Raw genomic sequence first — 72089 nt, 5'->3', positions numbered from 1 at the left:
CGAATTAGAACATGCAAATGTGAAATCGGTTGCCGCATGCGTTAGTTTAAAACGCAAACGAAAACGGAAAACAATTTTGAATGACCATATTTGGATGCATCATCCTATTTGACGAAAAGATGGCTTCTTATATGAAATTGAATGATAAACAATAACATTGGCCTGGGAAAGCTATATCATGTAATAGGCCTGTCATTGTTGCCAAAGAAGGCAACCAAGAAATTCACAAAGTCTGTACCGATACATTTTTAGGCACGAACAAAACTTACTAGTCAGTTTCAGCGTAAGATTGACGTGCCGCTCCAGTAGTTATGGCCACGATGAGGAGAGGACACCCTGTATTCAATAATCAAGGCGTACTTTGTCTCAGTTAATGCAGATCGGTAATCTAAATATCTACTACAATACTGCAAATATAAGTTATCGTTTTGATTTTCATTCATCCGGGACCATATACAGGAAATAATTCGCGACTAACTGAATTATTTGTTTAAAGAGACATTATGTGAGTAGGTAAATATGTCTCTGCTAGATGCTAAGGAATAAAAAGAACATTCACGTGCACTAAATACGCAGATTATCAGAAGGATCCATGAAAATCTCGTCACAAATCATAAATAAATGATATCTTGCCATGGCAAAATATAAACATGAAATGTTGGAATATTGACTATATATATTTCCATGCACCTACTTAAACCTCTTCAACTCCAGGAACTGAAGCGACGGTAACGTGTAGATTAGTATGCTGACCGTTGGAAGAATTGAAAATTGATATCGTAGTGTTGCACACGTCATACGGATAAACCTCACTCACCCCATGCAACCAGCGACGCCTTACGTAGGAAGTTAGGCGTATAGTTGTTGAACACGCGCACAAGTGAGTTGTGCATGTTGTAACCTTCGACCCCCATCCAGAAGAGGGACGCCACCATGAAGAATTGAAGAAAGCCCGCCAGAATGCAGCATGGGAGAAGCTCGACCTCTTCCACCCCTCGCTCCGTGTCAAAGGTGATCATCACCACAAAGGTCACATACAAACCAAGGAGTGCGCAGCACAACGAAATCAAGATTTGGTTTGGTTTGTTATTACGTAATTTCCTGCAAGACATAAACAATCCCCAAGCAATTACCGTTAACTCCTCACATACATTTACCGTGCATATGACAAATTATTTCTCAGCGCTATATTATATAATTATAATTTCAAATAGCTTCTATATTTCCAAATTTATTCCTTCTGCCAAACTTATATATTAAACGATTATTAATTTCTATAACTCCGACAATTATTTGACAGCTAATATCTTCATTCACACAATGCATGATCTCAACATGTCATTCTGACCTCATTAAAATGTACACATACCGCCGTATGACTTCAAAATCTAATTCACACACGCGTGAGAGAACTGTAAAAACTAAAGTGACAAGTTCAGTCACAGCATTAAGATATAATGTTTTGGTATATAAAGTATGTATATAGTACATATAACATTATAATATATAAAGACGTTAAAATTCCAAAGTTTTCTGTGCACGTGACAAAGTAAGAGCCTCGCGTTTTGCAACCTAATAGCCAGTCAGTGGACTTGTTGAATATAAACGTTGTTGATATGTACAGGTAGTATAGATTCCATTGTATTTGTCTGCGTTGATATCTTTCGTTGGTTTTTCACACATGTCATTTTCAAAAAGACGATCTGAATTCCGGCCTGCACTTGTAATAGTATAGGCCCTATGTCTCTGCGCTTCACTATTACATGTATCTTGACGGTTAAAACTGCTGAGATAAAATTTCAACCTGTTAAAAGTGTAAGTTAGAATGGTGACTAGCAGTCCCAAGATAGACATGCAACATCCCACGTAACTGATGATTTCTAGGATGAAGTCAACTTGGTCTGAGATTGCAGAACCTCCGTATATATCCTGATAGAGAAAGAAAGAATGAAATAAAAATAGAATTTGATTTTCATTTATACATGAAACGTAAAGCAGGATTGATCTTTGGTTTTGCCATAGTCAGTTATTTCCTTATCCATGTTAATCATAATGAATGTTGACATAATCCTCATTAATCATCAACTTCATCATTCTGCTATGACAAAAATCCATCTTTGACTTAATTTCACTTTGTTTTTCATTCAAGACACCTGAATACTCGTCAAACTCTTCAACTATGCATAGCATTCCTTGGTGCTATGGAACCATTATAGGGCTCACACCCATAAATATTTCCCCATAGGGATGTGTGTTAAAAATCAAATTTAAAAAAAAAATTCTGTAAAATAGCTGGGAGAAATGAGGTGTTTCAGCTTCACTTACCTGGATAAGTTAGATGTACCCTTTCATCCATCACATTCTCAGGGTGGATAATTCAGTTCAAATTCTGTCCAGGGGTCCGCAAAGCCAGACTACGAGTTCTTGTCACTCAAAAAATCACCCATTTTCCGTACACGTACCCAATGAAATATAGTCCCCTCAAATTCCACCAGAAAAGCTTTCATCTTCCAATTTGTAGAGGAATTCATACTCAATATCTACAGCTATTCAGTTTTTTGCCAAACTACATCATTGATTTTTAATCAACTTTTTTCTTAATTTATTTTGGTATCTTTGGTACGAATTTGTGAAGGGGTCTGGGACATTCCATTGTATTTACGGGTGTGAGCCCTATATATGCACAGGTAGAGGCACGCAAAGTGGTTTAAACGTTGTTGATACAGACACCGTTTAATATCACTTCATCAGAAAGTTGTCAATTATATAAAACTTATTTTATGCTGGTATATTCTTTGCCTTATTTCTCTATACGTTCATTTCACGTCGTCTGTGCTGAATGATAAAGATTGGTTTGGACGTGCATACGTCCAACATGACAACGTCATTGTCCCTTTGGACTTGCGCGCTAAATGTAAACACGCCGGGGAATAGACAAATCTCTAAAACTGCATCAACGGGGAAATTAGAAAACTCTTTCCGGTTCGATATTAGCAAGTAATGTACAGACATCCGGCAAATGTGCAAATTATCTATTTACCTATCGATGATACACTCGATCTGTATCGAAACTGTGCATATATCTTCAACCGTTTTCATTTTCTTCTAAACCTCACAAGGGATTGCCACCAAACTTGACAGACGACATTCTTAGGGTAATAGGATCTCAATTTATTAAATGAGATCCCCCCCCCATGGGAAGGTGGCGAATCAAAGTCCCTAAACTATACATGAATATTATTTTGATCTTCTTTAATAAGATAGAGCTAAGATAGTGCTATTATATCAATGACTGTAGTTTCCAGTTTGCTTTTGGGGGATCCAGGGGTGCCCTGCACTGGGCACGGGGGATATGATACAGAATTATATGGCAAAACTTTCACATTTTCACTCCTTCTTGAAACCTTATAACAGCTTTTTCTTGAAAACCCCACAGCGGATTTTCACTCACCTAGCGGATAACATCCTTAGTGCAGAAGGATCTCAATTTGTTGGGAGGGGCGCCAAGTTCATAGATTTGGGGTGATTATTTAAACAAATAGATATCCTGTGATCCTAACTTGCCTAAGAATGCTGTCTTCTAAGTTTGGTGACATCCGTTGTGGTATTTTCAAGAAAGAATGTGAAAATATGAAGATTCCGACCCCCCTCCGCTTTGGGCATCTCCTCATCCGCCAAAGCAAACTTAAAACTACATTTAAAAATGCATCCCCGGCCCCGGCGTGCAGGGTACCCCTTAGATCCGCCTTAATAAAAACTTGAAACTACAGTCACTAAAGGACAAGTCCACCTTCATAAACGTATGGATTGAGTGAACGCAACAATATTAGTAGAACACATCAGTGAGAGCATGAAGAAAATTGGAAAACCCGTTCAAAAGTTATGAATTTTTGAAGTTTCTGCTCAGTCACTGCAATGCTGGATGAGAAGACTACTACAGCTTGTGATGTCACATGTGTACAACGATATAAAGAAAACATGAAGAAAATTCAACATATTATTTTCAGTTTTCTTGCATACTAAAAGTAACGCTTGACTTGCCTCTTTCAGGAGGCAAGGGGAATAATATTACCCTTAACATACATCAGTGACAGATTGAGGAAATGTGCACTTTTTTCACAATAGAAATTTTTGTGAAATTCTCTTTTTATTTTCCTCATGTCGTTGTACGCATGTGACATCATACACTGTGGCAGTCTACCATCCAGCAGTGACTGCACAGATAATTCAAAAACTCATAACTTTTGAACGGATTGTCCGATTTTCCCCAAAGTTTCATTAAATGTGTTCTAATAATGTTGCTGCATTCACTTAATCCAAATGTACATGAAGGTGAACTTGTCCTTTAACGTCTTCATAGTACTAACTAAGCTCTATTTGTGTGTGTCAGTGTGTGTGTGTGTGTGAGTGTGAGTGCGTGCGTGTGCGTGTGTGTTCTTTTCTTATTATTCGATAGTTTTAACGTCTAACAATAGATCATTGTGAACGAAAAACCCTTCTTTGTTGTTTTTTTTTTTGGGGGGGGGGGCGATTAGCGTCCAATCTGTGTGGATGCAGCGTTTCCTTTTTCTTTCCTTGCTGTTTACTTGTCCATCATTTTCTACGTCATTCTCTTCTCATCTGACGTTGATTCTGATCTCAGTTCGATGAAGCAAGTTGGCAGACTGAAGGGATTTTTTTTTTCTTTTGCAAAATTATCATTAACGATACCATTTAGCAGAATTATCATTCTGTATAACAGATAAATAATCCTGCATCTTATTGACAAGATTTTATTTTGTTTTTAGAGGTTTTTAGAGGTCTTGTTTAGCTAAGTCTGTACAGAGTTGAGCTGAACATTGTTAATCTTTATCCTTTCTCATGTCTTTCGGTCTCTCATTATTTTTCATATTATCTTGTCACACTTACCAACTTTTTCTCCCCCTTCTACCCTCTTTCTGTCTATCATTTTGTTTTTCCTTTACGTCGTTCTATCATCTTCTCTTATTCTGTCATGTTATGTTATGTTATGTTATGTTATGTGTTAGTTTGCTCTGTATATTATTTCGATCGGTTTTTATCCCGTGTTATGGACTCTTTTCGATGTGTCCCCTTGAAGACACCATACACCTTTTGTGGGCTAATTTCGCCCCAGCGAGCCGCCCCGCGGTTTAGCAAAAGCCATTATAAAATGGGTCCAAGAATGTAGCCAATAGGAAGCGCTGAAATGAGTCACATGTGCTTTGGTTACTCAGTCACTTTGAAGGGCAAATCCAACGATCTAGCAGGTTAATTCTCACGCCGTTTTCAGAGTATGTTGTCTAGTAGGCCTATATGAGGAGTCTATATCAAGTCTTTAAGGTAAAGGGTGTATATTCTATGTAAAATAAGTAAGTTTTCATGCGGGAACTTAAGTGTCCGGAAACCCAACCCCCCATCTAACTGCGACCAGCAGCCCCAACGTACAACGTACAGTGTTGGGGCTGCGCCGTTTTGGCATCGAGATTTTAATGTTGTACCAAACGGGTGCCGTTCCGGCGCTTTATTTCCTTAATTTTTCAACAAAAACTACTAGGAATACTTACATGGGTCGATTAAACCTAAATGATTCTTATCGGCGACTGTTTGATGCATTTCATTGCTTATGATGCAGAAAATGCTGTCTTATAAGGCAAATATCTTCAGCTCACCGATGCTCACTAAAACTCACAATCACTTGCACATGCGCACACCATGCATTCAGTCGGTCCATTACAGCTGTATCGCTCGCTACATGATGCATATTCATTTCACCTTATATGCACCGTGCGATGATGCATTATTCATATCCTTGAGCATCCGTAACTGTGACGTCACTGTTTACGCATGCGTAGATGCGTACAAATGTATATACACGTTCAAAATAGCAGCAAAGCTCTCCACTAGGGCAGGCAGCTTACTCCAAAAAAATGTGGAATATTTTGCAGTTTCCAGATAAATTGGTGAGAAGAAACAAGGCAATGGGGTAGTGTATATTTCATTTTTTATTGTCACTGTGTTTATGATAGAAATTTAGCCATGGTTTATTTGTGAAGTTGCCGTATATGTGGCAATAGGGAGTTGTTCGTGATTCTCACTTTAACAAAACTGCGAGGTAGCCGCCAGGACCCCGCCGCAGAGCGGCGGGTCTCCGGGGCTACCCCCCATCATACTTATATGTGCGGGATTTCCGAGTGCGACGTGCGTAAATGTTTGGGACGATCATCTTCGGACGTCTTGACCCACAAAGGTACGTGAAAAACGCTGAAAAACGCTGTTAGTTTTCGAATTTTCGACCCATTTTATAAAACAAATGATGCACAGGATTATTTCCGCCTCGTGCATGTTTCACAATTGTAAATACCCTCGAGTGCGCTATACGCCTCCACTAACGCACTCTATCCTGTGCATCATTTGTATAATAATGCACATTTGCCGAATGCGTTTGTACATTTCCCGCCTCCATAGTACCTCTTTGGGTTCGTTATCATTATAATTATTGTTGTCATGATTGTCATCACTGTAATATTCAGTTACAAAACATTTGACTCACCATAAGAATACCAAAATTTGTGAGATGGTCACATTCACACTCCGGTCGTTCATCGGTGCTTGAATTGCTCAGTCGGCATCCCCTCTTGGACCAATTACCCGTGCCGTTGTTAGCGTCAAAGTCCCAAAACACGCAGATCGGATTTCTAGCATTCTACATGTATGTGATTTCAGATTTTGCATTTCGTAATTGTATACGGCTAGAACTAGCGAACTAGCCTATCAAGGAAAACGAATTCTTTTTGCCATTATTACAGTCTCATTACTAACCACAAGACAATTTCGAAGAAACATGACGAGCTGGGATGTGCAACGGGTCATCTGTTGTAGCATTCTTTCTGCACTCATTTGCAAGGTATTATTTCTCTTGATTACTGAATACTAATCATAAATTTGTTTTTTTTTTTGTTTCGAAGTAACCCATCCATCCAACCATACTAATATTATTTTATCCATCTTTGATAGGGCATTGGCGGAAGAGATGCAAGTTCGAATTCATTTTGATTGTATTTCTCTACATTGTTTTTTTCTTATCACATATGTATTTTATCAATTAGTACTTCCTTTTGTGTTTTGGTGTTTCAAAGGTAAGACGATGATAAAGAATAATAAAAGACAGAACAACGCACTACTTCATCAAAACAAAACTGAGAAGGATGCTATAAAAATCGCGATAGCTTACCTGTATAAGTGGTACGAACGAAAGTCGAACAGACTGTTGTAGGTTTTCTATCATCCGATTCCCGACAGACGCCGCTATGACACGAGAATTAACGATCCTGTTAAAATCCGTGTTAATAACGGTCCTGTTATGTCCGGTGTTATTTTCATTCCGGAATGAGAACGGAAAGAGCGATGAGTCACGGAAACCGGTAACGAACAAGCGGGTTGTGTTTACATTCGCGACAACCTCACCCGGAACGAAAATGCTTGCTTCCGGCGGAACAATTTGGTTCTTTGTGGTATCTCCCTGCTCGAGACGAAGATCATCGGTTGTAATGGTATCATCAACACCTGTCACTGTCAGAAGAGCTGAAAAACCATCCTGACTTTCTTCCGGCTCAACATCATCAACCTTATAAGAAAGATTATAAAGTGCGTGTGAGAGAGAAAAAGGCAGAGAGAGAGAGAGAGAGAGAAAGGAAAAGAGAAATTAAAATTATGGCCTCATCGTTTATAATTGGTAAAATTCACTTGGTCATGAAGCAATCTTTTTCTTTTATTTCACATCTTAAATACAGTTGTAGCTCTACATATCCCTTATTGATATATCCTTGACTTGTAATTCTTAGAAAAAAAATACAGACAATAATAGGTAATGTTTGGTAGAACGGGGTGTCGATTTGCAAAGATCATGATCGATTGGGTTCATTCCTAGCATACATGTAGGTTGAATAAGCACGCGGCATACTTATAGCCAATGCTGAATATTTGGTTTTGACCTGTGAACAGTACAGAAAATACAACATGATTATTATATTTGAGGGCACGTACGTCTGTGCTAGAGTGGATAAAAAGAAAAATAAGTAATTTCTTCAACAAGGCATATTGTGCCATACGCTTGAATGAATAAGTAATTAAATGCTGCATTTACAGGTTGTTCCCGTATTCCACGGCAATCACGTTTCAGGCCACCGTGGACAAAACGGGATGGACGTGAGACAACGCAGTCGTGATTGCCGTGGGTGCGGTATCAGATTTGAAACTGTCAAAAAAAAATGCCAAGGCAGTCCCGGTGATAATGAGAAACCTTGTATGCCGTAATAAAAGAGGGCAACGAAAACAAAACACACCAAACAAACAAACAAACAACACGACGGCACATAATATGCCGCAACAAAACTTGGAGGCGGTCCGAAGCAGGACGCGACTGAAAATATTGATGGTCTAGCCTGACTGGGCGCAGTGAGAACAGCGTCTGATAGCTATCACTGGGGCGTGGACTTGAACAAACAAGACTAGCGTACGAAGAAATTTGGAAGAGGGGGAAACAGGAGAATATCTCATTTACCCACGTCGCATTACGTTTCGATCAAACGGAACTGCCGTGGCCGCCGGGAACATGGTATAAACGCAGCATGTCTTCACTTTGATTGACTTACCACTGCGATTACGTTGGGCTCCGTCACTGTTAGCGGTTCGCCTTCAAGGAGCTCGACATTAACAAACTGTTCCTCCATAGATTGTACTGCTCTGCTTACAGCGCCGCTTATCTCCTGCGCCATTTGCAGTTCATCATCCGATGTGTCTGCCATGTTGCTTACAATATCCACCACCAAAATCGTTACCTGTTCAAGTTAAACGAAACATTCATAATATGGTGTGAGATTAACGAGGTTAATGAAGGGGCTCCCCCTTGAATATACGGGCAGAAGCCCGCAAAAACTGCTGGTACGTGGATTTGAAGGTTTTTCATGTACAGATGTGTTTTAGCCCCCTCATCCTCATCCCCCGATTCGGCGGTCTATGCCGTGTTTCAAGACATGCTGAATTTCAATTGCATACTGATATCAAAGCATATGCCAAGAAATACTAAAAAACGTCCACGAGTGATTTTCTTACAGAAGATGGAAATTGTGAACAGGTTATTTTTATTTTTGGTATAATACGTGAGACATATTACATCATATTTTACTCTGAAAAACAGCATGGTGTGGAAGAAATGCAAACAGCAAGACTGTAAACAATACCTCGACGTCGGCGGAATCTACACTAGCGATATCCTGGAGAATTTCAGCAACCGTTTCGAGCCCTGTTGCGGTGAGACTTTCTGTGTTTTCCGTTATTTCAGCAGCTTGAGTCGCAACCATCTCTGCATTATCAGTGGTCACTTCTTCCTATACAGCCATTAGATATGAGCAATCGCAAACTGATTTTTATGAATGAACAATATAGTTTGATCTGGAAACCTTAACACGACCTACAATGACAATACTCAAAATAAAATGGAAAGCGATTTATTAACTCAAAGTTGTCGGATATTCAGATTGATATATCGAAATAGCACTTTGAAATGTATGTGACAGTTTAAACTAAAAGCGAGTTAATTGTCCAAAAGACTTATCGCATGAAATCTTCTTCCAATTTTCATGTAAATCAATTTCTGTAACATTTGCAGGAGCTTGAAATAATATTGAAGTACACTTCCTTTATGATGTACTTTAAAATAAAATACTGCGCTGCATCGAATTCCTTTGGATTATCTTCAACACATTTGCATGCACGGTGTTGTAAAAAATGAAATGTGCAAATCAGATCTAATCACGCTGTCAAAGCTGTTAGATTATTGATAGCAAAGACCGATAGTACAGATTTTTGACGATTTTCAGAGATACATTTAAATTTAAATCACAAAGACTACAATTTAGTTATCTATATTATGTGTTTTAACCTTTACTACGCTGATGTTAAAATGTAATACATCACAAAATGTTATAGATTTCGCTCGGTGGTGTGGTGCTGATGTATCGCTACCATGAATATGCACAAATATATATATATATATATATATATATATATTACATATTACACAGCAATTTACTCAGATTAACAATGAACTTGAGTGGATGAGTGTAACGTCACAACTGGATTTGGTATTAACTGATATTGTTATTTATTATATCTTCATAGCACACAGAGAGCAAATAAGGGTACCAATTTCTTCTCGCTAGTAAGACTTGATTTCATACAAAAGAAAGATGTTGATTTCCGTGTTTAATTGTAACAACAATCCATAAGAGGCCCGCGCAGCTTTACCTGTTGCAGAATTTCCAGGAGCTCATCGGCAGTGAGGTCTCGTCCACAGTTATCTTCCATCATCCAATAACTTGGTGATATCGTATCTCCTTCACACGTTGCTACAATGGCAGGCTGGCCACCTGCCAGGTGCATGGTCAATTATAACTGAAGTGATCATTCTTAGTACTTGGTCAACACTGCTCTAATGCTGATTAATATCAATGAATATTTTTAGTCTTAATGCTAAAAGTTCTGAGAAATACTCCCCCATCGCTTTGAACATATCAAATGATTGAATTACTATAGGCCTAACACTAAAGATACATTACACGTTATATCCATGTCAAGGACAAAGATGAAGCTATATGATATAGAAAAAAATACAATGTGAAGCAAGTTACACAGTTTCTTCTTTATAGACGATAACTTAGGAGAAGTTTCATTGAAAACATAGTTCTACAGACTACAGTAGCTGAATGCCACATCCACATTTCATTTTATTTGAATATGTACCTAGGACCAATATCACGATTTTGGCAAACTGGAGAATGAAGAGATGGCATAAGTTCTTTTAAGCTTCATATAACTAGCGACAACTGCTGGGTAAGACCAACATGGTGTGTGTAAGAGGACGAAAACAAAAACAATACTTACGATTTATTTTGGTGTCGGGACAGACTGGCCCAACTGTTGCATTGATTCTGCTATTAAGGTCACCGTCCGGAAATGATGCATTTCCGTATTGAGTTACAAAAGTCGTCGGAGGGCATGTGACTATAAGGTGATATGATAAGTATCAAAGAAGAAATCATTATTATTGAATTGCATTGAGATGAATTGAACTGAATTTTATACCAATTTAATTTGACATCGGGCATTAAAATAGATACAGATAAACCAAAATTATTCAAGTTGAAATGGTGGAATCACAAAAAGCACATAACAACTGCTTGTTAATCGCGATGCCTTGATTGCAAGTAAAACATATCTAATTTGCAAAGAGACATTATTAATCAAATTCATTCATAAAACATTAAAAATAGGAAGGTTACAGGAAAAGGAAACAAAAGAAATTCCGAATGTAAATTTTATGAAATACATTTAGTCGTCCACAGTCTGACCGAACTGTTTCGTGAAGACATACGAAGACATTTTTTTTTTTCGTAGAGTCTTTTGAATTGATTGAAAATCAAAACGCTTGATTAAATCTGGTAAATTAACCCAAACAGTTGAATCATGGTAAAATATACAATGTTATGATATCGAAGTTCGATTAAATAAATGGATGTTTTGTGCATTTCTTGATTTCATGTGTTGTATTTACTGTGAATGAATTGATTGGAAATATATACATTTAACTTTGCAAATGATATCAGATGATACAAATGAAGTTATATAATTAATATGCATGCATACTTGCAAAAAATGCAATGTTATGTTTCAGTTGAGGAAAAAAAAGAATTATGTATAGATTGTTAACCACTCAAAGGAAAATCTAATGAAATACTTAATTGCATATACTTAGCACAAATATGATTTAAGACAAGACGGAACAAAACAGGAGACACACAGCAACAACATGCACGACTGGACAGAATGGATGGAAAATGGAAGGAAAGAAGGAAAAAAAAGAGACGACAGAGACAGGGGGAGGGGTGAGGGGAGGGAGGGGCGGGGCTCCAGAATCTCGGGCGTTTACAGTATGATTGAGACAAAAAAAAAAATATCCCATACATTTCCTGCGACGTAGTCTACAAGACTGTAGAGCTTACATTTCAGAAAATTATCATTAACCCGTTGAGGACGCGTCCCGAGTATACTCGGGCAGGTGTCTATGAGAAATGTGTGTTGTAGCAAAATCAGTCCGTCCTCAACGGGTTAATGGTAATTGTTAATGAATTGATAATGCTAGAGTACTTCATGCTTATGGTAACTTATACATAATGCATGTGCGATATCAGACTATTTGCTATAAACACTAATAAAAACAATAAATGAAACTCCGAAAAGGCATATTGATGGTGTTAGTTTGTGTTTTAGCAAATGTAAGTGAAGAAAGTTGTGCCATGCAAGGAGAAATCTTGTTTTTTATTGTTCTTTAATTTCTGATGTATTTCTCCGCTTTTCGACTTTTGTTTTTACTTTTTTTTTGGTGGAATATCTCGGCGACACTGAATCGAGCATGGAAATATATAATCAATTGGTTGTAATCAATAATAGTATAAAAATAGATTTAAACAACACCAAAATAATCATGCTTTTATGAAATTTGACTGAAAGCACAATTTACATTGAGAGGATTATAAGGTATCAACAAAATGGCATTGACATTTTACTCCGATGGAGCAGATCCGTGTATGCAATGAAAAACAAAAAATAATAATTCAAATACAATGCGAGATTCAACAGGTTACCCATGCATTGAGAACGGAACAGGGGTAATGTGGGTATTTCTTCTGGTAAGGGTAACAATACGGGCAGCTGGATTTTGCGTATGTTTTGTTCCAGCTTCAGCCATGAAAGTTGAGATTGTGGTAGCTGAAATAAAAGTGCTTTACCAAAGTCAAGTCTGGACGACACAAGGGCATGAACTATTATTTCTGTGGTAGAACAAGTTATACCAGATACGTGCGAACAATGCCAAAATTACGTAACTGATACCTTACAGATTTACAAAGAGGAGAGTTTTGAACAGACGTGACATTGTAGAACCAAATGATACTCCGAGATTTCTATATGATTCAGATGGAAAAACAACAATACTATTGCCAACCTTAAGAGAAGGAAGACAAACCTTGTTTAGGAAAACTTTGGAGCCATTGAATAACAACTCTTAGCTTTTCTTGATTTTATTTCAACGAATGAGAGCTCATCCTCTTTCCTGTTCTCTTTTTATATCATTGATACATGCCTCGATTTGGTTTCTGAATGTCAATGACATTGCTCTTACATTATTCTTACATTTCAATTTTGTCGTTACGAATATCAAAGTCTTTGAATAAGTGTTTGCAAAGACGATGATACGGGCTTTGACACAGTATGAACACTAATGAAACTGATTAATTGTGTAAGCAATTTGACACATTTTCGACATTTTCGCTCTATATTCAAACTTGGAACAATGAAACGATACACATGATTACGTACAAACAGTGTTCGAATTTTATATACAATCTAGGAGCGTACATTGGACAGTCCTTTGCAATCAATACTAAAATTGCGTTCAATTCTATTTTTGGGCTATAACTCGTGAACACCTCAATGAAGCAGCAGGCTACTAGCCGTATACCTGTTGTAATCGTAGTTGTTTCGGCTGTGGTGGTCAATTCTGTTGATGGCGACTGCGTGTTTGCACCTGTTGTAGTGCCTTCTGAAGTTTGATTAGGAGTTACAATACCGAATTATTTTAAAGCTGCATGAAACTTCGACTTTTAGCGGTGGATGTTCGATCGTGCTCACTTTTAATAGTAGTCGTATATGATTCATTTTCATGGCGGTAAATAATCTATAAATCTTGAAGTGATGGCATTTTAATATCAGAATATGTTTCCAAAGAGGACGATAGATGTTTAGCCATTGTAAGCAGAATTTTGACTTGTTAGTCGCTGTAAGCAACTTGACACATGTTTTCAAAGTTTTCTCTCTCCTTTCCCATGCACTTGTAGGAATATAGTACTAGTTCAGTGCAAATGATATACGAATTGCATGTATACAATCCATGAGCTTATATCGAGTTCTACTTTGGATTACTAACATTGTGTTTAATATTACTTTTTGGCTAAAATGTGCTTTCCGTACCTGTTGTAAGCGTAGATGATTCAGCTGTGGTTGTCATTTCTGTTGATGTCGACTGTGTGGATGCAACAGTAGTAGTGCCTTCCGATGTGTAAATAGAAGGTACAATACCGCACTTTTGTAATGCTGAGTGTGCGAATTCTAGTTGTAAATGTGCATTCATACGCACTTTCAATAGTATGCATACAATTTACTTTTGTTGTTACAAAAAACCTATAAATGGAGAAGTGATGGTCTATAAAATAATATGTGCGTCATATGAAAAAATACAAGTTTAGACATTGTAAATATAAAACAAACTTGTTAGTTGCTCTAAGATATTTGACATTTCTTAACATCTTCCCTCTCTTTTTTCATCTGCAACTATGATAGAGTGGTACTTACTTTTACAAAAGAAAACGCACGAATTGTAAAAAAAAAAACACAAAAAACAGACTGGTTACTCGGTGTAAGCAGTGTGGCACTTTTCCCTCCCCTTTTCCTACTTACAACAATGATTAATGGTAGTAATTCCGTAAAAAACAATGAACAAATCAAATAGACAATCAAGGAGAATAATCACAATAGTACTTTGGAGTACTAGAACTGTACTCATTATTACTTTCCCTTTTTATGAATAAGTGAAATGATCATTCCTGGACAGTACATTGAAAAGCAAATTGGATATTGAACTCTCTGTTCATTTTTTTTTATTTACTGAACCTTGCAGGCAAACTCATGTGAAGTTGTACTGAAGTTAGCCCTACCTGTTGTAATCGTAGTTGTTCCAGCTGTGGTCGTCGAATCCGTTGGTGTCGACCACGTGGTTGCAACTGGAGTAGTGCCGTCTGATGTTTGAATATGGGTAAAATACGGCTCTACTGTAATGGTGCCTGAAACTTTGCCTGAAAGTACTTAAGATAGGACTCTGGATTATTGAAGTTGCGTTCAATGTTTTTTTTTTTTTAAGTATTTGCCTATGCACCCTTGTCACAACATTTTGACACAGTTCTTAATTTCAGAACATGGAATATAAGAAAATAAAATTCTGTTGTTAACTCTATCATGAAATAATTTTCCGAATTTGAATTAAAACGATTAAACAACAACTCCACATGTCTGATCTGGCTTTTGAAATAATTGGATGAGAAATAACCTTGTCTCTTTTTTAATTCAATGAAAGTGAATGGATTTTTTATTCGCTTCTGCAGTGTAGCTTCTGTGCATGACATGCTACGTTCGTGAATATGTGATATAAGTAATATTCAGATGATGAATTTTCACGGTAATGTGTCAATTTTCTCGTCCCAGATAAAGTATGATAGTTTTCGCTATCTTAACAACCCGATACAATTAATGTCATAGTTTACATACAAAGGGAGACATTAGTCTCATCAATATCTACTCTAGGACCAGCACATTTTTTTTTCGAAAGTTACAGCTTTCTGAACTGCAACATTTCCTTTCTCCCCCGGACAGATTTTACAAAGAGATCGACCTCATCCGTTATTTAAGAAATCTTTACTTCATGATTATGAAAACAGTTCTCAACATAATATAAAAACACTGATACCATTAATTTTCTTATTTGAACTTGCTTAATGCCCTAAATTCTTTTATGGCTTGTGAAATCCAGTCACCATTGATCACTTTCTCTTCCACATTGGTATACAATACTTTCAATAAATGATCATATGAAGTAAATCATTTTCAGTGTTTCAAATAAAAAGATAAACGCTATGCAGTAACAACTGATGCTATTTTTCTTAAATTGTGCAATTGTCAATAATCCTGAACCAATCTTGAATTGTATGAGGCAGAACGCCCTGTGGTGTAACTTCGAAACAATCCTAGGTACAAAACTCGTGTTAAAGTCTTATTTTGATATGTTTCATGATAATTGTCGTATCTCCACTTTCAGTAACAGCTTAAATATGAATTTTCCCTGACATTTTAGGACATATCCTTCATTCAATCTTTTCATTGATAAATCTTTGATATTTTTCCAAAGACATGTATCAAATTCTAAATTCAATTCATCACTACCAGGTGCTGATCATTTTCCATTAAAAGCACACCCTAAAAATATTCATTTTCTGGCAACAAAATTCTTCATATGTGAAAGCATCGTCTTTCAGCACTTTCTGTGTAGTATCTTTCAAATATGATTTAATATTCATATTGGATTAACAATCATCTTTACAATTTCAGTTTTATTCGTATTATTGTTTACAGTACGCAAAAATCTATTTTTCTCACGATTTATAGTTTCTTTCTTTAGAAAATATTTTGACGTCTCTCCCGAGTCAATTCATGTCCATGTAGTTCTGATGTACGCACCTTTGCACTTGTAAATGTTGATATTCATTCCGATTCTTTCAATAAAATATATTTAAGTTTGATTTCAATCTATCTCTTTATTTTTTTTTTAAATTGAGATCACCTTGCATTTATATTATCTGTGATTTTGATTTTGCACATTTCCTACATTACTTGTAGGCTTATATCAAAAGCTGTAATCTCACTTTCTAAATCTTCGGAAAATGTTTATCCATTAAAGGTGCATAGTTAAATTCACAACAACCTTTTCTTTGCCCTACCCCTTTTTATAAATCTAAAAAGACACAGCAACATGCATATATTTGAGAGCTTGGCGTATATCTGCATAACGTACTGCAGATTACAGAATACAGAGCTGTTGAAACCAGTCAATAATGTAATCTGGAATGGACACTAATAAAGTTCTGCGGGCAAGTAAATTGTTTCATTTTTGGAGAAGTATTCCTTCGAAGATTAGTCATTTTTCTTTTGTTATAGCATAATTATGTATGAATAATTATTGATATTAAGATTATCTTATATACACGAGAGGCGCCATGGGTATCAAAAGAAGTTTGTCTTGCATTCCAGTCACCTCCACAAAGTAATGTATGCCCCGTTTTCTTGCTTTTGTAAAACCAGTGGAGCAAAAGCTTTGAAAAATAAAAATTTGTCAGATTTGTGGGTGCATAAACATTCACTGACAAGAGACAAGATTTCCTGTACATCAGTCTATCAAAGTGCAATAGCTCTTCTATCATATTTGCTTCAAGGATGATACACGGGCATTTAGCTATTGCAAACACAGAACAGACTTGTAAGTTGATGTATAACAAAACAATTTTACACTTTTCCCTCTGCTCTCCCACCTTAAACAAATATATATACATTGGTAATGATTTGGCACAAGCATTCTAAGAATTTAATAGACAATCCACGAGAGCACACTGTACTTTGGAGAACTAAAATTGTGTTCAATGTTACTTTTTAGCGATACTTAATTTTTAAGCATCTCAAATAATGCAGAACTTATTCTACCTGTTGCAATTGTATTTATTTCAAGTTTTACCTCTTCTTTCATTGGATTCGACTGCGTTGTTGCTTTTGGAGAAGTCCCATCTGATGTTAAAAACATATTTACTATACCAAACAATTGTAATGGTGATTTAAATTTCAATTTCACAACTGGTGTCTTTTCAATTCTCAATTCTCTGACCTTTTGTCTATCAGAGTCCGCTGCGAGACGTATTAGATTACAATATATGTGTTACGTTTGGAATGTACTTGTATCTCCACTATGAGGCATAATTATGATTTCTTCAATTTCTTGTGACTTTCAGTAATGTTACTACCAGAAGAACTGTCGTAGATACTAATAAAGAACGTTACCTCTACACGTCGGTAGGGTCCATGTTTCAGCTACTGCACAGGTCAATGTAGAGTCACCAACGATATAAAAACCTTCCAGGCACGAGTACTCGCAAATGGTATGGTCAGAAATTGATCCAGGGAAGCAATCCAGTGAAGTGGTGACCAGATTAGGGGGAAACGTGGGTATAGTGCAGGTAACTAATGAATATATTTTGAGTAGAACATATTCAGAACATGGGTAATAGTTTGGTATTATCTACTATATAAAGGTGAAAAAATGATTGTATAAACTAGTAATTTCACTCATACAACTTCACTCTCAGGGAATCTGCACACGTCTAATCGTTTATGTTCGATCGACGCCAGATTTTGAGCTGTGCAGAAGATTTTTCAGTTTTTTGAAATAGGCCTTTTGTTGGTGAAGTATAAAAGTGTTGCTAATTTGATTGCAGTCATTACTTTCTAACATCATTTGATAAGGCTCCAAAGTGTCAAAAAGTACGATTGATTGTTAACTGCTAGCAGATCAATTTACAACACCCCAAGAGTTTCATTACATTCCCTTTATGTTCGCTCAATTCAATCAACATGCTCAAGGTTATCCGGACCTTATGCAATTGAATTGAAAAATTCTTCGTGTAGCTGCATTCCAGCTGACTCTGTTTCCATGAAGTTAATCTTTCCTTTGAGTGTTCTTCCTTTTTTTTACATATGTGCGCGAAAGACTTGTTACTACTTTTATTTTTTTAATTCATGAGATTGAGGAGAAACAATAATTTACTGTAACACTTTGGAAATAGTGAATAAGTATTAAATGAACATTCCTTAAAAGTACCCTTTAATCGCAGTTTGAAGTTCTAATTTTTCATTCAACATTTTCATCACTGTAACATTAAGGCAACTTCAATTGTCATGACTGTAGGAGTATTATCTGTATATACCTGTAGTAATCGTAGTTGTTTCAGATGCGGTTGTTGATTCCGTTGGTGTTGATTGCGTGGTTGCAACTGTTAAGCCAACAAAAATAGGGTTCGTTAATTATAGTAAAAGAATATAATACGGTTTGTTTATCCTATCAAAGACAAAGAGGTTCGTTATTCCAAAAATTCGACAAATTCCTTTGATTAAATATGCCGCGTAGTGATACTATAGTCCCAAATGATGCTTTAAATTGGTTATAATCTCATGGAAGGATAATGCACATCTATAAGTTACTCATTATACTTCTTTGATCATGTTCTCCTAAATACTTCTTTAGAAAGTTTATTACTAACACAAAGTACTAAGTACGTTAGAAGAATTCAGGAATTGCCACTGTGCACATCACATAAAAAAGGATAGTTAAATTCTATTCCACTCAACATTCTAGCAACTAACTCCTCAGACAGAATCCAATGTCTCTAAACTCACCTGGATTTACTTGAGGAATGATGTAGATGAAAAAAGACATGCATCCATAAAGGAACATTTTCCGGACCGAGACACATCTCTGATGATTAAAACCCACATTCAGCGTAAATGATGTGATACCCATTGCTGGCTCTTCCGTAATGTTGTCGCCTAAAAATTAAACAAGATGCAATCACGTTTGTTGTACCCTGGGACGTCGTCTATAATTATGTTTAAGCAGACCCCTAAAGGAAAACGGATGTCAAACCACAATATACGAGGCTATTCCAGATAAATGAACGTGACTGATAATAACGTATGAATCACAACAAAATAAAAATGTTACGCACTGCCATTATCAGAATAAAAGTCATATTGTGTGCACTGATATTAGTGCTGCAATTACTTTTATTCCGATGTACAGGTAGGACTTACAAGATGCAATTGACAGAAATAACTCGATCACTGTCCTTTCAAATAAATAAAAAGTCATGATTCAATAAGAAATTAAATTCATTTGACAATAACAGGACACCAAAAAAAGAAATCTAACTCTTCAGACAATTTTCTACACTGTTTGTTCAAGGATATGAAAGCATACACTATGTAACCTTTTTTTTTTTTTCAGGCAATCAATACTAGTATTCAAAATAATTACTTGATTTCTATCCTCGGTATTTCCTAGAGGGATGTTAGAATGTGCATTTGATTTTGTTCGCCGTCATAGAAAGGGTTATTTGTAATAAGCCGAAAGAAAGGGCTAATTGGGATTATGAGAAAAAAACGACTTCTTTCATAATATGAAATGAGTAATCTTAACCTAAATTCCATAGAATTTGAAGTACTTCAACTCTGTGCTCCATATTCAATAGGAGTATAGTGGAAAGGCATCAGTAAAATGTAGGCTGTTGGGAGCCACAAACCGTTCGTGTACAACAAACAAACACATTCCACAAACGCCACGTGGATTACCGTATCGTATCTGATATGTAAGTCTTTATATATAAGTATATATTTGATATATTATATATATATATATATATATATATATATATATATATATATATATATGTATTTGGACAATATTGGAAACTTTCAATATGATTTTGGTAATAATTTTTTTAAAAAAAAGTGACAATTGATCCTTAGAAATCACTGTATCAAATATAAGTAACTTGTACATAAACCCGTTCTATTTCCTGTTTGTATTTGACTTTCTCTTATTTGTTACCCATGGGAAATAGGCAATAAAATGACGTGAAAATCCCACTGGAACTCCGCTAAACAATCAGCGATAGGATTGATGGTACAAAAACAATACAGAAAGATTTAATTTTGGTTGTACTTCCTCAATTTCATTCCTGCTGCATCATAATTTGGGATGGCAACGTATGGCAATGTTTTCAAAATACAACCCCCCCCCAAAAAAAAAATGCAAATTAGCAAATGTGATGTGTGGGATAATGTTTGTTTGAGTTGACACTGGTCCGATACTATAGATTTGTATCTTTTTCTCTTTGCATTTGCGTGTCTATGTATGTATGTATTTGCGTGGGAGGGGGAAACACAAAGAGGTATTGTTCGCCCCCTGCGTGCCCAAATCATGAAGGAATGTCATCTGTGTAGAATTTTATCTTCCACATGCTTTACACTACTGCAAATAGACTAAAAAATGACTTGAGCCCAGAGGCTTGTGTGCTTGTCTGATTTTATTTTCTTCCACATAATTTCATAAGGATATAACAGGAAATGTGATAAAGTAATTAAAATTCATTTGATATGAAGTCAAACATGAGGGAAATATGTTTCTATTTCAGAAAGAAAATGCTTGTAAGTTGACCCACTGTTTTCCGAGATACAGGAATTGCTCACATACAGATATGATGCACGGGTGCACGTCAAGAGTCCGATACCTACTAGTCATACAGCCATGAGCTAGACACTATTTAAACAAGGCCCACGAGCTCGACATCAAGTAAAATAGGTCCACGAACTATTCGGTCCACTAGCTAAACACTAAGCAAATGAGGCCCATGAGTTCGATAATATGCAAAAAAAGGCCTGCATGAGACCTACAAACAGCAGACTGTGCACATTAAGCCCCCTGATGTAATGCTGGTCTCATCGGACTTTTTTTTCGTAATGTCGGAATCGTGGGCCTTGTTTATCTAGTGTCGGGCTCATGGGCCTCATTTGTCCAGTGTCGAGCTGGTGGGAATTTTTTGTGTAGTCTCGAGCTTACGGGCTGTATGATTCAAGGACCTTTTTCTTTTCAATGTTGACCTCAAGGGCCGTATTACTCGTGGTGTCGGGCTCGTGGGATGACTCGATGATGTACAAAGAGACAAAGAGGGGTCTATAAACTCTGTCGGGAAGAGTCAGATGTCTATTTCCATTTCGTTGGGACATACATTAATGGTGCAATCAGGCTCTTGAATTTTTTTTTCCTTCTGCACAGGGGTGCTGTGTCCATAAGCCAACTTTAGCTGTTTAGGTTGCAGCGTTTCAGTATTTGGGGCGTTTGATACAATAGTCATCAAGTGTCGTACATGCCCACATTATGCAGGATTCCCCCTCGGGGGATTGGGGAGAATATATTCAATATTAAGGGTACACTCGAGCGAGAGAGAGCAGCAATCAAGCGTTGGAAGGATGGTCTTCCCCTCCCCCACATTTTTTTAGATTTACATTCAACGATGTGGTGACACTTCGGATGGAATATTTCGAAAACTTTAAACACAAACATAAGGCGATAAGTTGGTTAATCATTTAATCTGCAAAGAAAAAGCAAAACCCCACCAACTACATTCCGTAAATTTTACGTGACTTCTCATTTACTAGTGAATGAAAATCTAACTTTCAGCTCGGCAACCAAGCGCAGGGGGTACCATACAAGCTCCTTCACTTGTGTGCTCCCTCCCCCTCCCTGGGCGTAACCTCGTTCTCGCCGTCCTTCTCTGGAACCTCGATATGAGTCGCGTCCACAGATGGATACGTTTAAATGAATTTAGCTACAATGTCGATAAAACCGAATATCCAGTGATATGATCACTCCCTATCTTACATGAATGTATTGTGAACAGTGTTTCAAGTAAATTGTAAGCACTAATTGATTCAAATATAAAACCAGACAGTAAAATACCTTTGACATGTTGGAGTTGTGGTTGTAGGAGTGTAGCATTATCGCGATTATGGGAAGGAGAGTGCTTGAAATGTCAAAAACTTAGGAAATGGGATGTTTATGAAAATGTTTGTTTTGGGAATAACGAATTATATTTCAGTCGGTACTGGTCCTTTTTATGTTTGTTGTTGTTGTTGTTGTTTGTGTGTTTGTTTGCTTGTGCGTGTATAGAAGTATGTGTGGGTTAGGGGGATGCAAACAGTAATATTCGCCCCACCGTGCGTTAATCATGACTCAATGTAGGCGTAAAGCGCTTTATCTTCCACATGCATTACCGTTTAATAACTGCAATATGATCAGTGAACAAGAAGATGTTAAGCATATCCCAATAAAACAGACAGTAAAATACTTTTGAGCTATGGTTGGTCAAAAATCAAAATGGAGTATTCGTATAGAAATGTTGTGTAAAGACATAAGCAAATTAATGAGTTTCTGGGTCGATTCCGTTATTATTGTCTAAATAAAGATAGCATTAAGATCATGCACAACTACACAATCATGCTTCTTTTTTATAATGCAGATGACGCTGGCATTATTAGTACACAGAACAGTTACAGAAAATTACAGAAAATTCGGGATGGGATGGTTTGTTCTCTAATGAGTTTGGCAGCAGTACACGTATAGCAGAACAGTAAGAAGATCCAACCAGGCAAACAAGAATGTTACTTCCAGATGATGATGTGAGAAAGAATATCTTCCATCAACATTTTGACCACTGAACATCCATCGGTCGGAAGTACCGTCTTGTTCGCAAACAAGTTGGATTATTCTGTAAGTCACCTCCAAACCTAACAAAATATTTGTGTGGAAGTATGCATGACAATGAGTTTTGATGCCTCACGAAGATTCCATAACTTTGGGGGAAAGAAATGGGTATTGTCCTGCTCCATGGGGGCCATGGAGAAGGACATGATGGGCCATGCACAATGCGGTAAGTACTTTTTGGTAATCAGCTCTGCGTTTGCGGCTTAACCGTAAAAAGACTGGGCTATTTTAGACGTTTTGAGGAGTGGGGGTGGGGCGGGCTGTGGCATGATGGCCCCTCTCAGATCTCCGCCATGTAATCTCCTATTGTCGCCAAATTTCCATACACCTAATTTATGACGTACCCTACTTAGTTAATTTTACAAAAATTATCATGTTTTATTTAAGGCTAATTAATAATGAAATATGATAACTTCTTTGGATTTTTTCTTTTTTGTGCCAATATGATTGTCTAGTGATCCCTTAGTTGTAAAATATGTGAAAGGAAGTTGTTAACAAGTATTTTTAAGAAAACTGATTGTCTAAGAACAAAAATAGGTAATTAAACAGTTTTACTCGTTATACATTACAAACTCGGGTATCTTGGTATTTCTTACGTTAATTTGTGTTTTTATTCCTTTGTTTTCTATTGTTTTACGGTTTTTATATTCAGAAAAATATTTTCATCTCCAGATCATATTTCAATAACTGAAAACAGACTGTGCAAGAAAAATAAAGTAACACATAAGAATCCTGCAAAACCTCATTCATTTTACACATAAACATATAGAAATACGCCATTTTTTACTGACATACGACCGTAAAATCTCAGGCAACACTATAACCCCTGCAGGTATAGACGCAAATTAGGTATTAAAAAATGCGTAAGATTCTCTCTCTCTCTCTAAAAAAAAAAAGTCATGAGGTCTCGGGAGTGAGATCTTATAAATTCTGGAAATAATCGCAACATTTCCGGGGGAAGGCATCATGGTCCCCAGTCTTTTTAGGTTTAAAAGGAATGAGTATCAAAGTCGAACGTTTTAACGACAATTGGAAATTATTTTCAGAGATAATCAATTACCTCCATGGGCAATCCTTATATAGTAATGAATACATCTTAGTAGGTCAGAAATGACTCTTTAGGACTACACCTTATATACAATAATCGTCTAAAATAAGAAAGTCATGTGATAAGAAACTCATGGAATTCCTTAATTTGATCAGTCACACACATTATACACATGGAAGTAAGATGATGTGACAATGTCACCGGTTATTGGGGAAACATAGGTGAAATTCTTAAGTTCAGAGGTTTCCAATTTCATGTCCTTAATGAAGACACTTGTACATGTCGAATTGGCCTGATTCTATTTTCATCAATATGCTATGAATGCAGCTTGAGTATGGAATGATGTTGCACTAAACGTTCTCGAACTTGGACTGTTTGTCGCCTTGAAGCGAGATCTTTTAAGACTAGAAGGCAAGGATGATATGCAAAGTGAATAATAAATGGTTTCTCAAACAAGAGAGTTGAAAAGCACGCTACAAAACCTAGCAGTACAATGTCAGTCACCCCCTATAGGAAAGACGATATAGTAGGGCAGATATGTAACAAAAATTGGTCGAAATGCTCACATCCGGCGGAAAGTATGAAATTTTGCATATAGGGGTATTTTGGGGCGCTGATTTCAAATATTGCCGGACCCAAGAGATTTGACCACGGGGGTCGGCCGCCATTTTGAATTCCAATATGGCCGCCATCACAAAACAAATTCAAAGATCCATATCTTCAGTTCTGAATGACCTGTGGCATCAAAATTTGGTACACATGAGCGTTTTGACACATTGAATTTGATGACAGATTGATTCGGAGTGTCTGACAAACATCGAATGGCCACCATTTTGAATTCCAATATGGCCGCCTCGACGAAATATTCAAAATCTCTATCTCGATTTCTAAGTGGTGAGTGACCCTGAAATTAGGTGGTAAACAAGTATTTTAACATACTGAGTTAAACTATTAACTGATGTGATGTGTCTGACAAACGCAATGCCTGCTATTTTGAATTCCAATGTGGCTACGAAGACAACATCACGACTAACATTCACGGGCATGTCAAAAAGTGCAGAAAAAAGGAAGCATAATGCACCTTTCACTGACGTCACAATGTAAATACATCAGCGCGCACTCTATCAGTTACAAACGCGCGCTCAATCAGGTAGCCTAATTTACAAACCCGAGATAGAGATTTTCAACACTCCAACATGGCAGATATGTATTAAATTCAAATTGGCTGCCGTGCAGCTTGTCAGACATATCAAATAAGTCTGTTATTGAAGTCATCATATCTTCATGCTTTTATATATCAAATTCCAATGGCTAATGTCATTCAGAACTGAAGATAGGGATCTTTGACGGCGGCCATTTTGGAATTCAAAATGGCGGCCGACCCCGTGATCAGATCTCTTGGATCCGGCAATTTTTGAAATCAGCGCCTCAAAATACCCCAATATGCAAAATTTCATACTTTCCGCCGTATGTGAGCATTTTTTTCACATATCTGCCCCACTAATACTATTAAGGGGCAATTTGCAGATAATGATGGCTGAAGAAAAAGGAAATATCAAACATTTCGTGTATACATACCTCTGGTGTGCTTCAGTGTATTCTGAACGACTCACAGCTGATCGTGCATCGCCTCTACTCACAGTCACATAAGATCATCTGTGGAGACTACTAGTATAGTAAGAGGAACTAGTGAAAACAAAAATTTTTCTCTCCACGAGCAGCTCTATTATGTGATGTGTGCGTTTCTGCTGGGCTTGTTTGTGTGCAAACCAGCATTATGCTTCTTTTGTTAGTTCATGTCATAATAGTACAAGGGGCGGATCCAGGAATTCCGTAAAGAGGGGCACCTTTACAAAGCTAAAGGGGGGGGGGGGGGGAGAGCATGCCGTCGTAAGTATTTATTAATTTCTGATACAAAGCGAGACAATGGGTGAGACGGTCCCGTTGAATTAATAGTGCTTATGAACAACAGGCCCAGTTTTACAGAGCAATGCTCTTTTCATTTCGGATGTTTCCAAGGTTTCATTTGATTTCAGCCAGGTTCGGGTTGATGACTATTAAGAATGTACAATAATGTGTGTACTCAGTGCCAGCGTCGTATCAAACGAGGAAGTGGAATATTCAATATATATTTCGGGATATTTCTTAAGCTGAAAAATCTGTCTAATGAAACTGATCTGATGTTCATAAGTATTATGTGGCATCATGTATTAATTGCTGATGCTCTACTTGCAGAATAATCACTGATTACTCGAGAAGTTATGGTATACGGAGTAAGATGATTACACGTTCCATGCCTAATTGCACATTAGTGTCTACGGTGTAATATGACAGACTATTATGTGAACCATGGCCATATTATTGCGTACTACTCCCAAATTATCGGTTATGAAAGAAATATCATAAATACTTCGTCAAATATACGTTTAATGATCTAACCGTAGTCCGCATATTTCAACATTTTAAACATCTTGCAGCCATAAACTTTTAATTTAGGATCATAAGCATGCTGGTACATGCCCTTCAGTGAGGCTGTATATAAACCGGCATTCAAAGTTGTTGATCCTTAAGACCCTGTCACACATTTCCGGGTAAGCTACGCAGGTTGTTTCGAATAGGGGTTTTCCAGCACGCAGGAGAATTTTCTGCGGGCGAACAAGGATGTTGGCGTGTTCCGTAGTTGCGTCTTACTGCTAGAGGCGTGCTATTTACCTGCTACTTGCGTGTATTCCGTGTGACCTGTGTGAGAACGTTGAAACTGATCCATTTTCAGCTACGAGCGACATACGGTTACTGCGAAGTCCTGCGTGGGAGTTGCCTGCGAGGGTGCTGCCGATAAGGGTCTCCTACTGGTGTTCTGCGTGTACCTCTGCGGGCAAACCCCCGCGACTTACCCGGAACGAATTTTGAGCATGCTCAAGGCCTTGTCACACCGTGTCTGGGGAAGCATTGCGGGTTGACTTGTGGAGTACAATGTTTGCTACCCGAACCTCCCAGCAGTCGGTCAGCACCTGACGTACCTAGCGCATATTTCGCCCGTAGTTGTCCGGAGGTGGGCACGCAAGTCCGATTTACCCGCAGCCAAGTTTTGAACATGACCATTTTTTTTTCCGGGAGAGTCGCAGGGATTGCCCGCAGAGGTCCACACAGAACGCCAGTAGGAGGCCTTTAGCGGCAGCAACTCGCAGGCAACTCCCACGCAGGTACTTCGCAGCGTTCTTTCTTCTCTTATTCTGTTTATCACCCATTTTTTTTTAAAGATAAAATATTAAACAGGGAAAAAAAAATGAAGAGTATCGTGTAAATCAGTTGGAGGCTTGTAGGTGAGACTCATGAAATCACCATCTAGAGCAATTTGCATATATGGGTACAAATAGAATCTCTGTTTAAGACGTCCGAAACTTAATCTTCTTAATCATAGCATAGTTCTGAGTTCCATAAAACCCGTGTACCATTCTGTTAGTTTTAGTTTTCTTTTCAGTGTATTTATTATTGTCAACATGACCAAGGTGTCGACTCCGCGCTTAACCCCTGATATATGATACTTCTTAGGATCTTTGAGATCTACCTACCAATACAAACTGGGATGACTAAGAGGGAACGTGAAGAAGCTATGAAGTAGGTATGAGTGGTAACTATTAGTGATCTCACACCTGTGAATAATTCAGACCAGCCCGGGCATCATCACATTTTCTTAACCCGTTCCATACTAAATTCTGAAATCCCATAGACTTAATACACAGGTTCCCGTATGGAACGGGTTAACAAAGATGTATACTGAAACAAATCTGGAAAATGTATAAAAAGTCAGCCATTGCATATCCGGGGTTGAAATATTGACTACAAAATACATCTAATTTGGAGGCTTGAGGAGCTAGTACCCAAGTCACACTTATTCGGAATCAGCACGAATCAAGCAGAACCAGCCGGAATTAAGATTTTCCAAATTCGGGCCACATTCGGGAGAAGAATTCAAATTCTAACAGTTTGATAGGGAATGCTGTTCGAATACTTGGAATGCACTTCGAATCCTTCTCGAATCATTCTTGCACATTCCGAATGAATTAGCTCTCGAATGCTGCTCGAATGTACTTAGAACCCTGTAGGAATATATCAGAATACTGTTAAAATGTGGTCAGAATCTTTAAAAAAGCACTTCGAATGCCGCACGAGCGCCGTTCGATTGGTGCCCGAAGTCCAATGGTCGGAAAGCGCCTCGCATGCAATACAAACTCATTTCGAATGCGGTCAGAACGTTCCCGGAATGGCTAACAAATATACTTCTAATGTTCACGAATTCAAACAGAATGCAGCCCGAAAAATTAGAATACACTTAGAATGTACTTAGAATGCAACACGAATGTCCCTTGTGTGTCACGAATGCCGCCGGAATGATCTCCGATAGCGTATAAAATGGTGAGTTTCACCGTCTCAACCTGTTCGTCCTTGGGCCATATTGCTTTGCTATAGATTGCTGTCCTCCAGCACCGGACCTCCTTGAAAGAGAGTGTCTAGGCCAGTTACCTCTGGGCAATTACCCCAGACCCTTCCCGTGACCATCACTCTACTCCTAACCCTAACCCAAACTTTAACTCCAAACCTAACCCAAACTCGTCATCTTTACTCTAACCTTTTCACTCACCAGTATTTAACTAGGACTAATTATTGTATGAGCATTAATTGAGCATTTGAGCATTTGAGATATCTTGGCAGAATTTGAGGTGCAACACTGTTTCGATTCTCCCTCAAATGAGGTCAGACTGTTTCAAATGCTGTTAGAATGCCGTCGGAATATTTACAATGCCGAAGAATATTTAGAATGCAATCAGAGTCCAGTAGGAATACCCTTCGAATAAAAATCGATATTTCTCCACTTCGAATGCTCCTCGAATGTTTACATTCGGGCTGGCCACAAGAATGGGCCTGAATGATTGGAACGCACTCAGAATGTCATCAGAATTTTTAGAATGCACTTCGAATATGCAGGAATGCAGGAAGAATTTTCATTCCCACAGCATTCCGGCTCATTCCGCCTCTAGTATGACGGGGGTAGTGAACCACATGTTCCGGCGAAGGTATACAAAACACGTGAGGTTTGTGAGTGACAATACCAATGTCTTTAGGGACGTCTGATCAGACTTTCAGAAGAACGATCATTGCAAATTTTAGGACTGAAGTGAAATAGGCCACACTGCTTAGATATACTGACAGGACGTCTGAAACTAAGCATACGTGCAAAACCAACACTGATCAAAGACTAAACGCCAGCGATGTATAAAGTAGAATCCATTTTACACGCATAAGGATATAAAGTTTCTGAAACAGAAGAGCAAACTGTCTTTCTGGACCTCAAGTGTACAACAGAGTGTAATTCTAGAATACAGGATCCTGATTGAAAATGAAAAAAAAAATGTTGTGCACGCAAACTTTCACTGTAGGCCTATACTAGTAATTATTTGTTTTATTAGACTGCTCACGGGGATTTGACTGAATAGGTAATCAGAACTTTTTTTTTACGAGGGAAACGGGGCTCCCTAGTCACATTATACACCCGAGCAGATGCATTGGCTAAGAAGACCAAGAATCACTGTCAAGAATCACAAAGGGAGATTTCGAAACTTATTTTCCTCCAAGAACAAGGGCTAAATGATAGGAGTACTGATGGCCACGTTGTAAGTTGGAGAAACGTTTACACTTTTCAGGTTTGCCGATGACATAAGTCTCATATGGAAAGGTAAAGGGCAGAAAATGGCAGAAGTACAAGAGCGCTTGAAGATAATCAATGAACCACTTTCAGGTATAAGGTAGAAATATGGTGATTGTAATGATAGTAATGATAATAAAACAAAACAACAAATAAATAAACGAAATAATCAACAACAAAAAGTTCTTCTGTATCCCGGATATAGTTTTTGTTGTTTCAGCTACTCTACTAGAGAGCCCAGTGATTATTATCACCATAATTATAGCATGACTGCTCGTTCCCCTTTTAAAAGGCCGGGTCCAAAGGGGTGATGATGGGAGAAAACATTTTGTCCGAGGAGTGGTCACTTGAAAGGATTTGAATTCGAGACTCTCTGATTAAAAGTTCAAGTTCAAGTTCAAGTTTATTTAACCAATTCATTAAACATTTTACATTTTACAAAAGGATACTTATGCACTATTCCAGAGAGCCCCCACTTTGTTGTTCACATTATCATTGTCATATGGTAAAGTTTGACGAGAATACACTTGGATTCGAACTCCCACTGCCGCAGAATAACAAAGCCATTAAAAGGCAGAAATACAATATACATTTGACCAAGCCACCTCGTTGCCCTTTGATGATCTATTCCGAAAACACGTCACCACGCAAAACACTGGTAATCATGCATACATAAACACACAATAGTATTTGCACATATGAATAGAGTGAGATTTCTTATATTCAACCGTCTACATGGACAAATATATCTGCATAACATAGCGTCAGGTACGGACAAATATAACTGTTGTCTGAGTCTGATAAACTTATGGGAATGAAAGCTAAAAGTCAACACAGCGACAAGATATACTGTACCTTCCTGAATACTGATACACCGTTAGCACAAATTCTGGGTTCTCATGGCTTTCTGATACAAATCTTAAAAAATAATGGGAACATGACAAATCTATAATGAAAATAGTTAAGAAACATCGTCCATGGCCGGGGGGGGGGGGGGGCATCTAGACATTTCATAACGATAGACATCTAAACGTGAAAGCAATACCTCTAACAACCAGACAATGAATGATGTCTGTAGCAAACATTTAAAGATATAAGATAAACGATAATGATGTTTGACTTGAATGATACGATTACTGCTTACTCAAGAAATTGTGACCATTGCGTCATGATTTGACAAGTAACCAAAAAAAAAAAAAAGTAAATCATGTCAGCCTCAGTAGTGCGTTAGTATTATCCTATGCCATTATACTTGGAAGTCTATTTGGAAAATCAGTTGGATTATTACCTGAAATTGACGCAGATTTATATTTGGATATTACACTTATACGTCTTTCCCTCAATTTTGAATATTTGTTTTTATGGGATAATATGGCAAATGCCTGTTCTTCCGTTATTAAGAGCCAGCCATGGGCAAAATTATTGTCATTATTAGTATGTATTTGTCATCATTATTGTATAACATCACATCCATCCGGTCATTTTACAACGCACCCACCTATAAAAATCTCGAGCGTATTTGGTTGAGCATTCACATGGTCACCGCAGGGGATAGTTTAGCGCACTAATTCAGAAACAAGTGCAAGATTTCATGGGTTTAGCATGGCTCTGCTGATCAAGCGAATTTGTGTGTTTATGTGTGTGTGTGTGTGTGTGTGTGTGAGTGTGTGTGTGTGTCCACGCCTGCACTTATTTCGAGACTGCGATCGCTGCAAATCTAAAAATTTGTAACATAATGGTTGACAGAGAAAAATTTTGCTTTTGAGGGATTTTTGTGGACGGATCAATGTTACCTGAAGAAAAATAGCAAGAAAGTCAACGTATTTAATTCTCATTTTCACCACTGTAGACCATGAGGTTGAGAGTGTCATGGATCAATACAAATCAAAATGCAAAATCCATTTGCTTTGCATATGCATTTTATTACAGTAACGGTAAGGGTTAGTGTTAGAGTTAGGTTTTAGTAGGATTGGAATAGGGATAGCAATAGGGTTATGTTAGGGATGTGGTTAGGGTTTATGGGTTTAGGTAAGAATTAGGATTAGGGTTCGGGTTATTTTAAGGTTAGGGTTAGGGTTTGTTTAGGGTAAGGGTAAGGATGAGGGAGTGTTAGGTGCTTAGTTAGTGGTTCATTGTCATGGAGCCAAGTTGAATATCTGCGGCCATGTACTGATGTACGAGTTCATTTTTTGCTATTTCAAAATCTGATTCACTATTTTATATAGCCAAGCACTCTCATCAGACGACATAACTTTTCGCTCGTACTAGTGTTTTGTTTGTAAATGTCTCCTTTCAGTCAAGGGTACTACGAATGCCAAAGTAACAATGCCATAGGTTGGTAGTGGCTACAAAGAAAGTGCACTTGTACAAGTCATTGGGCAGTGGCTTGGAACATGGCTGCTGCCAGCGCTGGCAGCTGCCCTTGTGTACACTGATATTCCGGCGACTTGACACTATCTATTACCAGTTTCCTTAGCGATGAATATGAAATGTTCTGCCACCATGTGATAAGATGGTTTGATATCACGCATGCCATGCATGCACGTTGTTTATTTTCCCCTGAGTGCTCTGTTTGAAATATGTATATGCATATATATATATATATATATATATATATATATATATATATCTGCAGTAGTTTCGTTCTCTTCCCATGTGTTGTAAAGGCTGAATACAGGTAGGTCCCTATATCTAAATAATATAATGATAGGTCTACATGTCAGGATATACATTTATTGTGCATGTGAGTCTGTGTGTGAGAGGAAATCTCCACAGTCCAAAGCAGACATGGTGTGCACTTGCAGTATATTCAGGTATATGCAGGTACCCCAATAATCGCAACTGGTCAAAAATTCGAAACACCAGGACATGACGTTTAAAGACGAAGCTTAATTGTTTTATGAAACCTAAACATTTTTCTGACACTTGAATTCAGTCTGTTATTTTCAAATCCTGCTCATCCAGTCCAGAATCATTATGCATGGAACTGATTCAGTCCAAATATGACGCAAAGGGTGACGTTGGTATATATCAGTGATGTAGGCCCTGCACTTGGTGAAGGCTCAAAATAGTCCATGGGCCAAGCCACATATTGGTACCACCTGGGGTGGCAAAACCTTTTTGGTGTCATTTTGTTTGTCGGGCATAGATATGCTTATCAAGCTATGATAGCATTTCCAAATGAGTAGCTTAGTCATAATAAATGAATTTCAAACCAATTTGGTTTCGTTGTTATATCCCTATACTTATGAATCGAGACTAACCGCTATACAAAGAAGAGCACTGTCTTCTGTATGTTCACAGGTGTTCTGTTGTAAACGCGGTGCGCTTAGTCTTTATTCAAGAATATCCAATGGTTATGATGTCCGCAGCGCTTAGTCTAATATTCAAGACGGCGAAGGGAATATCCAAAGCTTATAATACAGTGTATATCCTTTTATCTAAAAACAGCAACAACAAAAAAGGAATTCCTCGTGAATTTTACCGTATTTTCAATTATTTATCATTTTCCGGTGAAAACGCTACGGTGAAAACGCTAATACCACGCCAATGTTGCTTTATTTCCATCCAACAATGAAAGATAATGCAAAAAACAATGTACCGGTACACTACAATATATTATAATAAATAATGTTTTGTTTAAAACTGATGTATTTGTTGAAAGGGTAGTATAAAAACAGTATAGATAATCCCTTTTATTAAGAACTTTAGATAATGATAACCGTACATTGTTCTAGATAAAGACTAAGTGCACCGCGTGACAGCTGTGGACATCATAACCCTTTGGATATTCCCTTCGCTGCCTTGAATAAAGACTAAGCGCGTCGCGGTTACAATAGAACACCTGTGGACATACCGAAGACGGCGCTCTTCTTTGTATAGCGGTTAGTTAGTATAGGGATATAACAACGAAACCAAATTGGTTAAAGATTCATTCATTATGACTAAGCTACTCATTTGGAAATGCTATCATAGCTTGATAAACATATCTATGTCCGACAAACAAAATGACACCAAAAAGGTTTTGCCATCTCAGGTTGTACCAATAACCCATTTTTCGGGTCTTGGCCCATGGACTAAAAGAGAAGGTTCTTCCTCTCTTGTCGAATAAAGTAAACAGTAAGTTGTCGAGCAAATTAATGCATTTGAGTGGAAATCCATTTTATACTGTCTGACTTCACGAAATTCAAAGTTGGTTACTTTTCATCACTGCCAGACAATGTATTAGAGAAAAGTCGCCGTTCATAATTCCTACACTCACACGCAGACACATACACATACATCTTTGTTTGCTCCTTGCGATGAAATGAATAAAATAGGATCTTTTATGTGTGTAGATTGTGACTATTTCACAGACGTAACCTTAATTTCATGTCCCAGCTGACTGACAGAGTGTCTTGCCTATACATTTATATAGTATAGGAGACGGCTTGATAGCACACAACATTCCTTAGTAAGACTCACTTGGATTCGAACCGGCCAGTGAAAACGAACCGTTTGATTCACGGGTAAAATGATACACTACCGACTGAGCCACCTCTCTGCACATTCACGCATAATCCGAACACACTACCTCGCAAAACACTTTGGTAAACACACATGCACATGAAACATACACGAATTCAAACACAAACAGACAGGGTAAGATATCCTTTATTTGACAGCCCACATGGACAGTCTGCATTGCATAGCGTCAGGAAAAGACAAGTGATATTACTGCTGTCTGAGCCTCATAAATCTTATGAGATTGAAAGTCAACTGAGAGACACCAAACCTTCCTGAACGCTGATACACCACCACCACAAAATTCGAGTTCGTATGGCTTACCAGCCAATACTATACAGCAAAATAACCTATGTTTTAACAATGTTTTGACACATCACCAAGGGATTGAGTATTTTCATATTACATGATGATACACACCGAAAAAGTAAAAATAACGCCCTCCTTAGTTTAAAGAGATGTAATCATTCTTAAAACATAAAAATACATTCATGCATGTAGTTTAAAACTCTTAATCATTATCCTTTCCACACACATTTACACAGGTGTGCGTCCATCAACCCAACACTGTGTTGACTCATACATGATTATTATACGAATTAATATTTCCTCTAATGCTATTTTCCTCTCACATTGATAATTATATTGTATTGCTGTATATCTTTTCTAAGTCTATCACGTCTATATGTATCTATGTTACACGTTACACCCTGTGTGTACGCATTCTGTGTGTGGATGTAATGTGCATGCATGCAAACAAAACACATTTTCAGAAATAGACACAAAAAATCGAATTGAATTAACTGAAAAACAAAGTGGTCCTAATAAAAAATTGGGGGCCAACTTTTACTAGGACCACTTTGTTTTTTTTATATTACTGCCAACTTTCATCTAATAATCACTCATCAAAATTAATATAAAAGAGTGTACACTTCTGAGAAGACTTCAAAGTCCATATGAAAAATTCGCTTTTGAAATGGCTAAGATATAAAAAACAAACAGGTCCTAATGAAAAGGTAGGATTCTCTTTCTATTAGAACCATATTGTTTTTGTATATCTTAGCCATTTCAAAACCAAATTTTCCATCAAATGAACTTATCAAAATAAATTTTTAATTCTTGCTAGGGTTGTGCTCTTTAATATTTCATAAATGGTTTCTTATTATCTTACGGAAAAAGGTGAAATCCTGAAGTCCCGTCTAAACCGAGACTATATACCATTTGTTTAAACCGTAAAAGTTGCGCAAATACTGACTACAGAAACTCTACAGACTGAATGTTCCAGTGGTGGCAAACTTTCCACAGACAGTTTTTCATATCATGGTCATGTTTTGAGGTCAATTATGTGTCCATCTGAATAGTAAACGTAAACGTGACCAGTGATAGATTCCAAAAACAATATGAAACAGAGAGAGAGGAAAAAAAATGGCCACATATCCTTTTCAGGCGGGAATATACAATACCTAATACCAATACCATTGAAAATGGATTGAATGTTCAATACATGTTCAATGACAATTATTACAAGTGTTCACCTTTGTCTATTTCCATTTAACATTTATGTGATGAAAAATTACGTTACACCAAATGAGAACAACACACTACTTTTTATATTGAAATGTTCGAAAAAATGTTACGTATCTGTCTACAGCCATAGTGTTACAATCCTGCGCTCCAGTTTTACACGTTCACACGGGAATACGTACACAAATTATTGCTATACTGTGCTATTTATCATTAGATAAACTCTACATAAGTTTGAAATCTCAGCCATGTACTCGGCACTCCACAGGTAAATGCGTCATTATATTCATATTAAAAGCTGCCGTATAATGTTTCCCAAGTTCACCATGCAGTGTAATCATCAGATATATATGAAAAGAAAATTTTGATAGTGACATACAGAATTTCAGTTGCATGCTCATAATTTGAATATATGATGGTTTCCTCTCGTCAGTAAATAAAAGACAAGCAGATACAAACAAAGAAAGAAAAAGGGAAAAGGCAGATATTGTTACGGTAGACCTGCCTTTTCCAAAATGGTATTGAGGGTCTACAGACCCTAAATACAGACAGCCAAGACGAAGAAAAAAAAAGCAGACAGACAAAACACGAACAAACACACAAACACCACAGTCATAAAGAAACAGGATATAATATTGAATATTTCCGTTCAAAAGAGTCTGAAGTTTCTTACTATCGATGATATCATTATTTTTATATTATATTGCATTCAACGAGTCTAATATTTTCTCGTTGAGTTGTTCAGCTGCTTCTGAGTATTCATAACATTAAGATATAACGATTTTTTAAGCACTCTTCTATTTAGAAATCCCATTTCTGTTTTCATACCGCCGGTATAGCACTGCAATTTTTTCATTTCAAGAATCAAATCCTTGGTTTTGGTTGGGCATCCTCCGCATTCTTTCTGGTAGAGTCACTTCCACGCTTTGGGGGCGGAATCCTTGAGAACTCGAGTTGTTACTCTGCTTCGCTTTTCTCTTTCCACCAGACTGTAGGAGCCGTCCAGTACTATTCTTGACAGTTGAACTGCTGTCAGAAGTAAATCCGAAGCTAGAAGCCCGCATGGACTCGGGCAAACAGCACTGGAATTGACTCCGCCAAATTCTACGCACTAGCGGCTGTCGCACGCAGTACAGCATGAAGATGAAGTATCCCTGTAGCGAGTTAAGCACGGTGAAGACGGCGAGAACAGCTTCACTCGCCGGGCTGATGATGCTCAGGTACCCGAGGGCCCAGGTGAGGCCCATCAACAGCAGAATACAGATGGCGTTTTGCAAGCGTCGGAGGCGCTGTCGCTTTTCTGTCTCGTCGATCATTCGACCTTTGACCGTTTTGTTGAGTCGTCTTATCACTCGGGCAAAGACTGCGAGGTTGAAAATCATGATTAGTCCTACAGGAACGAGCACGCCGCCAATCAACGGCCAACGTGTCAAGAAACAACTGCAAGTTCAAACGGAGGCAAATAAAACATACCCATATTAATCTTTCAAATTCTGGTTGTTGTGGTGGATTTTAGCTTTGCATTGTATCTTAGCAGTGTGAGCTAGGAAGGCTTTCAATATGACAAAGGAGGTTCAGTTCAGTTCAGTTCAGTTTATTTTATTTTAGCACGGAACCTGCTTCAGCCAATGGCTGTTCTTCTGCTGGTCCGTGCCCGAGGTATGGAGTAACAACAGTCTTATTCCCTTTGATCCCGTGTTTAATGCCGGCACTAAAAAATACATGTATGTGCTAAAGTGGAGCTCCTCCAGAGATAGGAAGACAATTAATTCATGTGTCATTGCATCATGACTAGTTTCTGTCTGAGGAAGATATGTCTTATAATTATAATTACTTTTCGCCGTCCTCTTTTATAAAACACTAGAGGTACATACAGGTACAGAGTCAGACCCTATGAAATTGAGCAAAAAATGATGAAATAAAGATCAAGATTACTCGTCTGTGTATACATATCTGTACACTTATCTCATATGTCAATTTATAAAGAACTATACTTGGAGGTGATGACATTTTAGTTTCATTTGACGGCAATGATCGGAAAGGTGATAAAACTGGCTTCTCAGGAGGGTGAAACTTTAAACACTTTCACAACATATAACTCAGATTTGCACCTTTTCACATATTTTTGAATGAAATCGACTTTCTCTAAAATTCTGATATCATAACATGAAATTTGTATTTCATCTATAAACAAGCAAAACACAGCCGACTTTATATTTAAGCTGAAAAAAATTCTTCAGATTGTTTAGGAAGACGGCGGTATCGAACATCCATCATTAAAGGCACAAATACACCTGTGGAATTCTTTTCTGCATTAATAGAAAACTGTCATCTGTTTGGATAGTTATATCCAGTTGGAACTCCATCTCCTAAGCCTCCTTGATTGCAACTGATTTTGTAAATCAGTTGCAATATTAAAGCAAACCTGACCTATATGTCTACCTTAAACAAGGGGGGGGGGGGTAGCTCTGAAAATGCGTAATACCTGATAAGCAAGAATAAAATGTAACAAAAGGTTCTGTTTGATCATACGATAACCATTTTTCTGTAGACATGGGAGAAGATCCGTGATAGAGTGGTTAATGTCCTACAGGTTTGAACCCCGTTCGATGCTTACGTTCTTAAGACTATAACTTATTTCCAATAATCCTATTCACGCAAGTATGAAATTGGCGTAAATTCATTCTTGACATTTCTGGGGTTATCATAATGGCAGGGTATCTTACAAAGAACATGATTCACTCTAAAAACTGTACCTTAGCTAATGTTAACCAGGCCATATAGCCGTTAGCAACATTGTTCACGAAATAGGCAACCGAGAAGTTCACTATGTCTATACATGTACTCGTGTAAAACTTACTAGTCAGTTTCAGCATACGCTTGACGCGTCACTCCAGCAGTTATGGCAACGATAAGAAGAGGACATCCTGGATTGAATAATCAATACGTAATTTGTCTCAGGCACTTTAGATCAGTGTCTTTGTAATCTACGTTCACTGATAATTGAAGTTATGTTGTTTTATTTATCTCGAGCAGCGTATATGGAAAAGAACGTTCGACAAACTTAAATCATACCTTTCTAATTTGTTGAAAGAAACATTATGTCCATACATTTTGATGTATTTACAGGAAGCCTCGGAATCAAAACACAGTTATATGCATTCAAAACGCATATCTATAGCAAAAAGATACATTGAAATCTTGCTACAAATTATAATAAATTATAATTATGCACTCTGGGCAAAGCATTTTCATTATAATCTAGTTCATTATTATAAACTCCAGGGGGTAAAACAACATTTACGGGCGTATCGTTTATTTTCTTTTCTCCCTATTCTGTTGTTAGAGTTGAAGATTGGCGTTAAATGAGTGAAGAGGTATCATAATAATGATTATCCTCACCCCATGCAACCAGCGACGCCTTACGTAGGAAGTAAGGCAGGTAAGTGTTGAGCACGCGCACAAACATCATGTGCATGTTGTAACCCTCGACCCCCATCCAGAACAGCGACGCCAGCATGAAGTAGTGGAGAAAGCCCGCCAGAATGCAACATGGGAGAGGCTCGACCTCTTCCACCCTTCTCTCCGTGTCAAAGGTGATCATCACCACAAAGGTCACATACAGACCAAGGAGTGCGCAGCACAACGAAATCAAGATTTGATTTGGTTTGCGATCTCGTAATTTCCTGCAAAACATGAAAACCCCGAAGCAAATACCGTTAACTCCTCATGTAAATTGACAATGAATATGATAAATCTTTTCTCAATATTAAAGGAGCTGTATAATTCTATATAGATATATACACGTTGTATAAATATTTTTTTCCCCAAATGTACTTTAAAATGTTTTGAATACTCTATAGATGTAATTCTGTCAAAATTATATATGTTAAACAATCATTTTTATTTTTTCGTCTGCTAAGTAGCAGCATATCATTCACACAATGCCCAATCTCATCAGGTCGTTTGACGTCATTAGAATGTATTATGACTTTGAAATATTTAGTTCTTGTGAATGAATTATAATACATTATATAAACATACATACACAGACAGATACTCACATACACACATGGCATGTTTGACATCATGATATGTGTGCAAAAACTTTTAATAACTGACGAGGTAAGATACCATGAAATATATCTGGAGCTGATATGTGCATTAGTTAACGTCTAGCGAGAAAGGTCCACTGAGCAAGAAATGTAGTATTAGATAAAACAATTACAACTCCTTGTCAGTGGTGAAAGATCGGCAAATTCCAAACAGGCGTTTTCAGAGCACCGATGAATTCAGATTTAAGTTTTCAAACTGGATGAGTGATTAGACTTTGGATAAAACGTTCTTGATATCGACATGTACAATAGATGTCATTGTACTCCTGCGTTATTCTTGATATCAACATGTAGAATAGATGTCATTGTACTCCTCCGTTATTACCATTTCGATATATTTCGCAGGATTTAACACAGATGCAATAATGACATGCTGAATTTTGGACTTCAGTGGTAAAAATTATTAACCTCTGTATTCTAGTATTATCTTGACGGTTGAAATTGATGACTTTACAAGACAGCAGTTTTCACCTGTTAAAAGCATATGTTAGAATGGTGACCAGCACTCCCCAGATCGACATACAACATCCCACGTAACTGATGATTTTTAGGATGAAGTCAACCTGGACTGAGATCGCAGAACCTCCGTATATATCCTGTTAGTGAAAAAAAAGGAGGCAAAATAAAAATGAACAGAAAGAAATGAAAAATTCATCGTCAGAACAAATTTGATGCATGATGGACACATAAAGGAGATGTGTTTATTATTTTTTTTTCCGTACTCAGTTGCGTATTCACGAGCATCATAACGAATATCACAATCGCCCTCACTAAAAAACATCTCTACCAACCTCCTATGAGAGCATCTAATGTCAGCTATTCAACCTTGCACAACACTGCTGGTTTTGAGGTGTGAATCCTTTTCAATTCATCCCCCTCTATAAGTGAAATTTTAGAGTGGTCCACAATCTACAAGCAATGCTTTTTAGTGGACCTCTCAGTTCTCATTTTTTACCCTTCAAACTTAACTTTGTAATTCCAGTATGTGTGCATATCTTTAAAAGTTTGTTGATTACCATTGATTGTCATACTTTGTAATGTATATATGCTTATGATTGAATTCTTGATTTACTTTGTGATATGTTTTGTTGAAGGAATAATGAGAATGAAATAAATGAAATGAAATTTGTAAGATCGCAACTGCCGATCTTTGATTTAACAAGCATGTCAAGAAAAAAAAGAATCACGGGACTCAAAACCTGTCATCTACTGCTTTCCGGGCAGCGACACTACCACCAGGCTATCCCTGGTTGCCAGCGGTGATACGATCAATTTTGACCATATACCCAAGCTCCGAAACTCCCTTCTGTTTCATATAATTTTGCTTGCATTCTTTGGCAATCGAACCATGGTTCCTTTTTTCAATAAAAGGAGACACGCAAAGCAATTAACACCTTGGGACATACACTTTCAATTTACGTCTTTCATTTTGCTTCCTGAATAAAAAATTATTTGTCCGGATGTAGAGGTTCAACACAACAAAGTTTTTGCTCTTTGCCCCTATATGGGCTTATCATCATTATTGCGTTCGCTGTACTAGTAACAACATTTGACTTACCATAAGAATACCGAAATTTGTGAGATGGTCACATTCACACTCCGGTCGTTCATCGGTGCTGGAATTGCTCAGCCGGCAGCCCCTGGTCGACCAATTACCCGTGCCGTCGTTAGCGTCAAAGTCCCAAAACGCGCAGATTGGATTTGTAGCATTCTGGGTGATATCAAAATGTCCGTTTGAAAATTATACTTTCCAAGGACTGTGACAAGCTCGGATGTTCAGCGGAAGATCTGTGGCAACATTCCTCCCGCCGCTACAAAATATATTTTGCTTTTTGTTACTGTGTTTAACCATGATAACCACATTATATAGTTATACTGAGATGTTTATTCATCTTTGATAGGTTATACGATAGAGATATGCAAGTCTGAATTCATTTGCATTGCATTTCTCTCTACAGCTTCTCAGACAATATAGTGCAGCAATTACAGCTTCCCTTTTTGTTTGCTATATGAAATTTTACATAGTGATACAAAAAAAAAAAAAACCACAACACATGTCAACATCAAACCAGATGTAAAAACAAATCTATAAAAACCTACTATGGCTTACCTCAATTAGTGGCATGAACGAAATTATGACAGGCTCGTCCAAATTTTCTATCACTTGATTCCCGAAAGACGCCGATATGACACGAGAATTAACGATCCTGTTAAATTCGGTGTTTCTAACGGTCCTGTTATGTTCAGTGTTATTTTCATTCCGGAATGAGAACGGAAAGAGCGAAGGGTCACGGAAACCTGTAGCAAAAAAGCGGGTTGTACCCGCATTCACAACAACCTCACTCGGAAGGAAAATGCTTGCTTCCGGCGGAACAATTTGGTTCCTTGTGGTATCTCCCTGCTCAAGACGAAGATCATCGGTTGAAATGGTATCACCCACACCTGTTACTGTCAGAAGAACTGAAAAACCATCCTGACTTTCGTCGGGCTCAACATCATCAACCTTATAAGAAAGCGAATGAGAGGAGAGGATGACAGCGAAAGATAAAGAGAGGTATGAAGGCAATTCCAAAAAGGTACACCTGGGTCCCGTTTCATAAAACTTGCTATTAGTTACAATTGCTACATTTCTATGACAAATTAGCTCTCAGCCAATCAGATGCAAGGATTTCAGTGGCTTATGACAACTATCGTTACTTGTTATTGATATCAAGTTTTATGACACGGGGCCGAGGAGTTACGGTTTCATCCTTTGTTACTGGTAACATTTACTCGATCTTGGACCTTTCTCATTTCTTATATTCTTCAGCATATGGATATAAGAATAAGGCATTTCTTTTTATCTTTGGTCCTATGTGGAATAAATGCTCTACATAGGTGTGTGTTGTGAATGTTTGCGCATGCGTATGCGTGTGCGTATCTAAATATATTGAATACATATGTGAGATTGATAGTGTTTGTAGTTGATTGGCTGCGAGAGTTTTGATATGATATTAGGTTGTGTTAAAATGTGTGTTTGTGTGTGCATGTATTAAGTTATTTTGATGCATTTATCATGTGCTATGTCACTCGGAAAATGATAGATATCGGTTTATGGATCTATTACATATTTTCTTATCTATACTTCCGTATTGCATAATATGCGTTTCCATGGTTACATAGACTAAAGTTGAATTTCTAAGGCCGAGAACAATATTATTTATATCTGAAAGTGATTACAGAATTAAAAGTTGAAAGTTTGTCCATGAAATAATGTAGATGTTTAAGAATGTTTGGTTATATTTGTTATGGTCGATTTTCCCAATGAAGCTTATAAGCACGTTGTACAATTTTTGCCTTTTTACAATATTTGCAGTTATCTTAATACGTAGAAGTTATATTTTTGTTTGTTGTGTGACTGTGTACAAGAGTGGCATATCGGTAGACATGTGGATGTGATTTACATAATTATGTGAGTGTGTGTGCGTGTGTGTGCGTGTGCATGATTGTGTGCGTGTACGTATAGCTCCGGTTATCATTTTGATTACATATTGTGCTTATTTTTTATTTACGTTTTGATATGATGCTGTATATTTGTGTTAAAGGACAAGTCCACCTTCATATACATAAGGATTAAGAGAATGCAGCAATATTAGTAGAACACATCAGTGAAAGTTTGAGGAAAATTGGACAATCCGTTCAAAAGTTACGAATATTTTAAGTATCTGCGCAGTCACTGCTGGAAGAGAAGACTACTACGGTGTATGATGTCACATGCGTACAACTATATAAGGAAAATAAAAAGAGAATTTTACAAAACTTTACTTTTTGAATAAAGTACACATTTCTTCGACTTGCTACTGACGTATATGTTAAGGGTAATATTATTCCCCCCTGCCTTCTGAAAGAGAGAAGTCGAGTGCTCTTTTGTTATGCGAGAAAAATGGAAATATGTTGAATTTTCTTTATTCTTTCTTTATATCGTTGTACTCATGTGACATCACAAGCTATAGTAGTCTTTTCATCCAGCCGTGACTGAGCAGAAACTTCAAAAATTCATAACTTTTTAACGGATTGTCCGATTTTGCTCAAACTCTCACTGATGTGTTCTACTAATATTGCTGCATTCACTCAACCCACATGTCTATGAAGGTGAACTTGTCCTTTAATGTAATTGTTCAAATTTTCAAGGTATAATGCTGTTTAGTATACTTATGTTTTACAATGTAAAATATTATAATGTAGCCTTTGAGCTACTACTTTGCGTGTTTGTTTCATTAAAACATATCAAGTCAAATCAAATCAAATCAAATCAAATATTACAACAACTTTCTCTGACAGACTGATATTCATCATGTAATTATTGGACAAAAGTCTATTTCCAGACCGGAGCAAACTTTATATTGTACGTAATAACTTTCCACACCACAAACACACAAAGGTTACTTGGTAATGCTTCAAAAAATGGTCATTGTTTCCAAACAGCATGATCTGAATTACTACAATAACACAGTCTCCTTTATCCAAGGCAGCCTCTCTCTCTAGTGCTGTCACCGGTCTACCAGTACTATTGCCATTATTATTACCCTAGTGTTGCCTGCTGGAGAGGGGCATGACGAAAAACATCAAAGATAGTCTTTAAGAAGAGGCAAACTCGGAACCTTGGATTGAAAAATCAAGATTTGTATCCAGTGTGCTATAATTCACCCTGTTACAGTACATTCAGTTTGAACAACCACACGTGACATTAATATATATATATATATATATATATATATATATATATATATACAGTTAACAATGGTCATGTAATGCAGTCTAAACCTGAAATGAAGCTTATTTATAGGTGGCGAAGAATCAAAATAACATATATCTTGTGTGAGGGCACTGTGGCATGGTGGATAAGACTCTTGGGTTTCAAACTGAGGACCCGAATTCAAATCCCGTCAAGCGCCTCCGTCCTTGGACAAGATGTTTTTTGGTTGTTTTTTTTCATGTACCACCATATCTCTAATCTTGACCTTGGTATACAAGTGTGAGTATCTGACAATTCTAGGGTAAAAACAATGTAATGGCAGGCCGCTTCAGTTCTTTGCCGCGTTCACACGACCGACTCAGTCGATAAGTGCGTATAATTGGTTGGATATCAAACAGCATTTCCCAATTGACTTTTTTTCAGTAAATTGGCGGTTTTTCTCGCTGTTTTGTGTGCAAAATTCACGTCCCTTACATTATATAGCTACTCGTTATTGAAAGAAAAATAATCATATATTTGTCATAAAAAGAATCATATCACAGCCAAGCTTGGGGCTTTCCCAAAACTTTGTCGTTACATGTCCAGTTAACAAAGATGTATAAAGGGTTACATGGATCCCAAGCATGCCTGTGTTGCAATGTTGGGCGTATGTCGCACACAGAGGGTTTACACCGTGGAGCTAGTAGACCAGCGAACATTGTAAAGGCTACCTTGGATAAAGACCTAGAGGACCATACTATCATTATCATCATCAATCATGCCATTTTTCTCTCTCTGTGACAATTTATATTTTTTCGGGGATTTCATTATTGAAGAAAAATCGCACTGATCAACATTACACACCATTGAAAGACGGTACGGACATATGGCAAGCCATATTACTTTTTAAAAAGATTTTCTGATATCACGAATTCCCTTTCGTGATATCAAAAATTAGAATTTCTGATATCACAAATTCAATTTTTGATATCACAAATACCCATTGGTTTATCACGTAAAACCAATTTTTGATATCACGAAATCGAATTAGTGATATCACAAATTCAATTCGTGATATCACGAATTCACATTCTTGATATCAAGAAATACATTTTGTGATATCACTAATTCCAATTTGTGATATCATTAATTTACATGGAATTTCAGCACATATCTTTCGCAAAGAAATAATTTGATTTCGAGTATTAGTTTTGCGATGAAATTCAACCGTAAATTCTAGCGTTTGTTGAGGGCAGAAATACACAGGGAATTCGAGCTTTAGTTCAGTGCAGAAAACCAACGGGAATTTGAGCGTTAGTTGAGCGCAGAAATATACACGGAATTCGAGCATTAGTTTTGCGCTGAAATTCAGCTGTGAATTCGAGCGTTAGTTGAGAGCAGAAATACACAAGGAATTCGAGCATTAGTTTTGCGCTGAAATTCAACTGTGAATTCGAGCGTTAGTTGAGCGCAGAAATACACAGGGAATTCGAGCATTAGTTTTGCGCTGAAATTCAGCGGTGAATTCGAGCGTTAATTGAGCGCAGAAATACACAGGGAATTCGAGCATTAGTTTTGCGCTGAAATTCAACTGTGAATTCGAGCGTTAGTTGAGCGCAGAAATACACAGGGAATTCGAGCATTAGTTGTGCGCTGAAATCCAACTGTGAATTCGAGCGTTAGTTGAGCGCAGAAATACACAGGGAATTCGAGCATTAGTTTTGCGCTGAAATTCAACAATGAATTCGAGCGTTAGTTGAGCGCAGAAATACACTGTGAATTCGAGCATTAGTTTAGCGCAGATATTCCTATGGAATTTCAGGTGTTATCTTTACATAGTATATAACGATAGTTACAAAAAAAAAACTACATGAAGAGTTTTGGCAACTCGTCTTCATTTAAAGTGATTAGGAATTGGTTTTAAATGAATCGATGAAAATAGATCGTTTAGCAACATATCTAAAATGCCATTATTGATATGTTGTCAATTACTTCAAAGTCATTATTATATTCTTTTTTTTTCTCCATTTCTCGCCACTGATTTGGCAGAGACTGGTTGACTTACAACTTTTGTTTGCGTTTCTCTTTACTCTGTCATGTGAAAAATACTCTCTCCCGACCTCCCCCTGTTACTCCTGCGAGTTAATAAGAGAGATTTCACATTGCGCAGATTAACAAAATTGAAGTCCTTCGTACCACTGCTTTTTTCTTACTAAATTCTAACTGTTTGTTTGCCATGCATACTGCTGCATAAACTCCTCATAAGATCTGGATATCTTCACTCTTCTTGATCTGGTCTAAAGACTTTTGGGCTTGTGCATTCCAGTTTTGTTCTCCCTGGGTTTGGTTCTTGAATAAACTTGCCTGTATGATTACACTTTAAATTATTTTACAAAATTATAAACATATTGGGGCAGGCAAACTGTACACCCAACACTACTGGTCTTAATGGATACACCCCTTTGTTCTGGAGGACTGATGTTGAGGAGTGAGAAAATGTCTTTAGGAGAAACACGTTGCTTTATGTGACCACCAGCCGACACCAGTGGTGGACATTAAATTGGCAAGTTTACGACTCCCTCTCGCACCCGCGTGACTCACAGTCTCTCTCTCTCTCTTATTCTCCGCTGCTGACATACACAGACCAGAGGGTTGATTGCCCTCGGTCGGTCCTCCGCAATACAAACACATGGTATATGCTTTTATAACACACATACACATACAACCACACATAAATGTCATCGATTTGGTGGAAGAGTCTTACTGTAAAGGGGATTACCACATGAAAAATGTATCATAATTAACAATAATGTGGTAATAGATGACAATTTGAGGACCAAAACGATGAATTAAATGTAGGCCCTGAGTGAACATAGTATCATTGAATTCATGATAACATGTTGCAAAACAATTGATTTGTATCAATAATTTATCGAATATACCTTGACGATCATTTAGGGAATGATGGATGTGTAAATCTCTCATATATAGTTATTGGTATTTTGAATATTGTTCTAAAAAAAAAGTTAGCAGTAGTATACCTTCGATCTGAATATCAGCTCAAAAGTAATGTTCCAATTCCCTGTGTATATCTGCGCTAAAAAAAACAAACAAACAAACAAACAAACAAAACCGCTCGAATTCACAGTTGAATTCCAGGGCAAAACTAACGCTCGAATTCCCTTTGTATTTCTGCGCTAAACTAATGCTCGAATTCACAGCGATTTTCTGCACTAAACTGACGCTCGAACTCCCTGTGTATTTCAGCGCTCAACTAACGCTCGAATTCACAGTTGAATTTCAGCGCAAAACTAATGCTCGAATTCACTTTGTATTTCTGCGCTCAACTAACGCTCGAATTCACAGGGATTTACTGCACTGAACTAACGCTCGAAATCCCTGTGTATTTCTGCGCTCAACTAACGCTCGAATTCACAGTTGAATTTCAGCGCAAAACTAACGCTCGAATTCACAGGGATTTACTGCACTGAACTAACGCTCGAAATCCCTGTGTATTTCTGCGCTCAACTAACGCTCGAATTCACAGTTGAATTTCAGCGCAAAACTAACGCTCGAATTCACTTTGTATTTCTGCGCTCAACTAACGCTCGAATTCACAGGGATTTACTGCACTGAACGAACGCTCGAATTCCCCGTGTATTTCTGCGCTCAACTAAAGCTCGAATTCACAGTTGAATTTCAGCGCAAAACTAACGCTCGAATTCCCTGTGAATTACTGATATCACAAATTCGATTTTGTGATATCAATAATTCAATTCGTGATATCACAAAATGGAATTTGTGATATCAGAAATTCGCATTTGTGATATCACAAATAAGAATTCTTGATATCACAAATTCAAATTAGTGATATCACAAATGTATTTCGTGATATCACAAATTCGAATTTGTGATATCAAAAAATCATTTTGTGATATCACGAATTACCATTGGTTTTTCACGTGAAACCTATTTTTGATATCAAGAATTCGAATTTCTGATATCGCAAATTCATTTAGTGATATCTCAAATTGAATTTTAGATATCACGAATTCGAATTTCTGATATCACAAATTGAATTTGTGATATCAAGAATGGATTTTGTGATATCACAAATTCCATTTCTTGATATCACAAATTAAGTTCATGTGCTACACTTACGGGAATTTGTGATATCACAAATTTAATTCTTGATATCACAAATTGAATTCTTGATATCAAAAATTTGATTTTTTGATATCACAAAATGGAATTTGTGATATCAGAAATTAACTTTAAATGTAAAAAGGGCTTGCCATACGGACACAATACTCTCTTTATCACAACGTTTAATCCAAAGGTCTTCACGGTAACTGACTTACCACCGCGGCTACGTTAGGCTTCGTCACTGTTAGCCTTTCGTTTTCCTGGATCTCAACATTAATGAACTGTTCCTCCATGGATTGTACTGCTCTGCTAACAGCACCGCTCATCTCTTGCGCCATTTGTAATTCATCATCCGATGTGTCTGCCATGTTGCTGACAACATCCACGACCAATTTCGTCACCTATTGAAGTAAGACACAGCCTTCATATGAAAATGGAACTGTTTGGAGTTTACCAAACTGGAGGGCGGGGGGTAATTGAGGGATTGAGGGAGGAGGATACTGGTCTAGTTGAGGGGGACCCCCTTGAATCTATTGACGGGAGTCCGAAAAACTGATGATAAAGTGTGTTTGAAACGTTTTTCATAAACAATATAGTGCTGCCCCCCCCCCCCCCCATACGACGGCCCAATCTGTGTTTCAAGAATACTGGCATTGCCGATAAGCATAGGTCATATGCCAAGAAATATTGAAAATTTTCCACGAGAAGACTCACAGATAGCTTACGGGATGTCAAGACTTGGTCCTCAGCTAACAACCTGAAGCTTAATGAAGCGAAGACTGAAATGCTGCATATATCTTCTAGGTTCAGACAGCAGTTTGATGATGTTCCTCCCCTGGACCTATCTACGCGATGTGTGCAGAAGTCTGAGTGTGTCCGAAATCTTGGTAGAGTGCACTCCCGTTATAACGAACACGGTTATAACGAAATTCCGGTTATAACGAAGTAAAAATGTGGGCTGCAATGTCATCCACTCTATGTATTTCTATTGTTTATTTGTTTGGTTACAACGAAATTCCGATATAATGAAAGAAAACTGCCGGTCCCGAGGACTTCGTTATAACGGGAGTCCACTGTATAACCTTCGATAAGCACCTCTCCCTTGCCCAGCACATCCGCAAGAGCTTCGTGGGGGATAGCTAGGATTAACAGGATCCGCAAGTACCTCGACGCTTCTGCCACAGTAAAGCTTATCCATGCATTCATGTCATCTCACCTTGATTATTGTAACAGTCTCCTAGCCGGTTTACCCCAATCCCATATTGCACCCCTTCAACGCATCCAAAAACGCCGCCGCCTGACTAGTCACACGTTCCAAGAAGTCTGAACACATACCCCAATTATCCAGTCACCTCATTGGTTGCCAATAATGGAACGTGTTATCTTCAAAGTTCTCCCCCTTGTCTACAAATCTATCCATAATCAAGCCCCTTCATACCTACAGAACCTAATATATCTCCGATCCTCATCAACAGTACTTCTTCTGCATCTAGACGTCTGCGCTCCAATGCTAAATACAATAAAATACTGCCCATCTTCAACTGTTACCCGGACCTCGCACTAATACGCGCTACGGAGAACGCTCATTCGCGGTTATTGCACCCAAGTTTGGAACAATCTACCCATTCATATATGACAAGCCCCATCAGTAGAATCATTTAAGGCACTTCTTGAAACTCATCTTTTCCCATATTGATTCCTTCCCTAAGTTAATGTGCTGAGTGTAACCCAATTATTGTATGTGTTTATTTACTGGTACACATTGAATGTCATGTTATTCTTACTTGTGTTTTGACCTGTCTGCTTTCCCTCATTTTTCATATTTCCTTTCGTCTTTTCCCTGTGCGCTTAGAAACATTGTATTAAGCGCATTACAAATGTAATGTATTATTATCATTATTATTATTACGAGCGTTCTGATTTTCTGACAGAACATGAATATTCTAAACAGATCATTCTTGTGCGTGTGTGTGTGTGTGTGTGTATGTGTGTGTGGAATACGTATATAAGACATATGAAATGATTACACTTTACCAGGAAAAAAAAAATGAATTAGAAATGCAAACAGCAAGACTGTAAACAGTACCTCGACGTCGACAGAATCTACACTAGCAATATCCTGGAGAATTTCAGAAACGGTTTCGAGCCCTGTTGCGGTGAGAGTATCTGTGTTGTTCGTTATTTCAGCAGCTTGAGTTGCGACCATCTCAGCATTTTGATTGGTCACTTCTTCCTACAGCCGTTAGAAATGAGCAAAATGATTTTGTGGATAAACAATGCACTCTGAACAGTATACGTCAATACCACTTAAACGACAATACTATAAATTATGGGATACCATACACAAAATTATACAAAATAGAATTATAGGCATACACATTATATCATATAGCTTGATTTAATTATAGACATTATTATAGATATAATTATACATACGATACATCAACTAAAACTTGCCAGATTTCCGAATTGACAATGTTAAGATGAGACAGTTTTCACTAAAGAGTTGGTTCTCAAAAAGAGCCATCGCATGACATCTTGTTTCAATATTCATTGAAATTAATTTCTTTGACATTTGCACAAGCTGAAATATAATTGAAGAAGATTTTCATATATACATGATACACATTACAGGAATACTGTGCTGGGTTGCATATCCAAATTCAAATCACCCTAATGTCATAGCTGTTATAGCTACTACGTTGCAAAGAACCAACATGAATATTTGAAAAATTTTCATAGATACAATCAAATTCAACTCAAAAGGACTAATGTTTCGTGATTGATATGTACATAGGTGTATGAAGCTTCACTACGCTGATGTTAACTGTCGTACATCATAAGTTGTAAGAAAATAAGACACGCTGGTGTGTGCTGTTGTATTATTGAAATGAATACACACAAAACTATTGCATATTACATATTTCATGAAATTATTAACGAGTAATTTGCTGATATTAAGGATAAATTCGAATGAGTTAGTGAATATGTCATAACTGGATTTGGTATTCATCGAATCTCAAATCTTCATAACACACAGAAGACAAATAAAGTGCCGGTTTCTTGTCAACTGGTAAGAACAATTTTCAGATGAAGGAGAAACACTTAATTTGCAACGACATCACTTATAACATCAATCTAAAAGAGGCCTGAACAGCTTTACCGTTTGCAGAATTTTCAGGAGCTCATCGGCAGTGAGGTCTCGTCCGCAGTTATCTTCCATCATCCAATCACACGGTGAGATCGTATCTCCTACGCACGTGGCTACAATGGTAGGCTGACCACCTGTAATGTCCATGGTCCATGAACAATTAAAGCAATGATTTTTAGTACCTGGTGTACACTGTTTAAATATATATATATCTCAATGAATATTCTTGGTCTTACAACTAAAATTTCTGAGAAATACGCAAACGTCGTTTTGAACATGAGCAAATCATTGATTAAAAGTAGTAAAATTGAAAGGATATACATTAACTACACAGAAATGCTATTACAAGGACAAAGATGAAGCCATAAACTGCATGTTCCTTTGGCTACAATTTAGGAGAACATTGAAGATATGCTTCTTCAAACTAAAGTAGATAGCTGAATGTCACATCCAGCTGCCCTCTGATTTGAAGGTGAAATTTTAACCAATATCTCTGTTTTGTGAAGCCTGGAGAGTTATGAGGTGCCTTAAGTCTATCATACTTCATCTCATGTTTTTCAATGATGGTTCTCTTTATGAATTTAACTATACCGAAAACTATAATGCGTAAAACTTTAATGGTGTTTCAAAGAGGTGATCGGGGAAGGGTTAAGAGAAACAAAGGGAGATATCTCTCCCCATAGTATGTCCTGTGTGTGTAAGATGATGACAAGAGGACAATATTTACGATTGACTTTGCTCTCTGGACAGAGTGGTCCAACCGTCGCATTGATTCTACTGCCGAGGTCACCGGACGGAAATGATGCATTTCCGTATGGAGTTACAAAAGTCGTCGGAGGGCATGTGACTACAAGGAGATACAATGAATATCACACGAGAAAATGATTGATATTTATTTGAATCGGCTTCAATAGAATCAACTCTGATCTTAATTCACTTCCTATTTAGGCAACAAAAGAAAAAAAAAATCGGTCTCACAGATATTCATATAAATATCATAATATAATGTAATGCAAATAAATATCACGAATTCCATTAAGTCGTCGACAGACCCATCTTACTGATTCATCAAACGTACAAAGACACAACTGATTGTAGTTAATGGTCTCTTAAATTGATTACTAGATTAGGCAATTATTTCAAAAGAATAAACCATTATTAAATGTCAGAGTTTATGACATCGAAGTACGATTGAATGAATGGCTGTTTTGCCATTTCTAGTACTTTGATTACTGTTCAGAGAGCACTCCTAGTAAAATAGCCATTATATACTTCAGGTTCAAAAATAAAATCAATTACGTAATGATACATTTTTCATGGAAAGTATATACTAATTCAAGGGCACTAATTTTGTTTTTAAAAGTTGAGGTGCACTATTGGGCACGTTTGAAGAGTGACTTACTATGCGAATCGCATTTTTTTTAAACGTTTTCAACACGCTTTTCTCTGTGAAGTAAATCCGAAACAATATTGCAATAACAAACATGGCATGATACGGTAAATGATATACTCAGTAGCACATTCAGCTTTTCTTTTTCCGGGGGGGGGGGGGGGCAATGAAATTGCAATGTGTATAAAGTCCCCAGAATATCTAGATAAGGTTTTACATATACCATCAATATGATAACTCCAGGATAATTTTTTTTCTTTACAAATAAAAAAAAAACGCCTACAAATTTAGCGTTTAGACACGCACTCTATGCTCTCATTTTCTCCAACATGAATTCAAATTTGTTTCAGTAACGCTGTTTATTCATAGAATCAGAGATCTGAGTTATTCTTCCAGGAGTACGTGCTAAATAATGTGTTTTAAACAAAATCTATTTAAAAATAGATTTGTTGATTAATTATTGTTTTCGTAGAATCTGAATCTCACATCTTAAAATAATACATGATATATCATTTTCCTTATAAAAAAAAACTTCAAACATTCTTTAGAAAATGCATCAGTGTGTTAGGCTTCTGGGTGATATACAATGCGTACCAAAAAGGTAATCCAACTTTGACGGGCTACTATTTTGTAACTGTCAGTTATGGATAACGCACTGTTAGTGGTGAGGAAAGAAAAACATTTCCTCTTTCTATTAATACCTAATCATGTTCTTGACAAATGTCACGCACGACTGAGCACATGAATTTTAAAGACAACAATGACAAATTACACTTTTTCCAAGTTTGAGTGTTATCGTGAAGGAACAATGAATTTCTCACTGAATAGATGAGATCCAATAACAGTGGTCACTAAACAGGTCAGGCTGTGCGAATGCACGTTTTTGTTTAAGGTTTGTGTTTAAGGTTTCTTCAAACATTTAAGGTCTATATCCTTTCATAATATGTTCGCATATCCGATGACTTGGTCACTCCCACAAAGGCCAACCCACGCAGTCCATTTTCTCTGTTCATATTCAACATAACCCTAGCTCGCAGCGACAAACCATGTCTTTGCAACTGATTGACCAATTGCCCTACATCGACGTAGGGCAATGAGTTATTATAGGCGTTTTCACATCAGCCCCATGTTTCGAAATAGCGCGCTGTTTTCTGACTTGGGAAATTAAAAAATATCTCGAGCTTGGATTTTTATCGGGCTGATGTGAAAACGCCTAATGAAAACATCTCGACGGAAGAATTTAATGAATTTGAATAATTACGCAGTACCCGCTGCATGCTATAAGGATTAGAACCAACACTTGCTGTCGGGCGAAAGCTCGGTGGTCTAGTGGAGATGACGTCTGTCCGGTGATCAGGAGGTCGTAGGTTCGAATCCTGCTCGAGTATGTACGCCCATGATTGTTTTGTTGTCATGACTACTACTAAAACACTGATCAATTCAGTGCTTATTTACGTCGATGTAGGGCAATTTGTCAATCAGTTGCAAAGACATGGTTTGTCACTGCTAGCTATGTGTTGAATATGAACAGAGAAAGTGGACTGTGTGGGTTGGCCTTTGTGGGAGTGACCAAGTCACAAACCCTAAACACAAACCTGCATTCGCACAGGCTGGCCTATTTGGCCAGTTTCGTTGACAAATCTCATCCATTTAGTAATCCATTCATTTTTACTTCGTGCGACACTCAAACTTGGAAAAATGTCACTTTTCATTGATGTTTTTAAAGTGCATGTGCTCAGTCATGGCTGGCATCTGTCAGCATAATTAGGTACCACTGGTAAGAGATAGACTTCTTCTTTCCTCACAACCAGCATTATGCTATCCATAGCTGACAATTACGAAGAAGTAGCCCTCCAAAGTTGGGTTATCTTTTTTTTTTCCGATACGCGCTGTATAACATTTAAAATCTTCCAGTCATATGTGAAGTCAACAAATATACTTTCAAATAATTCATAAAGACAGGTGAGCCATATCTTGTAGACCAGTGTAATTATTTGTGGACATAGATACCAACACCACTCTTTCTTGTAATGTTACCAAATACAACAGCAACATTTAACCAGAAAGACAATAGCTGTCAATCTGTGAAGAATTTTAAAAAGTCTGGGCTCACGTTACACCAACAATCTTGAACAAAAGGACTAAACTGATAAGATATATATTCAAATTATTATAATTTGTGTGGAGAACTTTCATATCAAATCTAACAAAAGTTAATTATTATAACTCTTAGAAAAAGTCAAAATAAATATTTGATAAACCTCACTACTTATCCTACCAAGACTATTCTTTTATTTTTGACGTTGTATCACCCATGTACATAATAAACTCTATATTTCAAGAGAACAATATCACAGCATATATGAATATTTATCGATTCAATCTGGATTGACACATCGGAGAGTTTAGGACCTTCGTAAGGGATTATGTTGAAAAAAAATGCAAGATTAAAAATCCCTGAAACGCTTTCTGTACTTGCAACAATTCGAAATTTCATTTCGTGAAAAACTGATTTAAACCAGGACACACACCTAACGTATTCCCTTTCCAAATATTGATTAAGGACAGATCTATATTTAACAAAGCCGCAAGCCTTACAACATATTTATCAAACTGTGTGAGCAAGTCCTCAATTACTCAATTTCTTACCAGTGCTCAACAGGTCAATTGATTTGGGATTAACCAAACCACCGGAGTTTTGGGCATAATCGGTTAGTATGGAGCCAATTTCTGCGAGCTGATCACCGTTTGAAGTTGTCCCATTATAGAGATAGATCTGGTAGTTTGCCACCACGCTTCCTGCTGAAAAACCGTTGATCGCCACCGACACTTGTTGGGGCAGCCCGTTCTGAATGGCTGTCTCCAGCTACCAAATACAGCATTTCACAGCGAGACAATCATGTTTACAACGACGTACGTGTAGCTCTCAAAAGGTTTCATACAGCAATATTTCAGCTTGGCGTTTTGCACAAACAAGAGATATCACATTGGATTCTATTGCACAGTAGGCCTAACTATAGCTAGACTGCTTTCATAATTTGTTGACGCATATAATGAGTGTGGAAAAATGCAAATTATTGATTATTCCTTGACTGCAAATGTCTTTCCAAATAGTTTGATAATTCTGCTACTCAAGATCACAGCAGCATGCTATATTGATGTGTATAAACTGATGAATGAGCGGTGATAAGTTACGTAAAATTTATGCATATGACTGATGAGTAAAATGACAAAAAGAGAACATGAAAGGAAAGGATACAGCTTATTCAAATGTTTCTCACCATAGTAATCATTCAATAATAAGATAATACAACATTTTCAAAAATAAAAGTGAAAGGTAACTGCTTTATCGCTATAAATCGTTTTCAAGATTTTATTGATGACGGTATTTCCAACCAGAATGAAAAAAAAATAAAAGAATCTGGTAATCAACAATCTCACCGTATTTTGAATAAACTCAGAAGTGTGTTGGTACTCTTGTGACAGCGGGTTTAAGAGTGCACTGGTAAAGGTCAGATTGAAAGACGTAGAAGCGACGTATGTGACTACTCCTGCAATCGTAAACGATGAAAAAATATTACATTAGGTATCCTGACAAACGATCACATACATCTACAATCTAAGAGAAACATACAGATGAACAAAAGCACACGGACAAATGTAATCAAAAAGATTTAGAACAAAGGACTTGCCAAAAGAATTTGATTAATTTCTTGAATACCTGTGCCTGAAAATAAAAATGACTGAAAACTGACGGGTACATCAATTGAAACGATTCTAACACTTGAAGCCACGGTATCTCAATTCTTTAAAATTGATAAGTACCAGACGTCCGATAAATCACAGATTGTAGAATGAATTGTAAATATATATATATACATATATGTATATATATATATGGGTGAAAACGTTGAACGATGTACAATTGGGCAAATCAGGGGTCAAAATTAAAAAACGTCACTCACTGATATAAATATATCTCAGTCAAATGTCACTGATGTCAGCTTTCTTCGAAACCCGATTATACTGGGATATCTCCAAGGGTGTTGTTTTTATTCAAGATTAGATAGGAGTGTGACATATTGGCGAACGTATCTGACTAAAATAAACATTGTTTTAGTGAAAATTCAAATGAAGGGTAGAAAAACATTCAAATGAATCTATTTTCATCTTGTTAATGCTTTTGAAGACTGTGTTAATTTGTTCCTTAAATATTGTTTACCTCCTGTGAAGTTTAGAAAAACTAATACACACGGAAGTTAAAGTAAATGTGGAGTTTTTGTCAGTTAAGCAGAGATTTTTATATTCTTATCTTCACTTTCATCTCATTTGAACAAAACATATAGCAGGGGTGTCATTTGTTTAAATGTTAATGTTCACTAGATAATGACAATGAATTTATTGCATTTCGTTTGGTCAAATCCCCATAAAAGCCCTTTACAGATGCTGAAAGTAAGCCATGTTTTGATCAGAGACGTTCAGGTTTCACTCATAGACGTTCCTCAGACATAGACAATAAAAACGATGTCCTTTGATCCATAATTACGAGGTTTGTGAACAAACAACATTATTCTTTTATTGAACACGTGTTTATCTTTTGTGAACAATTCAGAATGGTAATTTCAACTTCAATTATCTTTCATAATAACCGATTGTAACTACAAACCTCCAAATTGTAAGAGGAATTTCGATTTCTACACCAAAAATCAACAACAAACCTGTCCTTGTTATGTTATTCACATCTTACAACACTTTTGAATGACAGACAAATAAAAATTACATGAAATACTTGCAATTTTGACTACCTTATCTAAATTATTTGTTTATATCAGAGACATTTGCTTTTCCATCAGGGACGTTTTGGCTGTAAGTTATCACTAGAATTAAACACCAAACTCCCTATTTTAAAAGATGCTCGTAACTCAACATTCCACATTCATTGAGAAATCATTTACCGAGGCATATGTCAAGAATTGTTTTTGTTTATGATGACCACTACTTTGTATTTCACCTTCCGGTGTATGCGAAAGTGTGCCCACATGCTATCAATATTGTATATGTCTTCTTTCAAATGTAGTCCAAATCTATAACAAAGGTAAACACGAATTTACTAATACTATTTTAATTTGACCACTATACCTCAAATATGGTTGTATGTGTATGTCAGGCCAGTTCGGATTTTTATTAGGGACCGTACCTGGGCCACTGTTATGATGTCGTCTCAGAAAACTGTAATTAACCTATACTCATCCTAGAAGCATCAAATTCCGCTGTGCTTTTTTGTATACTATGGCAGATATAAATTGTAAACGCCAAACTCAAAAGAATATCAACGGTGTGATACAGCAAACGTTTGACCAAAAATGAACTGAAAACCTCTTTCAAGAGGTTGACCATGATAACATTACAATATCACATTTTACCTGTCACATCGGTAGGGGATTATCAATCCTTCTTTCTACTCGAAGGCGATACATATTAAAGTATAGTGTTGTAGAGGAAACTAAGTAAAGGGACATTCTTAATAGACATTTTCTTGTTTCATCATAGATGTTATAGTATTTTTCCTTTTCTCATGTATTTGGCTTACGAACCTCAAAAATAATACCATTAGAACATCTCACCTTACTTCTAAGAGAAAAGGAGTCATTACAGGGGAAATTCAGCCCAAATATGAGCTAGCCGCTGATAAGAAAGAATAAAATCTTACGGGCTCAGGAAAAAATAACGAAGTTATGACGTTTTGAAGTTTCGCTAATTTTTCAGGAAACAGTTTTTGAACGGTCATTATGAAAATGCTAATGGCAAATTGAGCTTGTCATTCCCTCACAACTTGCCATAATGTTTGCACATAAACTTTTGAAATTTTCAGTTTTTCATTCAAACATAATTATGCCCGAGGCTTTAATCCTGGTGTATCTAACTGATTACTATTCTGAAGGTAATCAACCAGATAGCATCATGTTTCAGATTTCAAAGACAGACAAATTGGATTTTCGTTATTTTTTGTACACGATCAATGGGAAATTTTGTGAGGTTATGACATGGTTAGCTCACTCATTTGCATATTCTTATCAACTGTACGAGAACTTGTTTGCAGAAATTAGCAAAACTTCAAAAAGGCAGTTAATTAAGGGTGCAATTAAGCACAATTAACGGTGCAAGTATGCACGGCAGGTGTGCTGCTATTGTTACAAATAAGGTGCAAATTTGAACATTTATTTCTTAGCGTGTAAGCCTCAGATTTTACAGCCTCAAAAGCAAACGTAGTGATGTGCATTAAAAACAGAGTCCGCATTATAACATTGAATTGTATTTCCCCTCCACTTGGTATTCCATGTCCTCAATCAGTGCATGGTACCGACTGCGTCGCTTGCTACCTAAAACAGGGGTTGGGATAGTCATTATTTTGTAAACAGATGGCACCTCCAAGATGTCCGTCCGGTCTTGCCAGTACCACGGCCGTTGTCTGGAACTTGTAGGCTCCATGAACATGACTGAGCCTAAAGATCCTGAGCAGGACGAAATTCTAATATTCGGAGCATTTAAAATCCATCCGGTCTTCCCATCTTGCTGTAAGAAAAAAAAAGAGTTAAAATGATATTAAAATAAATTTATCACGCACTGGAAGGACAATGAACGCACAAATGAACGTCTCTGATCAAATTTATAAAATCAACATTGTTTTTAGATTGCGTAAATTACCTAGAACGATGTATGTATACGAGGGCCATATACTGTGGAATAATGAAATATCTACTCCTTATTGTAGTAGTTGAAAATGTGTAAAACGTTCAATGTAACGTCTCTGACGTAAACATCTTTGCTTGTCAGTACTTAATGGGTTTGATTTTTACAAGATATTGGCATTATATTTGGATTGAGGAACCAATATGCTACAAACATAGGCACCAATTCGCCATGGTGGGTCATTGATATTGGTTTGAGAGCAGATCCTATTTGTTCAGAGAACGTCTCTGACCTAAACCTGTTTTTCTTACATTTCTGCCTCTCTCCCCCCAAAATACGTAAACTAAAGTGACTACTACATAATAATCATAGACTATTGACCTATTACTAGTCATAAAACATATTTTCTGTCCTGGCAATGTGTTTACACTTGCTCAATCAACAGAAAATCTTAAATTTGAAACTCTTTTACATATTTTCAACATCTTTCAGGAAGCTTCATTTTTCTTAATATTACAACACGCCCGTGTTAACTTGGTTCTACTTGTTCCTATTACACTAACTGTGCCCATCCAGACATAAATTTACTTTAATGTTCTCATAATTTGTATAGTGGATGTCTTTATTTCATGAAACAGTAATTTTCAGAGACGTTTTTCATTTTGCTCAGAGACGTGCGGTCTTTGATTTTCGTGCATATTCTTACATATTTACTGTCTATCCTTTTTTAATTTACCTCTAATCCAAAGATTGAAATACATAATTTCTCAAATGATACTGATTGGCAAATCTACAGAATAATAATTCTAATAAATCGGCACAAACACCAGGAAAGTTTTTGTTATTACTCACATTTTCAAGATTTGAGGGCATATCTGTCGTTGAACTGTGCTGACTCGATTCCAGGATGGCTCATCAGTGCGTAAAATAAGCACGCAAATAAAGTATCATGCAGTGCGAAAGTGTCAGATGAGGGAATATCCCTTCAGAGACTTTCAATCAGGGACATTCGTTTTGATCAGAGACATTCGCCAATTCGGGTTTTCAACCAGAACTCATTTTTTGTGGACAGTATGCTACTAAAGTCGCCAATCATCATAGTCGCCTGGCTCGCACTGATATACTGATAACCACTTTTTATTTCAAGCATAATCCACTTTCATTAATGACACGATTAAACAACTGAACATCTCTGATGGTTATTCAGTATAATTTTCTTTAATGAGCCACCACACGATTATTTCACACAGCTCACTCACAAATTTTGATGGAATGGTAGTATGGATAAGACGCTAAATAAATATGGCCTTACATGTTTTCATAGTCATCCTGAATTTTTGGCGTCAAGGAAAAGATAATTCATTCAGAGACGTTCTTTTTCAGACATAAGTGAATTCAACGTTTCCTGATAAGATGAATAATACACACGTTCATGGCAGAAGTACTTGATTAAATAGTTGAAGTGTGTGGGCTTACTCACAAGGAAAAACAAAGCTGTAGAATTGCATAGAACAGAAATTAAGTCGTGTGATTCTGGGATTTTTTCCCAAAATATGCATTTTTGTCAATCTTTTCAGCTTCAAGGCATTATTTTTTAAAGAAAATGCAGTAAGAACACTACAAAGTATATATTTTCTGAAAGGTACAACCCTCCCCTACCAAATGATACCTAAAACCCTGAGAAACACCCCCAGGTGACAATTTTACAAGGGTTTGAATATCGAAAAGCCCGAAAATGGCCAATTGTACATCGTTCAACGTTTTCACCCATATATATATATATATATATATACAGAAGTATTGGAACAAGTTCACTCGGTTGACAGGAGGTTCATCCGTATTTATTACTACTCGGAGTTTCTTGCAACCTCCATGAGGCGCAATCATCAGGCAATCGTCAGATTGCCTGATGATTGCGCCTCATGGAGGTTGCAAGAAACTCCGAGTGAACTTGTTCCAATACTTCTGTCAAAAGTTCTTCCTTTTAGGATATCTAGCACTCTTCATGGAAGGATAGAGTCACCAAGTGTGTATGTGATTATATATATATATATATATATATATATATATATATATATATTCATTGCCTTAAGTAACCTAGAGAATTAACAACTTGGAGGAAGTTTGTCTAACCACGTCTAAACTTGACCCACCTTTCACAGTCAATAATGCTTCACTCGTCCTCACTGTTTCTTGATTAGTCCCGATTCCTTGACAAAAATAGTAGCCCTGATCATCGGCGAGAGCTGGATTGATGACGAGAGGGGATATGTTGGTGTTCCCACTAATCACTGTGGCTCCCTTGTACCAGTCGAAACTATCCACATTCGCAAAGGAGCAGCGCAACTCAACTCGACTCAATGCGTCCACTTCTTTTGATGTCGGGTTAGTGACAACGGTGGGTGGCTCTGAAATGGATCATCATTAAACAGACGTATTTCTAAACCTGAATAGAAGACGACAAATAGACCTCATGGTAAAGCACTGTGATCTAGGGAGTCAATCCTAAATGCAGACCTAAATAATGATCTTGGATTTGGAGTGCACTTTTTTTTTTTTGGGGGGGGGGGGCGTTTGAAGAAGGCTCAAAACTTTTTCACGAGTCGATAAGGTGGTTTGCACTTTCGAAGCCAAGAAATAAGATATGGGATATAAAAAAATAGAACATAGAACAACCCACCGTCGGGAATAATTTCTGTATTGCAGTTGATTCCTGTAAAAGACGCCAAACAAGTGCAGGAGTAGCTGGTATCATCGGTTGACGGGTTGCAGCTACCACCATTCTGACAAGGCTCCGATAGGCAAGGGTTCACGGCTGGTAGAGATTATGAGATATTGTAGAGATGATGACAGGCTGGGAGAGGACTTTTAGACTAATCCATCTTAACGGATTGAAATTTAGATCATGAGATAAAGTCGAGGTACCTTTATTCCGAAACAGTTTTTAAGACGCGTAGGGTACGACATTTTTAATGTGTATTTTAGATATCAAAATCGTCAGCTGGGTTGAAGAAAGTCCAAAAATTCAATTTCAATTTTTCGTGTTTTTTTTTTTGGATTTTCGTATTTCTCGATGAAAAAAAAAAAATATGTTAACAAAATATAATAATGTATAATGTCTATTTTGGATATTCAAGTAAAGAATACAATCATAGAACGTGTAGAACTTAGTTATCGAGTCAATAAATTAGATGGACTCGTTATAGTCAAGTATTCACAGAGCAAATTCTATTTTTATCTCCGTCGAAAATCATTGGTCGCTCATCTTTTGGCATAAACATAATTTAAAATGTACAGAAGATTAACACAAAAATGATTCTAAAAATTTCAACTTTTTTTCGTTCTCTTTTTTTTTTTTTTTTTTTTGGGGGGGGGGGGGGTAATTTGCCTGCGTTTACACGCTAACATTCTTTGATGAAATCGTCTGTCAATGGAGAGAACAAAACATCTGTTTCACTACCATTAAGCAAGTTTATTAACTCACTGAATTGTGCTTGACTAATCCAAACTTTATTGCAGTTGTATGTCAGGAAGGTTATGTCACTATTACAGCTTCAAGAAGTACTAAGTATGATCTATTGTCACTACATTCATTCAGACAATCTATGTACATCTACTTTAACACACATACCTAAATATTATACAAAAAGTACATGCTTTATTATGCATCATGCTTGATTATGAGAACGCCGAGGTGAAATAACTGTTTACCAATACGTTCCTTGTTGACAAGGTATTGCCAAAAGACACTGAGGAAATGCTACGGAACCTCCCACTGAATAAATCTACTGGACCAGACAATTTCCCCGCAAAGCTCCTGAAACCAATAGCCTCCATTATTGCACCACCCCTGACACACATTCTTAACCAGTCACTGCAACTAGGTATTATACCTAGTCAGAGGAAGTGCGCACGCATCACTCCAATTCACAAAGGCGGCGACAAATCAGACATTGAAAATTATCGCTCTATATCTGTTATTTCGATTTTTGGGCAAAGTAATGGAAAAGGTTGTATATAATCAAGTTAATAATTTTTTGAATGAAAATAAGATATTAACTGAACGTCAATCAGGTTTTAGACCTATGCATTCAACGCAAACTACATTATTAAACGTAACAGAAAAATGGTTGGATGCGATTGATAAAGGTAATATTGTTGGTCTTGTGGCAATTGACCTCAAGAAAGCGTTCGATACTGTCGACCATTGTATATTATTGCAGAAGTTAGAAATGTATGGATTTGGCCAACATGCACTGAGGTGGTCCAGAAATTATTTTGAAGATAGAAAGCAATATACGTCTGTGAATGGTTTTATATCTACATTTGAAATGTGGTGTACCTCAGGGCTCACTTCTAGGCCCTTTATTATTTTCTATTTTTGTTAATGATATGCCATACAATGTACACCATTGCGAGCTATCTTTGTACGCAGGCGATACCTGCTTGTTTACTGCATCGAAAGAGCCAACTGATATTACCAGGAAATTGAATATTGATTTGCTTAAGTTATCCAGCTGGTTTAAACAAAATAAATTAACCGTGAATGCAAAGAAATGTGAAGTAATGTTTCTCGGTACACATCAGCGATTGAAAAAATATCAAACAGTACTTAACAGTTGTCATATTTATTTAGATGATAATGAAATAAAGAGAAATGAATGTTGTAAATACTTAGGTGTAATTATTGATCAGAATTTATGTTGGAAACAACATGCTGATTATGTGAAGAAAAAAGTGTTAAAGTTGTTCCCATATATTTATTTCGTAGAATAAGATTGTATATTGATAGACGCACGGCTTTATTGTTTTACAAATCAATTATTCAGCTTAATTTTGACTACTGCGATGTAGTTTGGGCAAACACATACAAGTCATATCTTCATGAATTACAAGTATTACAAAATCGGGCACTTCGGATTGTACTGAATGTGGATTATTTATTTCCGTCGCAAAACTTGTATGATGTACTTAAACTAGAAAGACTTAGTGTGCGTTGGAGAAAACACTCTGCATGCGTTATGTACCAAATAACCCATAATTTTTGTCCATATTTAAGCAGTATGTTTCATGTACGTGAAACCCCATATGTATCTAGATCTGGCAAACATAAACTGAAACTCCCCCAACCCACAACTAATTATGGTATACGATCTTTGATTTATCGTGGCGCAAAATTATGGAATGACCTGGATATTGTGTATGGTAAATTTGTTTCAGTTGAGAGCTTTAAACGTTGCTTGAAGACCATTCCAATTGCACTGAATGCTTTACATTATTGAGTTTATGGCATTTTGATTTGATATAATGTAAGAGATATTATTTTTGTTTGGCTCTTTTTTTTTCTCTCTCTTTCTCTTCTTTTTTTTTCCCTCCCTACCTCTGATTTTTTTTTTGCTCCTTATTGTTTGAGTTCTTTTTTTCCTTATATGTACCTCGCGTAAACTTATATTTGTTTACTGTTTCAGCTAAATTTGTGTATTTCTTGTATAGTCTTTTTTCATTTCTTGTTGTTGTTTTTTACTACTCTCCCCAACTGAATATTTTGCGTATTGTAATGTTGTTTTTACTTTGGTTGGACCTCTTCGAAAAACAGCATTTTGCTGAAAGGGCTATCCATCCAACAAGTGGTAAATAAATAAATACAAAAATAAAAATACCAGAGGGATAATGCAGTATTTGGATTTCCATAGTCCAGAACAGATGCATCAGTTGATCACGCAGTAATTGTTTTTAGTAAATAGATCCATCGATCCATCGAACAATACGCAGTTTTTATATTCCTATATAGGCCCTAACTGTATAGATCTAGACGTATAGGCCTACTACTGGTTTCGTGTACTACGAATTCGCTGAAAAGCTTTCCCTGGTCATACGTTCCCTCGCTTCGCATCGCTGTTTTGATTCTGCTTTGTGCACGATCATTGCATGTAATCTAACCAATCACAAAACATAACATATTTGACCCATTTGTTATAACCATTTATATGTATATATACATAATTATATATATATATATATATATATATATATATATATAGTAGGAACAAGTTAAAGAATATATATATATATATATATATACAGTATATGATATATATCCTTCTCATATATGCATGTTGAATAAATTTGTACACATACAATATCCTACATATTGTACTTCCAATCCAGCAGAGTGGTGGTGGCTTTTGCTCTGAAATGCAACAGCGACATCGACTGCATAAAAGAAGACAAACATTTAGGATACACTTACCCTCGCAAAACGATCCGTTTCCTTGGAAACCTTCAGAACAGGTGCACACAAAACTTCCAGGAAAGTTGTCGCATATTGCATTTACATCGCATGGACTAGGATTTGCGTCACACTCCCGTATGTCGACGCAGGAGTAAGTCACCCTCCCTTCGCTCTCTGTCCGTTGAGTGGTAAAACCCGCGTTGCAGTCGCAAGACGACGAATTGAACGCATTGGTGCAGGTGGCAACGGTCGGGCAGGGAGAGGTCTTGCAGAAATCGGTTTCTGAGGAAATTGATAGGAATAAGTCTTGTTTTCAAGTAAAACACTTGGTTATAAAGACAACATGTAATATCGAGTGCTCACTGGACATTCCGACTTGTAAGTTTCCATATGTTCCATACATATACATACCGATTCCAGTTAAGTCATGTAAGTGGGTTGACATTTTGATAAGTGGGTGTACAACACCGACCTCCTGTGGTTTGCATCTGCCAAGTGCCCAAGGACAGTAAGAGCACAGCGATATCAGGCTATTCGACGCATAACATATATTTATTTTGACGTTTCCCAAGATCAACTACGTAGGTAAATAATTGCGTGGAAGCATGCAAGTTTCATTTTTGAATCATGACACAAGAAATTAGGTATCTGTGTTCCACAACCGCATGTACCTTTATAATCACCAATCAGACTTGTTAGTCGTTGTAAGCAATTTGTCACACTTTTCAACTTTTTCCTTCTCTTTACCAACCTGCAGCAATAAAGCAATACAGGTTACGTACAATATTGTACTAATGTAATACATAACCAATAAGCATACCTTTCGATACTGAAATTGTGTTCAATACTTTTTTATTTTAGCTATAACTTTAAACATCTTAAATGAAGCAGCAGTACGATACAGTGTTCTGTACGAACAGAGGCACGAAATAAATACACAATCTATGAGTGTAGTTTTTCCAGTACTTTTGAGTATATTCTGAACTTCTGTTCAATGTGTGTAATACTCTGGATACACCGCTTTTTCAAACATGTCCGAGTAAAAAAAAATACTACATGTACCTGTTGTAATCGTCGTTGTTTCAGCGGCGGTTGTGGCTTCCGTTGGTGTCGAATGCGTTGTTGCAACTGCAGTTGTGCCTTCTGATGTTTGAATATGAGTTACAATCAGGAACTACTGTAATGCTGGGTGAAACTTCAACTTCTAGTTGTGAATGCTCAACATATGCAAATATTTAGTGTAGTCTTTACATTTCAATTTTGTTGTTACGAATAAAGTTCAAATTGAAAATAAAATGGTCTTTAAATGAGTATGTGTGTAAAGAGGATGATATAGGTTTCGACACTTTATAATCACCAATCAGACTTGTTGCTCGTTGTACAAAGCAATTTGACAAACTTTTCAACATTTCATTCTCTTTCCCAACCTGCAGCAATAAAACAATACAGGTTACGTACAATATTGTACAAATGTAATACATAAGGAATAAACGTACCTCATAGAGTCATTAGGAGTTGATACTTAAATGTAGTTCAAAACTATTTTTTAAGATATAAATTATAAACATCTTAAATGAAGCATCAGTACGATACAGTGTTCTGTACAAACAGTGGCACGAATTAAATACACAATCTATGCGCACTTTTGCCAGTACTTTGGAGTATATTCTGTTCAATGTGTGTAATACTCTGGATACACCTCTTTTTCAAACATGTCAGAGTAAAAAATACTACATTTACCTGTTGTGATCGTAGTTGTTTCAGCGGCGGTTGTAGCTTCCGTTGGTGTCGAATGCCTTGTTGCAACTGCAGTTGTGCCTTCTGATGTTTGAATAGGAGTTACAATCAGGAACTACTGTAATGCTGGGTGAAACTTCAACTTCTAGTTGTGAATGCTCAACATATGCAAATATTTAGTGTTGTCTTTACATTTAAATTTTGTTGTTACGAATAAAGTTTAAATTGTAAACAAGGAAAAGTAGAAATTACGCAGTGCGTAATATATGTCCCCGCCGGAAGTAGCATTTAGTAGCAAAATGTACAATATAGGTAAAAAGATCAAGGTCAAATGTCAAAGAAGTCAAAGCTCAAAATTCTATGTAGAAGTTTGAAGCCCTCACCTAGTGCCATCACATAAAGCAAACGGAATCGAAATCGGGTTAGAAATGGCGAAGGAGTAGCATTTTGTAGCCAATGTATAATGTAGGTAAAAAATCAAGGTCAAAGGTCAAAGAAGTCAAAGGTCAAAATTTTGTGTAGAAGTGTTGAAGCCCTCACCTAGTGCCATCACATAAAGCAAACGGAATCGAAATCGGGTTAGAAATGGTGAAGGAGTAGCATTTTGTAGCAAAATGTACAATATAGGTCAAAAAATCAAGGTCAAAGGTCAAAGAAGTCAAAGGTCAAAATTCTGTGTGGAAGTTTTGAAGCCCTCACCTAGTGCCATCACATAAAGCAAACGGAATCGAAATCGGGTTAGAAATGGCGAAGGAGTAGCATTTTGTAGGAAAATGTACAATACAGGTCAAAAATCAAGGTCAAAGGTCAAAGAAGTCAAAGGTCAAAATTCTGTGTAGAAGTTTTGAAGCCCTCACCTAGTGCCATCACATAAAGGAAACGGAATCGAAATCGGGTTAGAAATAGCGAAGGAGTAGCATTTTGTAGCAAAATATACAATGTAGGTCAAAGGTCAAGGTCAAAGGTCACGACTGAAATTCTGTGTAGAAGTTTCAAAGCTCCCATGTAGTGCTATCATATAAAGCAAACAGAATCAAAATTGGCTCATAAATGACAGAGAAGTAGCAAATTGAAGATTTTGATCACACACGGACGCACACACGGACGGACACACGGACACACGGACGGACGGACGGACACACGGACACACACACGTACGGAGCCCGTTTCATAGTCCCCTGCTCGAACTCGTTCGGCGGGGACAATAAATGGTCTTTAGATGAGTATGTGTGCAAAGAGGATGATATGGGTTTCGACACTTCATAATCACCAATCAGACTTGTTAGTTGTTGTAAGCAATGTGTCACACTTTTAAACATATTCCTTCTCTTTACCAACTTGTAGCACTAAAACAATACACGTTACGTAAAATAATATTGTACTAATGTAATACATAACCAATAAGCGTACCTTTCGATACAGAAATTGTGTTCAATACTTTTTTTAGCTATTACTTTAAACATCTTAAATGAAGCAGCAGTACGATACAGTGTTCTGTACGAACAGAGGCACGAATTACATACGTAATCTATGAGTGTACTTTCTCCAGTACTTTGGAGTATATTCTGAACTTCTGTTCAGCGTTTGAACACTCTGGATACACCTCTTTTTTAAACATGTCAGAGTAAAAAATACTACATTTACCTGTTGTAATCGTCGTTGTTTCAGCGGCGGTTGTGGCTTCCGTTGGTGTCGAATGCCTTGCTGCAACTGCAGTTGTGCCTTCTGATGTTTGAATAGGAGTTACAATCAGGAACTACTGTAATGCTGGGTGAAACTTCAACTTCTAGTTGTGAATGCTCAACATATGCAAATATATAGTGTTGTCTTTATATTTCAATCTTGTTGTTACGAATAAAGTTTAAATTGTAAATAAATGGTCTTTAGATGAGTATGTGTGTAAAGAGGATGATATGGGTTTCGACACTTCATAATCACCAATCAGACTTGTTAGTTGTTGTAAGCAATGTGTCACACTTTTAAACATATTCCTTCTCTTTAGCAACCTGTAGCACTAAAACAATACACGTTACGTACAATATTGTACTAATGTAATACATAACCAATAAGCGTACCTTTCGATACAGAAATTGAGTTCAATACTTTTTTATTTTAGCTATAACTTTAAACATCTTAAATGAAGCAGCAGTACGATACAGTGTTCTGTACGAACAGAGGCACGAAATAAATACACAATCTATGAGTGTACGTTTGCCAGTACTTTGAGCATATTCTGAACTTCTGTTCAGCGTTTAAATACTCTGAATACACCTCTTTTTCAAACATGTAAGAGTAAAAAATACTACAAGTACCTGTTGTAATCGTCGTTGTTTCAGCGGCGGTTGTCGCTTCCGTTGGTGTCGACTGCGTTGTTGCAACTTGAGTTGTGCCTTCTGATGTTTGATAGGAATTACAATCAGGAACTACTGTAATGCTGGGTGAAACTTCAACTTCTAGTTGTGAATGCTCAGCATATGCAAATATTTAGTGCTGTCTTTACATTTCGATTTTGTTGTTACAAATAAAGTTTAAATTGAAAAGAAATGGTCTTGAAATGAGTATGTGTGTAAAGAGGATGATATGGGTTTCGACACTTCATAATCACCAATCAGACTTGTTAGTTGCTGTAAGCAATGTGTCACACTTTTAAACATTTCCTTCTCTTTACCAAAGCACTAAACACAATACAGGTTGCGTACAATATTGTACTAATGTAATACATAACCAATAAGCGTACCTTTCGATACAGAAATTGAGTTCAATACTTTTTTATTTTAGCTATAACTTTAAACATCTTAAATGAAGCAGCAGTACGATACAGTGTTCTGTACGAACAGAGGCACGAAATAAATACACAATCTATGAGTGTACGTTTGCCAGTACTTTGAGCATATTCTGAACTTCTGTTCAGCGTTTAAATACTCTGAATACACCTCTTTTTCAAACATGTAAGAGTAAAAAATACTACAAGTACCTGTTGTAATCGTCGTTGTTTCAGCGGCGGTTGTCTGTCTTTACATTTCGATTTTGTTGTTACAAATAAAGTTTAAATTGAAAAGAAATGGTCTTGAAATGAGTATGTGTGTAAAGAGGATGATATGGGTTTCGACACTTCATAATCACCAATCAGACTTGTTAGTTGCTGTAAGCAATGTGTCACACTTTTAAACATTTCCTTCTCTTTACCAAAGCACTAAACACAATACAGGTTGCGTACAATATTGAACTAATGTAATACATAACCAATAAGCGTACCTTTCGATACAGAAATTGTGTTCAATACTTTTTTTAGCTATTACTTTAAACATCTTAAATGAAGCAGCAGTACGATACAGTGTTCTGTACGAACAGAGGCACGAATTAAATGCACAATATATGAGTGTACGTTTGCCAGTACTTTGGAGAATATTCTGAACTTCTGTTCAGCGTTTAAATACTCTGGATACACCTCTTTTTCAAACATGTCAGAGTAAAAAATACTACACGTACCTGTTGTAATCGTCGTTGTGGCTTCCGTTGGTGTCGACTGCGTTGTTGCAACTGCAGTTGTGCCTTCTGATGTTTGAATAGGAGTTACAATCAGGAACTACTGTAATGCTGGGTGAAACTTCAACTTCTAGTTGTGAATGCTCAACATATGCAAATATATAGTGTTGTCTTTACATTTCAATTTTGTTGTTACGAATAAAGTTTAAATTGTAAATAAATGGTCTTTCGATGAGTATGTGTGTAAAGAGGATGATATGGGTTTCGACACTTTATAATCACGAATCAAACTTTTTGCTCGTTGTACAAAGCAATTCGACAAACTTTTCAACATTTCCTTCTCTTTCCCAACCTGCAGCAATAAAACAATACAGGTTTCGTACAACCCTGTACAAATGTAATACATAAGGAATAAACGTACCTCATAGAGTCCTTAGGAGTCGATACTTAAATGTAGTTCAAAACTATTTTTTTAAAGCTATAACTTCTAAACATCTTAAATGAAGCAACAGTACGATACAGTGTTCTGTACAAACAGTGGCACGAATTAAATACACAATCTA

The 72089-nt window shown here is 37.0% G+C and overlaps 2 protein-coding genes across 2 annotated transcripts in view; both read right to left on the bottom strand.

The window, feature by feature from the left end:
• Positions 1 to 10440, bottom strand: part of LOC139721933 (adhesion G-protein coupled receptor G6-like) — a 14085-nt gene extending 3645 nt beyond the window's left edge. Inside the window, exons 1-8 of the mRNA XM_071633258.1 lie at positions 10306 to 10440; positions 9240 to 9386; positions 8652 to 8837; positions 7232 to 7624; positions 6551 to 6703; positions 1805 to 1929; positions 818 to 1101; positions 270 to 336 (exon numbers count right to left, since the gene is read on the bottom strand). Coding sequence (XP_071489359.1) covers positions 270 to 336; positions 818 to 1101; positions 1805 to 1929; positions 6551 to 6703; positions 7232 to 7624; positions 8652 to 8837; positions 9240 to 9386; positions 10306 to 10440 — 1490 coding nt within the window. The remainder of the gene's footprint in view (positions 1 to 269; positions 337 to 817; positions 1102 to 1804; positions 1930 to 6550; positions 6704 to 7231; positions 7625 to 8651; positions 8838 to 9239; positions 9387 to 10305) is intronic.
• Positions 10441 to 36722: 26282 nt separating this feature from the next.
• LOC139721932 (adhesion G-protein coupled receptor G6-like) lies at positions 36723 to 56144 on the bottom strand. The gene is made up of 11 exons (XM_071633257.1): positions 56031 to 56144; positions 52719 to 52838; positions 52004 to 52125; positions 50927 to 51073; positions 49056 to 49241; positions 42091 to 42483; positions 41539 to 41691; positions 40452 to 40576; positions 39268 to 39551; positions 38726 to 38792; positions 36723 to 37305 (listed from the first exon to the last, which is right to left on the bottom strand). The coding sequence occupies exons 3-11, from the start codon at positions 52064 to 52066 to the stop codon at positions 36723 to 36725; spliced, it is 2001 nt and encodes a 666-aa protein (XP_071489358.1). The 5' UTR covers positions 52067 to 52125; positions 52719 to 52838; positions 56031 to 56144.
• Positions 56145 to 72089: the final 15945 nt, after the last annotated feature.

Source organism: Diadema antillarum, unplaced genomic scaffold (genome assembly GCF_040938485.1).
Source record: "Diadema antillarum isolate AM-2024a unplaced genomic scaffold, OU_Dant_1.0 scf00000152, whole genome shotgun sequence".
Taxonomy (NCBI): Eukaryota; Metazoa; Echinodermata; class Echinoidea; order Diadematoida; family Diadematidae; genus Diadema; species Diadema antillarum.
The sequence above is the reverse complement of the archived record's forward strand: the minus strand, read 5'-3'. Positions and strand labels throughout refer to the sequence as shown.

Excerpts from the sequence above, each read along its gene's own strand:
- LOC139721932 (XM_071633257.1), bottom strand. The coding sequence starts at position 52,066 with ATGATGGAAGATAACTGCGGACGAGACCTCACTGCCGATGAGCTCCTG. Across the intron at positions 49,242-50,926 it reads TAGATTCTGTCGACGTCGAG|GTGACGAAATTGGTCGTGGA; the intron begins GTACTGTTTACA and ends TTACTTCAATAG. Across the intron at positions 37,306-38,725 it reads GCGTATGCTGAAACTGACTA|TTGTTTCTTGACACGTTGGC; the intron begins GTAAGTTTTACA and ends TTGAACTTGCAG.